Source organism: Papaver somniferum, chromosome 6, assembly GCF_003573695.1.
Source record: "Papaver somniferum cultivar HN1 chromosome 6, ASM357369v1, whole genome shotgun sequence".
In the NCBI taxonomy this organism is placed as follows: domain Eukaryota; kingdom Viridiplantae; phylum Streptophyta; class Magnoliopsida; order Ranunculales; family Papaveraceae; genus Papaver; species Papaver somniferum.
Window position 1 is genome coordinate 106,158,347 of NC_039363.1, and position 72,089 is coordinate 106,230,435.

At 35.9% G+C, this 72,089-nt stretch overlaps 3 protein-coding genes across 3 annotated transcripts; 2 read left to right on the forward strand and 1 right to left on the reverse strand.

Moving 5' to 3' along the window:
* The first annotated feature begins 37,959 nt into the window (after positions 1-37,959).
* Positions 37,960-38,514, forward strand: LOC113291260. Its single transcript, XM_026540812.1, has one exon. The coding sequence runs from the start codon at positions 37,960-37,962 to the stop codon at positions 38,512-38,514; it is 555 nt and encodes a 184-aa protein (XP_026396597.1).
* Positions 38,515-41,844: 3,330 nt separating this feature from the next.
* Positions 41,845-46,563, reverse strand: LOC113288745 (DNA replication licensing factor MCM4-like). The gene is made up of 17 exons (XM_026537866.1): positions 45,833-46,563; positions 45,608-45,736; positions 45,423-45,504; positions 45,173-45,305; positions 44,999-45,070; positions 44,791-44,916; positions 44,595-44,708; positions 44,285-44,497; positions 44,080-44,178; positions 43,800-43,960; positions 43,616-43,712; positions 43,345-43,506; positions 43,147-43,227; positions 42,959-43,037; positions 42,731-42,867; positions 42,499-42,549; positions 41,845-42,387 (listed from the first exon to the last, which is right to left on the reverse strand). The coding sequence occupies exons 1-17, from the start codon at positions 46,509-46,511 to the stop codon at positions 42,313-42,315; spliced, it is 2,490 nt and encodes an 829-aa protein (XP_026393651.1). The 5' UTR covers positions 46,512-46,563; the 3' UTR covers positions 41,845-42,312.
* A 183-nt stretch (positions 46,564-46,746) lies between these two features.
* On the forward strand, positions 46,747-51,810 carry LOC113288746. Its single transcript, XM_026537867.1, has 13 exons — positions 46,747-46,915; positions 47,130-47,288; positions 47,385-47,636; positions 47,767-47,886; positions 48,052-48,132; positions 48,249-48,344; positions 48,548-48,643; positions 49,222-49,275; positions 49,370-49,576; positions 49,669-49,794; positions 50,086-50,151; positions 50,584-50,883; positions 50,999-51,810. The coding sequence occupies exons 1-13, from the start codon at positions 46,853-46,855 to the stop codon at positions 51,473-51,475; spliced, it is 2,097 nt and encodes a 698-aa protein (XP_026393652.1). The 5' UTR covers positions 46,747-46,852; the 3' UTR covers positions 51,476-51,810.
* Positions 51,811-72,089: the final 20,279 nt, after the last annotated feature.

Genomic DNA, 72,089 nt, shown 5'->3' on the forward strand with positions numbered 1-72,089 from the left:
GCTACCTTCATTTCCAACAGTCAGCACCGGAGTTCCTTTAAATATGGATCAATGTTTGAACCAAGGTAAATATTCGAACTATCTTCTCCCTTTTGTAAAAAATTTATGCTTTAGAGGTTGGACTCCATTTTTGGAATGAAGTCTAGAAAAGTTGGGGTTAATATCAATATTCTATGTTGGACTTCATTTTTGGAATGAAGTCTTCATACTGGACTTCATTCCTGGAATGAAGTTTTCATAATGGACTTCATTCCTAGAATGAAGTTTACATAATGGATCTGGAAAGGTTGGAGTTCATTCTCACTGATGAACTCTGGATACAATATAGATGTTAAGGGTTCATTTTGATGGGTGAATTCTGACTTTTGATGCACAATAGCATTATTGAATTGATTTTTATTTATGTTTTTTGAATTATTTTTAGCAGCAAGAGACACAGATGATATGTTCGTCAATGAAGAGCATGTGAGTCTGCAGCTTATTGATGACAAGAATGAGAAGAATGAAGAATTAAATGATGAGGAAGCTGACACCATCATCAAAACTACAGTAAATGAAATCAACTGTAGTGCTCCTAGTTTCTCGATTGGGATGACATAGATAGTTGTTGATCAAGCAAACAACATTGAGACAGTATCACTTGTAGTTGTCGAAAGACAAGATTTGAATGATGAACAAGTTGTTGAGCCAGCAAACAACATTGAGACAGTATCACAGATAGTTGCAGATTTGAATAAACATGGTCTTGGTTCTTCTTCCACTGATAAAACTCCCATTAAAGTTGTTGAAAAACACAAGATGACTACAAGGAGCAAAAAACCAGCAAATGTGCTTGGAAAATAGTACATCAGTGGATCGGATTATAGTGAATCGAAACTAAAGTTCAAATTGAGACTGCCAAGGAAAGAAGAACTAAATGAGGAGAAGCATGCTGAGCAGAAGAAAGTTGGGCAGAAGGAACCACTGGTGAAGAATCAATCAAGCAAGAAAGTTGTTTCAAAGACTCCTCCTAAACCTACTGACCAGGAGAAGAATGCTGAGCAGAAGAAGAGAAAGAATGTACCTGCTGCTATCGATAAAAAAAAATCAAAAAGCAGCAGCAAGCAAGAAGAGACGAGGAAATGAACTGGAAAATCCTCCAGCAGAGAAGAGAGAGCAAGAAAAGCAACTGAGAGCGTACATGCCCATCGTTCCAAATATGCGGGACCTGAAAAAGTCTCCATACTTCACCAAATTGGACAAAGATCATAGGAGAGTGTTGGGTACCTTCTACAAACACGATATGCAAAGGTAAGAAAAAAAAGTGAACTTCTATTATGCTGAGGTTTTTGTTTATATGTTAATATTATAAATGAACTTCTATTCATTAATGTTGAAGTTTTTGTTTATCCTCCTGCAGTAAAGCGGCTTGGGTTATAGATGATGCAGCTAACAAGGCTCAGTTCGGTATTCAAGGAGAACACATTAATGATATAATGTTCAATAAAGAACTTGATGTCCTAATTCTTTTCTACTACTGTTACAGGAGGAAGATGCCAACACAAAGGGAGAGAGCAAAAATGGATAGCGAAGACATCCAAGATCCACCGAAATACATCCACTTTGAGATGATGGCACCTACTGCATTTGTAAGTCCTTACTTCCAGAAATTTAGTTCCAACTCTTCATTATAACTATGGAATGAAGTCTTCATGTTGGACTTCATTTTTGGAATGAAGTCTTCATATTGGACTTAATTTTTGGAATGAAGTCTGGAAAGGTTGGAGTTTCTTGATGGTATTGTGAATTTGAAAATTTATATATATCTTTGCAGATATCTATACATGAGAAGAGAATCAATGATAGGGCATGTGAGATTGATAACTTCACAGAAGATATGCATAGCAAGACTCAGAAGATAATCATTCCAATGAACCTGCCTGCTGAAGGAAAATCAGAAGGGCCTATGGGTTTACACTGTCACCTGCTTGTTAACGACATTGGAAACTATCAGTGGGAGCATTACAACTCAATAAAAAGAGGAGAAATAGGAGAAAGATGTTCAATGAATGCAAGAAGATTGGCCACCTACTGTAAACCACACATTGATAAATGGCTGGTGAAATATGATCAAGAAAGAGGCACTGAATTAAACATTGAGCAAATGCAGGTACCTGATCAGGGAGCACATCCAGATTTCCTTCTCAATACATGTTATTGGATAAAGCGAAGTTGCAAGCCACTGCTCCTTAAATATCAGAATATGATTCCAAAAGATGAAATGATAAAAAAGATGCAATAGTGGAGATATATAATGGTGTGCAAGATTCTAAATGATGAGAAAGATGGATTAAGTTGGAGTGAAACAACTAATGAAGAATATCTTAACAATAAACTGATTAAAGAAGGTTGCATTGACTGAAATGAGCTTCTCTAATGTCATATAAAATCTGATATGTTTACTCTTTTAACTAAAGTATTTTGGTTAGATTACTTGTTACTGCAACACAAAACTTTTCTAAATATGGTATTTTGGACAGTAGCTTCTAATGTAATTGAAGCTCTAATATGTTTTATATTTTCATCTATAATATTTTGGATAATAGATAATATCAATGTTCCATCTTATCTTTTCTCTTACTGTCTTATTTTCTTATAAACTTTGTAGTATTAATGTTCCTTCTTTGATGTTTTGCTAGACTTACTTCTACAATCCATGCCATAGAATGAACTTCATTTCTGGAATGAAGTCTAGAAATTTCTACATCCCATGCCATAGAATGGACTTTGAAAAAGCGGGGGTCTAACAACACCACCCAATATTTCTCTTAGCAATCTGTATGGACAAACTCAAATATACTTTTAAGAGAATCAACAAGACTCAATCAATTAAAAGTACATCAACGAGTTTATATCTCTCTCTCTTGATTTGATTTCCTTAAACAGAAACTGCGAGTACTAATCAAATACAAGGAATAGCTTGGATGGTACCAAAGACCAATATCCAAGGATCAATCAACGACAATCAACAACCAAAGGTTGGATTACTCTAACTGATGATCTAATGCACAACCTGTATTATCTCAATTATAAAGATAAAACAATAAAATGCGGAAACTGAAATAACACATACAACCGGGAATTTTATTAACGAGGAAACCGCAAATGCATAAAAACCCCAGGACCTAGTTCAGATTGAACACACATTGTATCAAGCCGCTACAGACACTATCCTACTCCAAGCTAACTTCGGACTGGACTGTAGTTGAACCCCAATCAGTCTCCCACTGATCCAAGGTACATTTATACCCCCTACGCCTATGATCCCAGCAGGATACTGCGCACTTGATTCCCTTAGCTGATCTTACCCACAACTAAGAGTTGCTATGACCCAAAATCGCAGGCTTTGACAATAAACAAATATGTCTCACACAGACAAGTCTATCAAAGGATCAATTTGTCTCCCACAGAAAAACCCTAAAGTTTTTGTTCCGTCTTTTGATAATAATCAAGGTGAACAGGAACCAATTGATAATCCTGTCTTATATTCCCGAAGAACATCCTAGATAAATCAATCACCTCACAACAATCTTAATCGTATGGCAACGAAACAAGATGTTGCGGAATCACAAACAATGAGACGAAGATGTTTGTGACTACTTTTTATATCTTGCCTATTGGAGATATTAATCTCAAGCCAATCAATCTGATTGTACTCGTACGATAGAAGATGCAAGATCAGATCACACAACTACGATAAAAGTAGTATCGGTCTGGCTTCACAATCCCAATGAAGTCTTTAAGTCGTTAACCTGGTTTTAGAATAAGAAAACCAAAGGTTAAAGGAGAAACAACTCTAGCACGCAAACTAGTATCACACGTGAGGTGTGGGGATTAGTTTTGCAGAGTTGCTAGATGTCCCCTTATATAGTCTTTCAAATCAGGGTTTCGCCTTGGTCACAAAGCAAAAAATATCCACTGTTAGATGAAAACTTGATTTACATTCAAGCTAATATTTCTCAACCGTTAGATCGAAAACTTAGCTTGTTATACACAAATGAAATGCACGCTTCTAGGTTTGTTAACCGTACCCAAGCGTGTACATTATTGGTTCAACAATAGTTAACCAAAAGGTTAGCCATATGAGCATTTCATACCAACCATATTCTTCTTCACCATAACTAGTTCAAATGACTCAAATGAACTAGTTAGAGAGTTGTTCAATTGCAAGGAAATCTTATGTATTACACAAGACACAATTGAAGCAAAGATGATTTGATTCACTCGAATCGATTCATGAACTTTATAGCCACGGTTTGCAAATTGCATTCCTTAGTCTTTATAAGTTTAAGTTCAGAAATCATCTTCAAATATATAACCTTATTAAGTTCGCATACTAGGTTTGCGGACTTAAGCAACCGGGCAGAGTTTACAAACTCCAGTAGAAAATCTTGGCAAAGACTTTCCGCCGGTTCGCGGACTGGTACTCACGCAACAAGTTTGTCAACTCCAGCAGAATTTCTCGGGATAAGAAGTTCGGCAGTTCGCGGACTGAGTTCGTGGACTTGGCAACAAGCCATTCTTTCGGTTTCTCTTGATCAACAAAGTTCGCAAACTTTGGTTCAAGGGATAGGACTTATGCACATATATGTTTCCACAACAATACTTATGTCCATCATTGGTTATGTAATCTAAACTCTCATTCCAACCATTGAAACATTCTTATAGGACGTTATATAGTTGTTACACCATTTCTCGTCAAAGCAATTTTCAAAGTGATTGAAATATATCATGACTTACGTCATTAGGTAAAGATAAACATGGTCGAAGCGAAACGCTTACCAACACATATTTCGAGATATAGATAGGCGAGGTATACTCGGCTCGAAATACCAAATGTGTATAATCTAAGTCTATATATAGCACACGACTTTTTGTCTCAAGAAGTAGGAGATAGAGTAGATATAATTTTGAATGACAGATAAGTTCAATTCTTCATATACCTTTTTGTCGAGAAGTTCCACCGGTTCCTTCAGTAGTTCTTCTTCTTGTATGATGAATCGCCATGAAGTCCTTCAGCTCAACTACACTTTCTATCCTAGTCCAAGACTTGGCTATAGTATACTAGAAATCAAGACTTATAGTTTTGATCACTAACATTGACAAACATGCTTGAGATAGCAACGCATGCGAGTTTGACCGAGCAATGCTCTAACAATCTCCCCCTTTGTCAATTTTAGTGACAAAACTATCAATACATATGGAATACAAAAAAGATAAAGAAACTTTAGTATCTCCTATTCCACATGTCTAATCTTCAACATTTCTCGAAATTTCGCCACTTCCAAGTACTCCAATGATCCCAAAGGTTGTAAGTTTAGCATTACCGTTGTTGAAGATCCGTAGCTATAACAATGAGAAAGCATCGATCTCGATCATTGTTATAAAGTGTCATAGTATTATTACACAGTGTCAAAGTCCAATTGTATCACAACTTCAACAATAATACTATGGTGATATGTATCACTCCCCCTTAGTTAATACTCCATCTCACATGGAAACCACTCCCCCTTACACAATGATCCGAAAACCATGTGTATTTGTAGTGTGAACTACATATTAATTCTCCCCCTTTTTGTCAATAAAATTGGCAAAGGTACAACAACGGGATCATGATGAAATTTCCGTAAGAGACATTTCATGACTAAAAGAAAATACATACCATCTAATTTAGATGCAATCATATAGCCGAAGCTAATAGCATTCATCAAGGAGTTTAAAGATACAAGATAACCCCTTTATGATTCCATAGCCGCACACCCCTCAAGATATGACCATTAAGCACAAGTTCAAAAGAACTCTCCCCCATTTGATGTCATTCCCAAGGGAACAACAAGAGCGACCTTAATTTCAAAATAAAAGAAGGATTTTTATTAGACACCAAAAACCATGAGAATGATTTTCTATATCCAAAAACTCAATCAAATTATTCACAAGTAAACCCATGATTAATTTAATCGGAATACGCAATCAAATTAAATACAAAAGTGATCAACTTAATTGATGATGCTCGACGTAAGAGAACTTACGGAGCATACGACTAACATAACCATTAGAAAATGAATAAGATAGTCGTTCATATACTCAACATAAGAGGAATCTTACGGAGTATGAAAATACTCAACTAGATTAACTACAAGAGAACCCATAATTAATATAATTGGAATACACAACCAAACTAATGACAAAAGTAATCAATTTAATTGTCATTTGTTTTGCTTGACATAAAAAGACTTATGGAGTAATAACTAAATAACCAAATAAGATGATTAATTTAGTTCAAGAATGCTCAACATAAAGTACCTTACGTAACAACCAACAAAGATAATCAAAAATTAATCAACTTGGTTGTATCGTGCTCAACATAAGACACATTACAGAGCCTCACAGTATTACATAAAATATGGATCAGTGAAGATCAATACTGTAGAATACACAAGAATTCATTCTATCTTCCATCACTATTTGCATAACGATATTTAATAGACATAATCCTTGAACATAAAAGATTTTAACCTATCTTCCATCAAAGAATTGACAATATAGGCTTAACTTTTGTATATGTCAAAAGTCTATTCATCCTTAAATCAATGCATGAATCCCGATCATGAACGACTTTACTTTTGACAAAATATGGGACAACATAGTTCACGGATGTAAACACCAATATCCCATAACAAATTGCAATATACCAAATAATAAAGATTAAATACTGCAAACCATCATCCTCCAAATATTTATAGAATTTAAACCAAATAAACCTAAAAAACAAGAAGATGAAAATAATATCCATGTGTAGTCACAATCATTGCTATTCAAAGCACTAGTTATTCTTCCAGCTAAACCAAAAAGAAGACATACTAGTTAACAAATAAAACAAGCTAAAGGAAAACATACTCTAATGCTATTCTGAACACGAACTAAGATCATATGGATGGTTCAAAATCCTCATGAGACAACTGGTCTTTGAGCTTGTGATTGACAACATCCATTGCATCATCGGAGAGGTGATTCTCTCTACGAAAATCATTGATGTGAGATTTTATGAGACAAAGGTCAAGGGTAACCTTTTCCAACTCAGTTTTCAGAGCATCAACACTTTTCAGAGTAGCAATGAGCTGTTGTTTTGCTTCCCCAAAGTACTTAAGAAAGTCATGAACAACTTCAGCAGAAATCATATCATCCTTTTTAGCATCCTCATGAACATAGGTAAAATAACATGAAGCATTAGGATGATCTTCATCTACAAGGGTTCTTTTCTTCTTGGACTCAAAAACACAACCCTTGTCAAGGAATCCTCTTGCAAAACCACCATAGCAAGATGAAGAAGAGGACATTCTTGACAACCCAGAAGACAACCTAGAGTACGCGTACGTGACTTTTATAACTCAATAGGTTGATATTTAAGGGTCTCTTAGGGAACGGATTCTAGGGTTTTCTTAAACAGTTGACTCGTCCCAGAACACGGATATCCGTTCGAGTACAACCTGACCCCCAAAAATAAAGCCCAAAAGGGACTTTTGCAACAAAAGACTCGAAAAATTCCACAACACAGGAAGACAATTTTGAGCATAGTTGAAGCAAGACACAAGATTCAGACGAAGACTTCCAAAACAAAATGACATTTTAGACACAGACAATAATTTAAGCATAGTGATTCTGTAATCAAAAAGCTTAGATATGGACGATAAGAAGATAACTCAACTTAACAGACGCAAGTGCCAAAAGTATACCTGAATATTAACACATCTTACTCAACAGGGTTTTTATGAGTAAGCTCTTCAACCCTTGTGATTAATTAGCACAAGTATGAGCCACAAGCTCATCAAGAGATTTGTGTTTACGGTCAAGTCTCTTTTTCCTCCTGAATCTAGAGAGGGACTCCTTTTTATGTGAGAAATTATCATAAAACTTACTGTCATCAAAATACGAGACATAGTTTGAGTTCTTACCAGAAGAATTTTGGTTTGAGGAGGAGGACAACCTGTTGACGAATTCTTTATACCCTTCAATTATCTTTTTCAGATTATCTCTCATTTCATCAATTTTTCTTCTTTCTTCTGAACTTCCTTTCTCAATAGGAGCAGCGTTATTTCCAGAGACCACGACACGATCTTCTTTTAGACGATGTTTATTAAGACGTCTGTTTTGTTTTTGAGCATTCGAGGAACTCATTGAACTGACTTTCCTGGTAACATACACATAGTAGGTACGAAAACCGATTGGTTTAGTCATACAAATGTCAGTTACACCTTTAAGAATTAAATCTAAAGTGTGTTGAAGTTGAACCAAGGAGTTTTTCTTCAACCTAGAGGTTCCCTTTCGTTTAGCAGAACTCTTTGTCTCACATACAAGACATACTTTCTGATCATCAGAATGATTAGATAATATAGTCTTAATATCATCATTAGAAGATTTATTCCCTCCATTTGATGTGCAACATCCTTGAGTGATGGTGACTTCAGGCACATCCGCTTTACTAAAAGGGACTTTCGTTTTTACTTCTGAGCATGAACCATATTTAGTTGTGTCAGAAGTACTTGGCATATTATATTGCTTTGAGCATCCTTGAATGGAGAGCTTACTCAGGCGATGTTCAATTTCCAAGGCATCTCTTCTAAGGCTAGCTTCAAGAGAAAAAAAGGAAGAATGAACTTCAGTATTACCTTTGGATTTGCAATCTCTTATTACACCAAGTAGAACATTGACATGGTGCTTCAACCGATTGAATCTATCAGCTTGGATTCTAACAAGATTTAGAATCAATTCACTCTCTTCAGCCGAATCACGTTCATTAATGGAGAGGCTCATATTTGAAGGGTAATAGGAAGTACACATGTCAGTGTTAGTCTGTCTCGTCAGTACAGAAGGTTCATCTATATTCGAGATTGTATAACCCTTCTCTTTAGTAGAGTTAGACGAGATAGAACTTTTATTTCTGGTAAAGCGTTTATCAGAGATAATACTCTTGTCCATAGAGTCAGATCGCTACAAACACAAACTTTTGAGGTCTTGAACGTGTTTGTCTGCTGTGATACCAATTGAAAAGGCGGGGGTCTAACAACACCACCCAATATTCTCTTAGCAATCTGTATGGACAAACTCGAATATACTTTTAAGAGAATCAACAAGACTCAATCAATTAAAAGTACATCAACGAGTTTATATCTCTCTCTCTTGATTTGATTTCCTCAAACAGAAACTCAAGTACTAATCAAATACAGGGAATAACTTGGATGGTACCAAAGACCAATATCCAAGGATCAATCAATGACAATCAACAACCAAAGGTTGGATTACTCTAACTGATGATCTAACGCACAACCTGTATTATTTCAATTATAAAGATAAAACAATATAATGCGGAAACTGAAATAACAAAGACAACCGGAAATTTTGTTAACGAGGAAACCGAAAATGCATAAAAATCCCATGACCTAGTCCATATTGAACACACACTGTATTAATCCGCTACAGACACTAGCCTACTCCAAGCTAACTTCGGACTGGACTGTAGTTGAACCCAAATCAGTCTCCCACTGAACCAAGGTGCAGTTGTACTCCCTACGCCTCTGATCCCAGCAGGATACTGTGCACTTGATTCCCTTAGCTGATATCACCCACAACTAAGAGTTGCTACGACCCAAAATCGCAGGCTTTGACAATAAACAAATCTGTCTTACACATACAAGTCTATCAAAGGGATCAATCTGACTCCCACGAAAAAACCCTAAAGTTTTTGTTCCGTCTTTTGATAATAATCAAGGTGAACAGGAACCAATTGATAATCCCGTCTTATATTCCTGAAGAACAGCCTAGATAAATCAATCACCTCACAACAATCTTAATTGTATGGTAGCGGAACAAGATGTTGCGGAATCACAAAGAATGAGACGAAAATGTTTGTGGCTACTTTTTATATCTTGCCTATCGGAGATATTAATCTCAAGCCAATCAATATGATTGTACTCGTACGATAGAAGATGCAAGATCAGATCACACAACTACGATAAAATTAGTATCGGTCTGGCTTCACAATCCCAATGAAGTATTTAAGTCGTTAACCTGGTTTTAGAAGAAGAAAACCAAAGGTTAAAGGAGAAACGACTCTAGCACGCAAACTAGTATCACACGTGAGGTGTGGGGATTAGTTTGCAGAGTTTCTAGATGTCCCCTTACATAGTCTTTCAAATCAGGGTTTCGCCTTGGTCACAAAGAAAACAATATTTATCGTTAGATGAAAATCTGATTTAGATTCAAGCTAATATTTCTCAACCGTAAGATCGAAAACTTAGCTTGTTATGCACAAATGAAATGCACGCTTCTAGGTTTGTTAACCGTACCCAAACGTGTACTTTGTTGGTTCAACAATAGTTAACCAAAAGGTTAGCCATATGAGCATTTCATACCAACCATATTCTTATTCACCATAACTAGTTCAAATGACTCAAATGAACTAGTAGAGAGTTGTTCAATTGCAAGGAAATCTTATGTACTACACAAGATACAATTGAAGCAAAGATGATTTGATTCACTCGAATCGCTTCATGAACTTTATAGCCACGGTTTGCAAATTGCATTCCTTAGTCTTTATAAGTTTAAGTTCAGAAATCATCTTCAGATATATATAACCTTCTTAAGTTCGCACACTAGGTTCGCGGACTTAAGCAACCAGGCAGAGTTTATAAACTCCAGCATAAAATCTCGGCAAAGACTTTCCGCCGGTTAACGGACTAGTACTCACGCAACAAGTTTGTCAACTCCAGCAGAATTTCTCTGGATGAGAAGTTCGGCAGTTCGCGGACTTGGCAACAAGCCATTCTTCCGGTTTCTCTTGATCAACAAAGTTCGCAAACTTTGATTCAAGGGATAGAACTTATGCACATATGTGTTTCCACAACAATACTTATGTCTATCATTGGTTATGTAATCTAAACTCTCATTCCAACCATTGAAACATTCTTAGAGGACGTTATATAGTTGCTACACCATTTCTCGTCAAAGTAATTTTCAAAGTGATTGAAACATATCATGACTTTCTTCACTAGGAAAAGATAAACATGTTCGAAGCGAAACGATTACGAACACATATTTCGAGATATATATATGCGAGGTATACTCGGCTCGAAATACCAAATGCGTATAATCTAAGTCTATATATAGCATACGACTTTTTGTCTCAAGAAGTAGGAGATAGAGTAGATAGACTTTTGAGTGACAGATAAGTTCAAGTCTTCACATACCTTTTTGTCGAGAAGTTTCACCGGTTCCTTGAGTAGTTCTTCTTCTTGTATGATGAATCGCCATGAAATCCTTGAGCTCAATTACACTTTCTATCCTAGTCCGAGACTTAGCTATAGTAGACTAGAAATCAAGACTTATAGTTTTGATCACTAACATTGACAAACATGCTTGAGATAGAAACCTATGCGAGTTCGACCGAGCAATGCTCTAACAGACTTCATTTCTGGAATGAAGTGTAGGAAGACTTCTACAGTCCATGCCATAGAATGGACTTCATTTCAGGAATGAAGTCTAGGAAAACTTCTACAGTCCATGCCATAGAATGGAATTCATTCCTGGAATGAAGTATAGAAAAATGAAAGTATATATATATATAGTAGCAGTTCATTCCGAACAATGAAGTACATATCCAAAAAAGAAAAGGGAATAACATTTCAAAAATAACAGTTCTACAAAAAAAAAGAGTTCATTCCAGAAAGTGAAGTTCACAAAAATAAGTGCATATCCCAGAACAGAACAAACTAAAAAACACCAATTCATATGAAAACTACCACCAGAAACTAATAAAACTTCAGGCATACTACTCCAACATTAATACACGACAATTAGCTTTGTTGTGGTTCCCAATCTTCTTGCAATTTGAGCACTTCATAAGCCTCCTCTCCTTCTCATGAGCACCACGAATGCGCTTCTTTGGTGGTCTTCCTGGAGATGGCCTTTGAATACCAGGTAGGACTCTCTATTCAGGTTCATACGCTTCTGGCCTATCAAAGTTAGGAATGGGTCGATCGCAGGAGCATACGTGTGGCGAAAATGATTCGAACCAAAGTAAGGCTGGACAAACCTCAACATCTCAATACCACTCGTAGTAATAACATCAGTGGCGTGAGCGCAGGGGAAACCAAACACTTTCCATCTCTGTCAAGTGAACGTCATCTGCATCAGATCAACAACATGAGAGCTAGGAGAGTGAACCTCATATATGCCATTACCTGACTCGGTAACATTCCATGGACACCCTATATCGACATGTGACTTGAGTCAATCTTTATAGATGGGAGTCAAACTATCACTATAATTTCTGCCGAGCTCACGCCTTTCTGCACTCATCCTCATAATCTTTATCCTGATCTCATCAACAAGAGCAGCTGGAGGCAGGTCCCTTTCAGGAAGAATCCAGTAATTGAAAGACTCTGCAATACTTGATAAGTGTGTCCCATACCTACATCCTACGAAAAAAGCATTTGCCCAGTGCTTGGGATTGATATTTCTGATGTACTTGGCAACCCAACCACATCCTATGATGCACATCTCATTCAAAGCAGACTCATATTTAGCAACGCTGTAGCAGTATGCAGCTTTATGAAACAAATCCAGAACTTGTTTATACTTCTCATGTGATTTCTTAATGGGGAGGTTATTCTTCAAATAATAGAAACAGTAACTATGATAAGAGTTGGGAAAATACTTGGGAATACTTTGTTTCAGACCTTCATGACGATCAGTGATAAAGGTGGCTGGACGAGAGTCGACACAATGCTACAAGTTCTCCATAAACCATTCTCACCCTTCAATGTCTTCTCCAGGAACTAAAGCATACGCAAAAGGAAAAAATCCTATAGAATGAAAAGAACACAAAAAATAACTAAAAGTGTCAGTTCGTTAAGAAATCAATGCATACAAAAACTTAAACATAAAAAATGAAGGTTTCATTCCAGAAATGAAGACTTTCTTCTTAAACAAGGACATTCATATAGTATTGGACTAAAAGTTCATGCCATAGAATGGACTTCATTTCTGGAATGAAGTCAAGAAAAACTCATATAGTTCACACCATAGAATGAACTTCATTCTATGATATATACAATAGCAGTTCATTCTGAACAATGAAGTACATATCCAAAAAATAAAAGGAAATAACATTTCAGAAATAGCAGTGCAGATACCAAAAATGAAGACCTTAACAAAAGTAAAAGATAAAAACAAAGCAGCAGGAGTTCATTCCCACTTATAAAAAGCTAACATCTTAACATGATAGCAGTGTGTGAAAATACTTTTTCTTTAAACGAAAGCCTTAACGGAGAAACTTCATTTATTCACACTGCTCTTAAAAATCAAAAAAAACAAACTAATATGAGTTGCACAGAAAAAAAAGAGGAAATTTACCTTGGTTTCCATTCACACCAGTGGCAGCCATCAATGTTCCCTTGAATCTCCCATTGAGAAATGTTGCATCACAATAAATCATAGGGTGAATGAACCGGTATCCTTCCATACAGGTAGCAAAACATATGAAAAGCCTCTGAAAACGTTTAGTCTCTTTATCATACTCAAACTTAATATAGCTTCCAGGATTGGTAGCCTTTATTGCTTCAACATACCAAATAAGATATGTATAACTTTTTACATCATCGCCATACATCTCTGCCTTAGATGCTTCCTTCCCTTTATAAGCATGATGGTATTTTATGACAATACCATAACAACTCTTCACATGAGCAACCATATCATTAGGTTTTATCGAGGGATTTGACTGTATTTGATCCTTGATAGATGTTTAATCAATTTCTTCTTCACAGGTGGGTCCTTCATCTTATAAGCACCACCACATTTATGCTCCCCATTGAATTCCTTGATAGCAAAGACACTTTTAGCGGGATCGATTGGAATACAGTGCAGATACCAAGGACATTATGCATCCCTACCACACTTGCCTGTGAACCTAAGTCTATCATTCTTAACCTTTGTGTTAGAGTATTGCTCGGTCGAACTCGCATGCGTTGTTATCTCAAGCATGTTTGTCAATGTTAGTGATCAAAACTATAAGTCTTGATTTCTAGTCTATTATAGCTAAGTCTCAGACTAGGATAGAAAGTGTAGTTGAGCTCAAGGACTTCATGGAGATTCATCATACAAGAAGAAGAACTACTCAAGGAACCGGTGGAACTTCTCGACAAAAAGGTATGTGAAGACTTGAATTTATCTGTCGCTCAAAAGTCTATCTACTTTATCTCCTACTCTTTGAGACAAGAAGTCGTATGCTATATATATAGACTTGTATTATACACATTTGGTGTTTCGAGCCGAGTATACCTCGCCTATCTATATCTCGAAATATGTGTTGGTAAGATTTTTGCTTCGATCAAGATTATCTTTACCTAGTGACGGAAGTCATGATATGTTTCAATCACTTTGAAAATTGCTTTGACGAGAAATGGTGTAACAACTATATAACGTCCTCTAAGAATGTTTCAATGATTGAAATGAGAGTTAAGATTACATAACCAATGGTGGAAATAAGCATTGTTGTGGAAACACATTTATGTATAAGTACTATTCCTTGAACCAAAGTTTGCGAACTTTGTTGATCAAAAGAACTGGAAGAATGGCGTGATCCAAGTCCACGAACTCAGTCCGCGAACTGCCGAAGTTCTCAAACCCAAGAATTTCTGCTGGAGTTGAAAACTACTTGCGTGAAGCTAAGTCTGCGAACCCAGTCCGCGAACCGGCGAAGTTCTCAAACCCGAGAATTTCCTTGCAACTGAACAACTCTCTAACTAGTTTATTTGAAGTCATTTGAACTAGTTATGGTGAAGAAGAACATGGTTGATATGAAATGCTCATATGGCTAACCTTTTGGTTAACTATTGTTGAACCAACAAGTGCATACGTTTGGGTACGATTAACAAACCTAGAAGTGTGCATTGTCAAGTGTGTGTAACAAGCTAAGTTTTCGATCTAACGGTTGAGAAATATTAACTTGAATCTAAATCAGGTTTTCATCTAACGGTGAATATTGAATGCTTTGTTACTAAGCTAACATTGATTGCAAACCTTGATTTGAAAGACTATATAAAGGAGACACCTAGTATTGTGCAAAACTAATCCCCACACCTTAGGTGTGATACTAGTTTGCATGCTAGAGTCGATTCTCCTTTAACCTTTGGTTTTCTTCTTCTAAAACCATGTTAACGACTTAAAGATTTCATTGGAATTGTGAAGCCAGATCGATACTACTTTTATCGTAGTTGTGTGATCTGATCTTGCATCTTCTATCATACGAGTACAATCAGATTAATTGGCTTGAGATTGATATCTCCGATAGGCAAGATATAAAAAGTAATCACAAACATCTTCGTCTCATTGTTTGTGATTCCGCAACATCTTGTTTCGCTACCATACGGTTAAGATTGTTGTGAGGTGATTGATAACTCTAGGCTATTCTTCGGGAATATAAGACCTGATTATCGATTGGTTCCTGTTCACCTTGATTATTATCAAAAGACGGAACAAAACCTTTAGGGTTTATCTGTGGGAGACAGATTGATCCTTTGATAGACTTGTCTGTGGGAGACAAATTTTTTTATTGTCAAAGCCTGCGATTTTGGGTCGTAACAACTCTTAGTTGTGGGTGAGATCAGCTAAGGGAATCAAGTGCGCATTATCCTGCTGGGATCAGAGGCGTAAAAGCATAACTGTACCTTGGATCAGTGGGAGATTGATTGGGGTTCAACTACAGTCTAGTCCGAAGTTAGCTTGGAGTAGGATAGAGTTTGTAGCGACTTAATATAGTGTGTGTTCAATCTGGACTAGGTCCCGAGGTTTTTCTGCATTTATGGTTTCCTCGTTAGCAAAATTCTGGTATCTGTGTTATTTCTATTTCCGCATTATATTGTTTATCTTTATAAATGAAATAATACAGGTTAAACGTTGAAGATCATCAATTAGAATATCCAACCTTTGGTTGTTGATTTAAATTGATTGATCCTTGGATATTAGTCTTTGGTACCATCCAAGTTATTCCTTGTGTTTTATTAAAGACTCGCTGATTTCTATTAGCTCGAGTAAATCAAAACAAGAGAGAGATATTGACTCCTTGAGATACGTTTACCTAGATTGAGTCTGACTGTCTAGTTGATTCTCTAGAAAGTAATTCGGATTTATTCCATACAGATTGCTAAGCGAAATATTGGGTGGTGTTGTTAGACCCCCGCCTTTTCAATTGGTATCGGAGTAGGCAAACACGTTCAAGACCTTACAAGTCTGTGTTTGTAGCGATCAGACTCTATGGACAGTTGGGCTATCTCAGTAAACGTACCACCAGTCTTCTATGGCTCAAACTAACCATGGTGCAAATTTTCTATGCGTACTTTTCTTCAATCGCGTGATTTCCAGTCATGGGTTTATGTTGTTAATGGCTATGAGTTTCCTGTCGTTATAGTTGAAAATGCTACCATGACTAAAAACATCGGTACATATATTGTTGTTGAGTCACTTGCTGCAAAGCAAAACTCCGACGGTTTGAATGCCATCATGTATGCCATCACCCCAGATCTTCGACACCATGTGGCTTCATGCTCCACGTCTAAAGATGCTTGGGATACTTTAGAAACTGTATTTGAAGGTAACACCAGCGAAAAGGAAGCTAGGCTTCAAAACCTTAACTCCGAATGGGAAAACCTTCATATGGCAGAAGAAGAGTTATTTGATGAATTTTATCACAAAATTTCTGAAATTGTTAATGCATACTGTGCATTGGGTAGGACTATTCCTGAAAGGGAAATTGTGATGAAGATTCTCAGATCACTGCCATCTAAATACGAATCTAAAAAACTTGCCATCGTTGAGGGAAATAACCTTGATACTCTTTCGCGAAATACGCTTGTCGGAAAGCTCAAAATTTTTGATCGCTAATTAAAATCAAGAGATAAACATCACTCGTCTAGTAGTCATGTTACTACTCCTGATGGAAAATCCCGTTATCCTAAAGTGATTGATAAGAAAAATGATAATTGCTTTGTTTCTACGCTGTCTCGGTTTATACAACATCTTAAGAAAATTCTTAGACAAAGTAAAAGAAAGTCTCAAAAAGAAGTTCGATCAATCAAAAAGGAGGATAAGAGAGTTCAGAAAAACTGTACTAGCAAAACTGGTCTCGTGTGCTGTAAGAGTGTTCATACTTCCAAAGGTCCAGATACTAAGGTGAATAAGTTAACTAAAGCATGGATGAGTACTCTTGATTATTGTCTTGAGGATGAAATCTATGATTGTTCTCTTAATCTCTTTGCTGAAAATCACAATCGTGATTCTTATACGACATGTCGAACAACTCCGAGTGTGTCTCATAAGCGGTGTCAGCAAATGTCACCCGATTATGTATCACTCTCCAGTCATCTTGATACTAAGGATGATATAGAAAAACACAAGATGCTACCAAAACTCTCGGTTTCCTTGTGTAAAAATCAGGATCATCTTAGCACGAATGATCAAAAGCAGTCCTGCTCTGCTAAACGCTGTGAATAGAAGAAAAATAAGAAATCGCATATGAAATCCTTTTTACCTCAAAAAGTAATTTCTAGAACGATGCAGGATTTGCGCAAACCAACAATCAAGTTCTTCAAAACTGTGATTAAAAGGGAAAAGAATGATGCGCATAACTCTTCGTTCCTAGAGAATAAGCAAAAACGTGGATTAACAAATAATTCCCCCTTCATGAGATATATCCCAGTCCAACATTGGATTGGAATGATTATGATCTGTAATCTTGTTGTTCATGATTCTTTCGTCTATCCCTCTTAGGCAAGAATCATGATTTTCGAGAGGGTTTTGTTGGAATGTATCTGTTAAATCTTTAGGATTTGGTTTTTGTTTATTCTCCTCTTGTACCGGTTTTTGTTTATGTACGGTTTCTGGCTCTTTAAAAGACTTTTTCTGGAGATAAACGAATTATGTTAAGGTTTGGTAAAAGGTCTTTTTTGGAAATTCTTCATCTTCATTCCTTTAAAAATGAAGTTTCTCCTCTTCTGCATGATCGTTTCATTTACCTTCTCTATCATGTCCTCCTATAGTCTTTCAATCAAAGAAAGTGATGTATGGACTGTTATGTTTCCCTCTAAGAAGATTCGTTTTGATTTTTTTGATTACGAGATGTGTTATGACAAGCGTATCTCATCCTCTGATGAGAATCCTTCAGTCTCACAATTTGATAAGCTCTCTTTAACCATGAATCTTGTCTTGGATCAAGTACGTGCCCTGAAAAGTGAACTCGAAGCTTCCTCCAAAACAATTGAAGAAAAGATGGATAATCTTGAATCTAGGATTGATCTAATCGAAGATGAGCTTGATGAATATAGGGAATATGAGAAGAATTCTCAAAGTAAGTAAATGTGTCATTGAAGTTTTATTTATGATGCCTAGTATGTCTTCTTTTTGATTTAGTTGGAAGAATAACTAGTGCTTTGAATAGCAATGATTGTGACTACACATAGCTATTATTTTTCATCTTCTTGTTCTTTTTTAGGTTTATTGGTATTAAATTCTAAAAATATTTGGAGGATGATGTTTTGCAGTATTAATATTTATGATTTGATATATTGCATTTTGTTATGGGATATTGGTGTTTACGTCCGTGAACTATGTTTGTCCAATACTTTGTCAAAAGTAAAGTCGTTCGTGTTCGGTATTCACGTACTGGTAAAAGAATGAATGGACTTTTGGCAAATACAAAAATTAAGCCTATATTATCAATTATTTGATGGAAGATAGGTTAAAATCTTTTGTTCTCAAGGATTATGTCTATTATTGTCGTTATGCAAATAGTGATTGAAGATAGAATGAATCCTTGAGTATTCCGCAGTATTTATCATCCCTGATCCATATTTTATGTATTATTGTGAGGCTCCGTAATGTATCTCATGTTGAGCATTATACAACCAAGTTGATTTTCTTAGTTTAGTTGTTGTTCCGTGAGATATCTTATGTCGAGCATATTGAACTAAATTAATCATCTTGATTGGTTATTTGGTTGTTGCTCCGTAAGCATTCTTATGTCGAGCAAAACAAATGACAATTAAATTGATTACTTTTGTAATTAGTTTGGTTATGTATTCCAATTAGATTAATTATGGGTTCTTTTGTAATTAATCTAGTTGAGTATTTTCGTGACTCCATAAGGTTTTCTTGTGTTGAGTACATGAATGGTTAAGTTAATCATTTCCTTATGGTTAACTTAGTCGAAGCTCCGTAAGTTATCTTATGTTGAGCACAATCAATTGAATTGATCACTTTTTGTGTTTAATTTGATTGCGTATTCCGATTAAATAATCATGGGTTTACTTGTGATTAATTTGATTGAGTTTTTTGATATAGAAAATCATTTTCATTGTTTTTGGTGTCCAATAAAAATCCTTCATTTCTTTTGAAATTAAGGTCGCTCGTTGTTGTTCTTTCGGAAATGACATCTAATGGGGGAGAGTTCTTTTGAACTTGTGTTTAATGGTCATATCTTGAGGAGTGTGCGGCTATGGAATTTTAGAGGGGTTATCTTGTATCTTTAAACTCCTTGATGAATGCATTTAACTTCGGCTTTATGATTGCATCTAAATTAGTTAGTATGTATTTTTTCTTTTAGTCATGAAATGTCTCTTTCGGAAATTTCATTATGATCCCGTTCTTGTACCTTTGCCAATTTTATTAACAAAAGGGGGAGAATTAATATGTAGTTCATATTACAAATACATATAGTTTTCGGATCATTGTGTTGGGGGGAGCGGTTTCCATGTGAGATGGAGTATTGACTAAGGGGGAGTGATACATATCACCATAGTATTATTGTTGAAGTTATGATACAATTGAACTTTGACGTTGTGTAATAATACTATGACACTGTATAACAATGATCGAGACCGATGCTTTCTCATTGTTATAGCTACGGATCTTCAACAGCGGTGATGCTAAACTTACAACCTTTGGGATCATTGGAGCACTTGGAAGTGACGAAGATGTCAAGGAATGTTGAAGATTAGACATATGGAATAGGAGTTACTAAAGTTTCTTTATCTTTTTTGTATTCCATATGTATTGAAAGTTTTGTCACTAAAATTGACAAAGGGGGAGATTGTTAGAGCATTGCTCGGTCGAACTCGCATGCATTGCTATCTCAATCATGTTTGTCAATGTTGGTGATCAAAACTATAAGTCTTGATTTCTAGTCTATTATAGCTAAGTCTCGGACTAGGATAGAAAGTGTAGTTGAGCTTAAGAACTTCATGGCGATTCATCATACAAGAAGAAGAACTACTCAAGGAACTTCTCTACAAAAAGGTATCTGAAGACTTGAAATTATATGTCACTCAAAAGTCTGTCTACTCTATCTCCTACTCTTTGAGACAAGAAGTCGTATGTTATATATAGACTTAGATTATACACATTTGGTATTTCGAGCCGAGTATACCTCGCCTATCTATATCTCGAAATATGTGTTGGTAAGCTTTTCGCTTCAATCAAGTTTATCTTTACCTGGTGACGAAAGTCATGATATTTTTCAATCACTTCGAAAATTGCTTTGACGAGAAATGGTGTAACAACTGTATAACGTCCTCTAAGAATGTTTCAATGATTGAAATCAGAGTTAAGATTACATAACCAATGGTGGACATAAGCATTGTTGTGGAAACACAATTATGTATAAGTCCTATTCCTTGAACCAAAGTTTGCGAACTTTGTTGATCAAGAGAACCGGAAGAATGGCGCGAGACAAGTCCGCGAACTCAGTCCACGAACTTCCGAAGTTCTCAAACCCGAGAATTTCAACTGGAGTTGATAAACTACTTGCGTAAATCTAATTCCACGAACTCAGTCCACGAACCCAGTCCGCAAACCGGCGAAGATCTCAAACCCGAGAATTTCTGCTGTAGTTTGTAAACTCTGCCCGATAACTTAAGTCCGCGAACCTAGTCTTCGAACTTGAGAATGTTATATATCTGAAGATGATTTCTGAACTTAAACTTTAAAAAGACTAAGGAATGAAGTTTGCAAACCCTGGCTATAAAATTTCATGAACCGATTCAAGTGAATCAAATCATCTTTGCTTCAATTGTGTCTTGTGTAGTACATGATATTTCCTTGTATTGAACAACTCTCTAACTAGTTCATTTGAAGTCATTTGAACTAGTTATGGTGAAGAAGAACATGGTTGATATGAAATGCTCATATGGCTAACCTTTTGGTTAACTATTGTTGAACCAACAAGTGCATACGTTTGGGTACGGTTAACAAACCTAGAAGTATGCATTGTCAAGTGAGTGTAACAAGCTAAGTTTTCGATCTAACGGTTGAGAAATATTAGCTTGAATCTAAATCAGGTTTTTATCTAATGGTGAATATTGAATGCTTTGTTACCAATCTAACATTGATTGCAAACCCTGATTTGAAAGACTATATAAAGGAGACATCGAGTATTGTACAAAACTAAGCCCCACACCTTACGTGTGATACTAGTTTGCATGCTAGAGTCGATTCTCCTTTAACCTTTGGTTTTCTTCTTCGAAAACCAGGTTAACGACTTAAAGACTTCATTGGGATTGTGAAGCCAGACCGATACTACTTTTATCGTAGTTGTGTGATCTGATCTTGTATCTTCTATCGTACGAGTACGATCAGATTGATTGGCTTGAGATTGATATCTCCGATAGGCAAGATATAAAAATAATCACAAACATCTTCGTATCATTGTTTGTGATTCCGCAACATCTTGTTTCGCTACCATACGATTAAGATTTTTCTGAGGTGATTGATAACTCTAAGCTGTTCTTCGAGAATATAAGACCGGATTATCGATTGGTTCCTGTTCACCTTGATTATTATCAAAAGACAGAACAAAATCTTTAGGGTTTATCTGTGGGAGACAGATTGATCCTTGATAGACTTGTCTATGGGAGACATATTTGTCTATTGTCAAAGCCTGCAATTTTGGGTCGTAGCAACTCTTAGTTGTGGGTGAGATCATCTAGGGGAATCAAGTGCGCAGTATCCTGCTGGGATCAGAGGAATAGGAGCATAACTGTACCTTGGATCAGTGGGATATTGATTGGGGTTCAACTGCAGTCCAGTCCGAAGTTAGCTTGGAGTAGGCTATAGTCTGTAGCGGCTTAATACATTGTATGTTCAATATGGACTAGGTCCCGGGGTTTTTCTGCATTTACGGTTTCCTTGTTAACAAAATTCTGGTGTCTGTGTTACTTCTATTTCCGTATTATATTGTTCATCTTTATAATTGAAATAATACAGGTTGTGCGTTGAAGATCATCAATTAGAATATCCAATGTTTGGTTGTTGATTTAAATTGATTGATCCTTGGATATTGGTCTTTGGTACCATCCAAGTTATTCCTTGTGTTTGATTAAAGACTCGCTGATTTCTATTAGCTCGAGTAAATCAAAACAAGAGAGAGATATTAACTCCTTGAGATACTTTTACCTAGATTGAGCCTGACTGTCTAGTTGATTCTCTAGAAAGTAATTCGGAGTTAGTCCATACAGATTGCTAAGCGAAATATTGGGTGGTGTTGTTAGACCCCCGCTTTTTCACTTTGCAACTGTATAACCAGACTTGCTGTAGTATTTGCTGACCGCTAAGCGAACCTCATCAACACCACCATAAAAAACTTGACCAACACCTTTAAAAATATTCTCTCAACCTTCAGATAAAAGAGGTTTCAATTTCTCATGACCTTCCGTCAGGTATTTAATCTTTGAAGTCTCAGTGAACCCAGTACATGATTCATCGTCACTCTGCGACTGCGTGGAAATACCAGACGAAGAAGTAGAAGCAACGCCATGACAAGACTCCTCAACAAACAGATTAAAACTTGAAAATTCCCTTGAACAAGTAACAATAATTAGACCTTGAAGAGAATAATCACAATTGATGAGAGATTTATCTTTTTCACTAATAAATCTTATGCTCCGAGGAGTCAAGTTTCACCAATAATCACAAACAAAGATTTTAAAGTCACGAATCATAATATCTAAAGAAACTTTCAACGGAATACCATCCCCTTTGTAGTACACAACAACATAACAACTGGAGAGGGCCATACTGAACCTGAAAAATGAACACACACACAAAATAGTTCATTATTGGAATGAAGCTGAAAAAAAATATCTTCATTCAATAACATTCTAACAAATAAACAAAAGAATCAATATTACTTCTTCCATACCAAAATAAAGAGTTCATTCCAAGAAATGAAGCCTTAATAGAATGACTTCATTCATTAACATCCTAAAAGATAAACAAAGCAGCAACAATACTTCTTCCTTAAACAAAATAAAGAGTTCATTCTCGGAATGAATCCTTAACAGAATGACTTCATTCGTTAACATCCTAACATATAAACAAAACACCAACAATACTTCTACCATGACAAAAGAAGAGTTCATTCTCGGAATGAAGCCTTAACAGAACAGCACTAATAGCTTCTTCCATACCAAAGAATAAAGAGTTCATTCCAAGAAATGAAGCCTTAACAGAATGACTTCATTCATTAACATCCTAAAGGATAAACAAAGCAACAACAACACTAATAGCTTCTTCCATACAAAAATAAAGAGTTCATTCCTATAAATGAAGCCTTAACAGGATGACTTCATTCATTCAAATCGAAAAAAAACTTAGCTGATCTATAATTCAAGGAAAGGATTAGCGTGAAAAACTTACCAGCAACAAGAAGAATTCAAATCAAACTCCAAAAAAACACCGATCTACGAATTTGTAATTCCAAAAATCAACTCCAACCGAATCAATCTTCACAAAATCAATTCCAAGATTCTCGAATCAAATCTCCAAAGAACTTCGAATCAATCTTCAAAAATCATCGAATCAAATCTTCTGTAATCAAAATCTCAAATCAAAGCCTCGAATTTACTCCAAATCAAACACCATAATCAAATTCACTCAGTAATCAAATCAATCTTCATAACCAAGTCAATATGCTATAAATTGAATCGACATTGGTATCAAAAACGAAATCGAGGAAGATTTCGTAAACCCTAGAAAAAAATCTGCAGCAAAAGAAGAAAAAGAGATCGGATTAGGAGAGAGAAAATTTTCTTGAAACTGAAATTTATTGTTGTTGTGTCTTGTTTATATATGTCGGTAAAAGGACCAAATAATAAAATTTAGGACCAAATAATAATATTTGCACGTGCAGGGGTATTTTGGTAACGGAAAAAGAATATTCCGTGTGGGTGGACAAAACCCTATGACCAAACTATAATTTTCAGGACCAAACTATAATTTATATTTCCAAAATGGACCAAACAGACAATTGACTTGGTCAATTGGACTAGACTCTCTCTAATATATTATTTATAGGACCTATTGGTATTTCCTATTTCTTTTAAAAGTTGTTTTTCCAGTTTTAGAAGCAAGAAATCATAGTTTAGAGTGGGAACCAGGAACCAGGAAGTGGGAACGAAATTTGAGAATGACTTTTTGAAACAAAAAAGTTAACTTTTTAGATTTTGGTATCAAACGCCTTTTAATGTCGGTTTCTATACACAATTATAATTTTTTTTTTGTCATGTCAAGTGGCCTAGCAAATTCACGCGTCGATATAGTATTTGAACATGTGATAAACTCTTATTACTTAATATTCGAGTAATTTTCTTGATACTCAAGGCGAGATCCCGAACCAAAATATTTTGATATTTTTTTAATATTCGAATTTATATGCTTTCTATATCCCGGACAAGAGCATATTTATTCTTGTTGTTATATTAGTAAAATGTATGTTGTATGCTGGTTAACATTATTTTTTATCCAAAAGAGATTTTGGTACATAAGTTTGATTATATGTGGAATTTCTCAAAATCGAAAATAAACATTTACTGAATATCTTTAGGATTTTCGGATTTGGTAATTCTTTGTTGTACAAACAAGCGCCGTTCTCTATACTATACACAGTAGAGCTTGTATTCTTACAAACTCATCCCAGTAACACACTGCCTAACTGTTTTTTGTGGGAAGCTCACTAGTTAATAGAGGAGAGTATCTTAATAAGGTGAAATCTCTTGCGTGGCCTTCGTTTAAAATATTCTTTGGGATCAAGAAGCTTTTAGTAGTACCGTTTATAGAAAACTAAACCGTATTGTTATTTTATTTTTCGATTATTGATTTGATTGACTAACGGTGAAGTTAAACCTTAATAGATATAATTTGTTTATTTTGTGGTCATTCTCTTCTGATATAAGGTTGAAAACGCAGGGTACCAAGTACACCACCAACTTTTTCATTCGGCAACTTGTATCGACAAAAACTAACGTAATTGCAAGTATACCTACTGAATGATCCTAGAAAATATGTATAGATAGTTTATATTTCTAACCTCTTCTCAATCAATATCAATTATATGTAGAGAAGAGTCTGTGATCCTAATTGTTAAGAAGTGTACTTGGACGATCTAAAAACCAATATCCAAGATCAATCTAGTCGTATTCAAATAATCCAATCAAAATATTGTCACGTAATTAAACTTGTTATTTATCTTTCAAGATACGAATTCTACAATAAAAGAGTCTTGTAATTGATCACAATTAGATGGACGTATCTGTTAAGATTGAATATATACAACTTACGTCAATCCAATCGTATAAAGATAAACAATATAATGCGGAAAAGGAAAAACACAAGACACCAAAAGTTTAATGAGGAAACCGCAATAGCAGAAAAACCTCGGGACTTCGTCCATATTTAAACACCAAACTGCGTTAAGCCGCTACAGACACTAGCCTACTATCAAACTTCGGACTAGAATATAGTTGAGACCGAATCCACCCTCCAAGAGATTCAATTACAGTTGTGCTCCTAACGTCTCTTGAACCTTGCAAGGTTCTACGCAATTGATTCCCTTAGCTGACGTACTTTACAGCCTAAGAGTTGCTTTAGCTAAAGTGAAGACTTTTAATACCAATATGCCTCTAACAGATAAGCATATTTGATCTCCATTTAGATAAAAGATCAAGGTGAGGAAATCTGTTTGCATTAGACCAAACCTCATAAATCCAGAACTTACGACTCCCGAAGAACGACCTAGATTCTTAAGCACCTCTCAAGAACAATCTTCAAAAGATCAATTTTCAGATATCTATCTTGAGGAATCACAAAGTTTAAGACGAATAGAACTTTGGGAAAATTATTTATCTTGCCTGAAAGAGATTAAGAAAACCTCGATAACAGAAAACCAAGATCAGGATACACGAACTATCAAGGTAAAGATAGCCGGACCTGGATTCACGAATCCCCAAAGAGAAGTTTTTTAGTCGTAGACCTAATTATATTTCTCAGAGGAAACCTAGGTCTATAAAGGACGACTCTAGCATCAATTAGGACACAAAGTGTCAGAGATTAATTTTCCATGTTGAAAGAGCATCTCTATTTATAGCTTTCAAGGACCATAGGTTGCTTATAATTCAAGCTAAGATAACTTGAGAATCAAGAAAACACTTTTAGGTCTTGAAAATATAATAGAAGAATATATATTAGGAACCAGTTTTGGAACCGTGTATAATTATTGTTCGGTTTGGCAAGTATGTCAAAGAACTGAAGCAATTTTATTTTCATTTATACACCTAAGAATTTAATCATGATGCACACACATAAGTGTTTGAGTGATCAATGAAGTTTTAGAAGTGTTTGAGAGAGTTCTAGTAATGCTAAACATATTTAAAAAAAATAAGTCTGTGAGCATTTGTTAAAATCTTAAACTGGGACGGTAGGTACAACGGTTCATGAAAGTATATTGGAGTTAGTCCATACAGATTGCTAAGCGAAATATTGGGAAAGGCTGTTAGACCCCCACTTTTTCAATTGGTATCAGCGCGGGAAAACACGTTTAAGATCTCATAAGTCTGTGTTTGTAGCGATCTGACTTATGGACGGCAGTACTGTCTCTGATAAACACGTTACCAGAAACAAAAGTTATGTTTCTATAATATCTATTAAAGAGAAATATTTGTTAATCTCAAATATAGACGAACCTAGTGTTCTAACGAAACAGACAGACATTGACATGTGTTATCCCAATTACTCTTCAAAAGAATCTAACTCCGTTGATGAAAGGGAAGCAGCTGAAGAGAGTAAAATGATTCTAAATCTTGTTAGAATCCAAGCTGATAGAATTAATCGGTTGAAAAAAAATGTCAATGTTCTTCTCGGTATAGTAAGAGACTGTGACTCTAAAGAAAAATCTCCTTGCAAAGAAAATGATGAAATTCAGTCTTCACTATCTTACTCGAGGCGAGCCTCAAAAAGGATGCATTGGAAATTGAACATCTTTTGAGTAAACTCTAGATTCAAGGATGTTCCAAAATGTCTACTATACCATCTGCTTTTGTCATAACTGAAAGAGTTCCAGTTCCAGAAGTAAAATCGTAATCCCTTCCTACTGGAAAAAATGTGCTCATAGCCTCCTAGAATCAAGGATGTTCCATATCACATGGAAGGAAGAAATCTCTAAACGATGATGTTAAGTATGTTCTCTCTAATCACTCTTGTGATCAGAAAGTGTGCTTCTTTTGTGATTCAAAAGGGCATGTTATGCAAAAGAGAAACTCTGGGTTGAATAACAATTCCTTTGTTCGACTTAAACACACCTTATATTTAATCCTCAAAGGTGTAACTGACATTAGTATGTCTAAACCAATTGGTTTCAGTACTTACTCTGTGTATTCTACTAGGAAAGTCAGCTCGATGAATTCCTCAAATGCTCAAAAGCATAACAGGCGTCTTAACAAAAATCGTCCAAGAAGAGATCAAGAATTCTCTTCTGTCAAAAAGGGAGATAATGTTACTTTTGATGTGGACAAAGTATCAGGAGAAGGGATCCAAAATGATGATATGAAAATTGAAGGTTATAAAGAAATCGTCAATAGGCTGTCAACTTCCTCTAGTCAAAATTCTTCTGGTAAGAACTCAAACTATGTCTCGTATTTTGATGACAGTAAGTTTTATGATAATCTTTCACATCAAAAGGGATTATTTCCTAGACTCGAAAGGAAAAAGAGACTCAACCGTAAACACATTTCATCAAATGATCTTAGGGTTCATAATTGTGCTAATTAATCACAAGGGTTGAGAGCTTACTCATAAAAATCCTGTTGAGTAAGATGTGTTAATAACCAGGTATACTTTTGGCAAAATTTCTTTCTATTTAGTTGATCTATTTTCTTATCGTCCATAGCTAAACTATTATCCACAGACAACTTTGCTTAAGTACTGGTTGTGTCTGAAGTTGTTCTTCGTTTGTTTTCTTTTGTCTTATTTTTAAAGAAGTTTTCGTTGCAATTAAGTTACCTGCTACTTTTGTGCTCTAAATTGTTTCTCTATGAAGATATAGAATTTACTGAGCCAAAAATTTTGTGAAAAATATTCACGTAGCAAAAATTCTGTCATGTCGTAAAAGTACGACCTTTTGTGTGTTTTTATTTTTGGGTCAAGTTGTGTTCGTACGGGTACCCGTGTTACTGTCACAGATCAATTTTGGAAATCCTAAAAGTTACCTTCCCTAAGAAACCATTTAAATACCAAACCCTTGAGTTACGTACGCATACTCTGGGTTATTTTGTGTTTTGTAAAGAATTTCTTCATCTTCATCTTCACGCTCTGGTGATTTTGCAAGAGGTTTTCTTGATAAAGGTATTGGTTTAAAGTCCAAAAGGAGGAAGAAAAGAACCCTAGTAGAAGATGATCATCATAATGTCTCATGTTACTATGCCCATACACACCAGGATATTGGGAATGAGGATATGGTTTATGCTGAAGTGGTTCATAATTTTCTTAAATACTTTGAGGAAGTAAAACTGCAGCTCGTTGATACTTTGAAGAGTTTTGATGTGTTAAGAACTGAGTTGACAAAGGTTACTTCTGACCTTGGTCTCATAAAGACACATGTTAAAGAACTTCTCAATGAGGATATATTCTCTGAAGAAGCAGTGGATGCTGTCAATCACAAGCTCAAAGATCTCAAGGCTCGTGAGGATTTCGAAACAACTATTTGATTTCAGTTCGTGTCCGTTTTTGGTGGTTTAGGTGTCTATCTTTGTTTCTTAGCTTGTCGAATTCTTACTTTGTCTAGGAAACTTCTTATGAGAATTTATTATTATGTTTTAAGAAGGATAACTAGGGTTTGGAATAGCCATTACTATGATTAAACATAGCTATTTCCAACAATTTTTCATCTCGCAATGTTATTAGATTTAGTTATTTAAATTCTAAAGTTTATTTGGAAGATGATTTTGCAGTATTAATCTTTATGGTTTTATATATTCCAAAATGTTATGGGATATGTGTGTTTGCATATGTGAACTATGATTGTCCCATACGTGGTCAAAAGTTAAGTCTTTCATATGTCGATATGCAAGTATTGATAAAAGATTGAATGAACTTTTGACAAACAAAAGATAAGCCTATTATGTCATTATGCAAATATTGATGGAAGATAGGATGAGCTTTTGTTTACAAATATTAAGTCTATTATATGTCATTGTGAAAATAGTGATGAAGAATAGAATGAATCTTTGTTTATTCCGCAGTATTGATCTTCCTTGATCCATATCTTTATGTAAATAATGTGCGGCTCCGTAAGTTTTCTTATGTGAGCATTTCCGATTAAATTAACATGGGTTCTCTTGTGGTTAATTTAATTTAGTTTTTCGATACAAATTCATGTTGCATATGATTTGTTAATGTCCAAAGAAATCCTTATTTTATTGTGAAAGTAAGGTCGCTCTTGTTGTTCTTTCAGGAATGACATTTTATGGGGGAGAGATCTTAATTGAACTTGTGCTTAATTGCCAAATCTTTGTGGGGAGTGTGGTTGTGGAATATTATAGGGGTTATCTTGTATCTTTATAAACTCCTTGATGAATGTATTTAGTTTCGACTATATGATTGCATCTAAAAAAGTTGATATGTGCTTTCTTTTGGTCATGAAGTATCTCTATGGAAATTTCATTAGGATCCCTCTAATTTTTGTACCTTTTCCAATTTTATTGACAAAAAGGGGGAGAATTAATGTGTAGTTCACACTACAAATACATATGGTTTTCGGATCATTATGTAAGGAGGAGTGGTTTTCATGTGAGATGAAGTATTGACTAAGGGGGAGTGATACATATCACCATAGTATTGTTGTCAAAGTTGTGATACAATTGAACTTTGATGTTGTGTAATAATACTATGACACTGTGTAACAATGATTGAGAGCTATTGTTTTCTCATTGTTATGGATACGGATCTTCAACAACGATGATGCTGAACTGAACATCTTTAGAATCATTGGAGTACTTGGAAGTGACGAAGATTTCGAGTAATGTTGAATAACCAAGGAGATCAAGCATTTGGATGAGAAGCTACAAAGTTTATTTATTTTGTATTCCATATGTATTGATAGTTATGTCACTAAAATTGACAAAGGGGGAGATTATTAGAGCACTGCTCGGTCGAACTCGCAAGCGTTGTTATCTCAAGCTTGTTTGTCAAGTTTAATTTCCAAAACTATAAGTCTTGATTTCTAGTCTACTTATAGCTAAGTCTCGGATTAGGATAGTAAGTGTAGTTGAACTCTAGACTACACGGTGTTCATCGATTGAAGATGAAGAAATACTAAAGGAACTTGTGGAACTTCATCGACAAAAGGTATGTGGAGACTTGAACTTATCTATCACTCAAAATTATATCTATTTTATCTTCTATTTTGGGACAAAAGTCGTATTTCTATATAGACTTCGATTATACACATTTTCTAATTCGAGCCGAGTTTATCTCGCTTATCTATTTCTCGAAATATGTGTTGGTAAGCTTTCGCTTTGGTCAAGTTCATCTTTACTCATGACGAAATTCATGTTGATTATTTCAATAACTTGAAAATCGCTTTGATGAAAAATAGTTTGTGAATAACAACTATATAACATCCTCTAAGAAAGTTTCAATTATTGAAATGAGAGTTTAGAACATGTAACCATCTTTGGATATAAACATAGTGTGTTTTCACATTTGGGTAAAAGTCCAAAACTGGGAACGAAATCCGGATGAGTGGCGGAATGTTCACGTCCATGAATTTCTGCTGGAGTTTGAAAGTGAAAAACAAACTCAATTCGGTTACTTAAGTACGCGTACCCGTTTGCATACTTAAGTAGGTTACTTTCCAAAATCGGTTTGTTCATGAACTAAAACATTTATATAATAAGGAATGCAATTTTGCAAACCGTGGCTATAATGTTCATGAAGCGATTCGAGTGAATCAAAACCGATTTTGCTTCAATTGTGTCTTGTATACTTCCATAATATCTAAGCAATTGAACAACTATCTAACTAGTTCATTTGAGCATTTGAACTAGTTACGGTGAAGATGAATAAGGTTGATATGAAAGTGCTCATATGGATAAACATTGGTTAACTATTTTTGAAACAACTAAGTGTACACGTTTAGGTATGGTTACTCAAACCTAAATGAAGTTGCATTTGATTTTTGTATAACAAGCTAAGTTCGATCTAACAGTTGAAAGATATTAGCTTGAATCTAATCAGGTTTTCATCTAACGATGAATATTGAATTTTTTTACCAAGGTAACTTAGATTTCAAACCCTGATTTGAAATCTATATAAAGGAGAACTCTAGAAACTAGGAAACCTAATCCCCACACCTCCCATGTGATACTAGTTGTATAATCTAGAGTCGATTCTCCTTTAACCTTAGTTTTTTCACGGAACCCTATAGGTTAACGACTTGAAGACTTCATTGGGATTGTGAAGCCAGACCACACTATTTTCTCTGTAGATGCGTGATCTGATCTTGCCGTTTCTATCGTGTTTGAGTGCAATCTTAAGATTGGCTTGAGATTATATCTCCGATAGGCAAGATAGAAAAGTAGTCACAAACACCTTCGTCTCATCGTTTGTGATTCCACAATATCTTGTTTCGTTAATCGATTAAGATTATTGTGAGGTGATTGATATTTCTAGGCTGTTCTTCGGGAATATAAGTCCGGTACATCAATTGGTTCCTGTTCAACTTGATTTATCAAAAGACGGAACAAAACTCGTAGGTATTTCTGTGGAAGACATATATATCTATTCCTATAGACTTTTCTGTGTGAGACAGATTTGTTTATCAAGTCTTCGACTTTGGGTCGTAGCAACTCTTAGTTGTGTGTGAGATCAGCTAAAGGAATCAAGTTCATAGTATCCTGCCAGGATCAGAGACGTAAGGAGCGCAACTGTACCTTAATCAGTGTGAGATTGATTAGGGCTCAACTACATTCCAGTCCGAAGTTAACTTGGAGTAGGCTAGTGTCTTTAGCGTCTTAATACAGTGTGGTGTTCAAATCTAGACTAGGTCCCGGGGTTTTTCTGCATTTGCGGTTTCCTCGTTAACAAAACTTCTGATGTCTGTGTTATTTCTTTTCCGCATTATATTTTGTTATATAATTGAAATATCACAGGTTGTGGGTTGAATCGATCAATTTGTAAATCCAACCTTTGTTTGTTGATTGAAATTGATTGATCCTTGAACATTGGTCTTGGTACCGTTCAAGTTATCTCTCTTATATTCAATCGGGCTCACAAATTATTATTTGTTTGATTGCGGATTGAATTGAGAGATTAAGATATAACTCCTTAATATACTTTTCTTAAGATTGAGTCTGACTGTCTAGTTGATTCTATTGAAATTATATTGGAGTTAGTCCATAAAGATTGCTAAGCAAAATATTGGGCGAGGTTTTTATACCACCACTTTTTTACCTTTCACCGAGTTGAGAAGACCGAATGGATCAAAGTGCGATCCATAGTTTAGAAGAGGAATATTTGAACGACACCAGTTGACCCTATCACCATGTATTCCATAAACCACTTTCATAATAAGTTTGTACATTGACCATAAGAAATCAATTTTTTACACACCACAGATAAATCCAAATTATTAAAAGAGACTTGCATCTCTATCATAACATATAATTTTACCTCTGCAACTAAACTATAATCATCAATGGTTGACCAAACCGGTGGTAGGAGAATTAGTTTTCAACATTTGGATACATGAGGTCAGAATGGATAGAATACTGCGTACCGAGAGTCCGAGACAATAATATAACGTTCTAGCTGTCCTTCGTGGTATGGTTGGGTTGAGGCATAATCCTGACTGTCCTCCTTGAAAAACCAATTCGGCCAATCTTGACCGTCCTTGTTCTCCGGACACATAGAAACCACTTATTCTTATAATGGCTTGCAGAATCAAATGCATAAAATAAATATCATGTAAATTGTATAGATGCATTATTCAATATCAATTGGTTGATGTTGCAGTTGAGATTACATATTAAAGTGAAAGGAATTCAATATCAATTGATTGATGTTGCAGTTGAGATTACATATTAAAGTGAAAGGAAATGTAGTGATGAGAATGAGTGGTGGTGGTAGTGTTAGTGCATTTCTCCGACTTTAGAAGAACGAATGGATCGAAGTGCGATCCGAGTTTATAAGAGGAATATCTGAATGACACCAGTCGACCCCGAGCATCACTCTCCAATAATTACTTTCACCCAAAACCCACAACTTAACATTTACTGAAATTTCTTAGCATCCAAACCAAAAACTTCATCCGGATGACATAGACCGCCAAATGGACTTTTTGGATCAATCCCAACCGTTCTATGAATTTTTGATCTCAAAGTCAAAATGCCGCCTACTTTTATAATAGTGATTTGAATCATGCTATACTTTTTTGTTTATAAGCGGAGGTAAGAAATTTTGGCAGACTCTTATCCCCATACCATACCCCTATGAAAAAACTAGCTGAAAACAAAGCTTGCTTCTTAAGCAAATTGGGCGACACTAAGTTAACTCAGTATCATCTTTTTCTCATTCTTTTACAGTGTTTCAAGTGTTAAATCTTTTACTTTCAAATGATCTTCTGACTTTTTCCTTCTCTTTATTTATCATTTCTTTATTTATGATTAGTTGATTTGTTTTTGTGATTATTTCTAATCATGTTTTTATACATTTGTTTATCATTACCATCTTCCTAAAGTTTCCTCAGATGTCCCTTTTTCTCTCTTTTGTATTGCTATTACAATCTTTTTCTGTATTTGTTCTAATGGAATTCTAATTTTTGCAGGTTCCTCTTGATTTCTTATGGATCCCAACCAGTTTGGATCTTTGTGTTTAATTATGGCATCATCTTCATGACAATTTTTCGAATATGGCTATATTGCCTTCAACAACATATCCTCAAAGAGCATTTTTGCAAACTTCTCAGAGTTCAGTATCAAGTTTATCTTAATATGAGAAACATCATTATCCCCCAGATCAATCGTTTGAAGCCATTAACTTTCAGATTAGCCAACTGAGTCAAAACCCGATCCAAACATACCAAATTCAAATTTTCAACTTTCCGCCTTTTGATACCCTGATTTTCAGTAATTATCAAAAAAATTCGGATCCCATGCAACCAATACATAACAAAATATTTCCTCTCGTTATGTTGAATATTTACTTGCCAATATTTAGGAAACAAAATATCCATCTAACCTTTTATAGTTATCATCCCCATTATATAGGGGAAGATAAACACTGGAAAATTGCGAGAAACCTCTCTAAACCTATACCTAATCTTCGTTTTCTACCCTGCAAAAAAATGGAGTATGAGAATGCTAGTAGTATGAAAAACATTACTGAAAAGATGGAAACTACTATGATTAGGACTCCCAGAGGTTCCATTGGATCGACGAAGAACCTGAGTGATGCTGCCGGTGCATGGAAAAATACCTTGATTGGAAAGTTAATTACTGATGATGAGGAAATCGAAACTTCTACTATCAAGAAGGAGATGAACATATTGTGGAAGAACTACAGGAAAAGGGAGACGAAAGTGGTTGGAAAATACTTATTTGTCTTCAAGTTTAATTCCCAAAATAACTTGAAGGATGTTTTAAAGAAAATTCCATGGAATGTCCAAAAGAATCTATTAGCTCTTCAAGAATACACAACTGAAATAGCTTACAAGGATTATGATTTTTCAAAACAAGCCTGGAATATTCAATTCAAGGGATTGTTGCTGGAGCATCATCATGTAGCAGTAGTGAATGAAGCCATTGAAGATCTTGGTAAAAAAAATTCTACTGAGCCTTAAAAAAACTGTAGGCCACGTTTTGGTAATATGATTACTGCGAGAGTGGAGATTGATTTGAAGAATCCACTTAAAAGAGTATAGTGGTGGAATACCAACTCAGGTGAACCATCTTGGATCAGGTATCATTGGGTTAAACAACCCCACAACTTATGTGACAAATGTTATGTCATAGACCATAATGAAGAAACTTGTAAGAAAGTTGCAGAATTCTTGTGCGAAAGAGCCATGACAGAAGAGGAGTATGAAGCTCACTGCATTGCTAAAAAGGAAGCTTCTAACGACGTACTTGAATATAAAGAAAAGAATGATGATGACTACGTTCATGTTGAAAAGGACTCAAAACTTTTGGAAGATGCTGATGAGAATAGAACAACTAAGAGATCTAGGAAACAAGTGATCCAAACTAATGGGTCCAATCCCTCTATTTAGGGACCTACCTTAGCTTTTAATGGAGGGGGTGTTAATGATGCTGACGCCAATAATACTCAAGATGAACTCATGGATGTTTCTGAATATGTTGCTAATGATCCTAATGTTAAACACACACAAGGGTGGATACCATGCAGAATCAAGGGGAGCATACTGCTGTGGTAATTATCTACTCCCATCATTCCTTATTAAATTTTTCTGCAAATCTTTCTTTCGATATTTGTGTTCATATTAATTTTTCCCTTTACTTCATTGCATGTTTTGTTCAACCATTTGGATATTTAAAAATGAGAGTCATTGCTTGGAACTGTCAGGGTTTCACTAGTAAAACCACTAGAGATCACTTAAAAGACTTAGTGTATCGATACGATCCCGATATAATTTTCATCTCAAAAACTAAGATAACAATTGAAAAAAATAGAAAAAAATGATAAAACCCTACAAATATCCAAATAGTAAACTCATTTCTTCTATAGGGTTAGCGGGAGGACTAATTCTACCCTGGAAAGATGGTTTCCATCGTAATGTAGTACATTCAAAGTCTTGGATTTTTAATGTTTTGGTGCAGGATGATCCCTCAAAACCAGAATACCTATTAACATGCATGTATGGCTCTCCGTATCAACACAAAAAAGAGATTCAGTGGAACTATATCAAGAATTTGAGCAATACTGTGCAGCAACCGTGGGTGATTATCGGTGATTTAAAGCTGGTATTCAAAGATGAAGATATAGTTCATGTTTCTCCAAATCTTTCTGGTGAAAATATTTCTTCAAACTCAGTTGCTTCTACTTCAAGAGATGCCCCTTATGTCAACTTAATTTATGAAGCTGGCTTAGAGGATCTTGGATATACGGGGAGATCTTTCACATGGTCTAGCAATGTACATGAACTGGAGTTAGACGATCAAGAATAGATAGAGCTCTAGTAAATGGAGATTGGTTTCTACACTTTCAAGATGCAAATCTTCTTCATCTTCCTCAGCTGGGATCAGATCATTGCCTTATCATGTTGGACACTTCATCTTCAAATGGAGACGCTAGGAGAAATTGGAAGTATTTCCAATGCTATGAGAAAGATGATTCTCTTAAATCTGAAGTTGCAGCTGCTTGGAGTTAACATGTCGATGGTTCTCAGGCTTTTCAATTCTCTGACAAGTTGATCACTACAAGAAGATTTGTCTCAAGGTGGAATAAAGAAAAATTTGGAAATATCCAAAGTAGCATATTTTTACTTCACCAAAAATTAAATGCAACACAAAAAGCAGTCCAAACAGCGATACAAACTCTCAAATACAGCAAGTGGAAAATCAGATAGAGTACTGGCATCAAGTTCAAAATGATTACCGGGGACAAAAAGCAAGGGCTGAATTTTATCTTGAGATGGATAGAAATACAAGATATCACCATGCAAATGCAAATAGAAGACGCTCATGGAACAACATAGCTGCTTTGAAGGATGAATACGGAAACTGGTGAACTACAAGAAGTGAACTAGAAAAATTACTTGTAGACCACTACAACACCCTTCATACCACTACTTCTCCAAGGAAGAATGAAGCCATACTTCAGTGTATTCCTACAATGATTAATGATGCAGACAATATGGAATTAACACGCATACCAGATGATGCAGATATATACAAAGCTCCCAAAGATATGAAATCTTGGAAAGCACCTGGTCCTAACGGGTTCCCACCTGGATTCTTCAAAACCCATTGGGAGATTGTAGGAAATGATGTGGTTGAAACAGTGAAACAGTTCTTTCGTACTGGTTACATTCTTAAAAGCCTGAACAACACTAATGTCACACTCATCCCAAAAATGAAGAATACACAATTTCCTGATGATCTACCACCAATTGCTCTATGAAACACATCGTATAAGATTATATCGAAGATTCTATCCTCAAGAATGAAGAAGGTAATGAGGAAAATAATCTCCACATTATAGGCAGCATACGTACTGGGGAGACAAATATCATACAATATTCACCTTGCTCAAGAGATTTTTCATACAATGAACAATAAAAAAGAAAATTCCAAACACCTGGCTTTGAAACTTGATATAGAAAAGGCCTTCGATAGGCTCGAGTGGTCCTTCCTTATGGACGTTATGTTGCAGATGGATTTTATCCATAGATGGTGCCAGTTGATAATGTAGTGTATTAGCACAACTCATATATCGATTTTACTCAACGGATCTCCATGCCAATCTTACAAGCCAACACGAGTGGTTAGACAAGGTGACCCATTGTCACCGTACTTATTCATCATAGTCATGGAAGCATTCTCACATCAGCTATTTCATGCGGAAAATAACAACAAAATTCAAGGAATCAGAATTGCTGCAGGTGCCCCTTCCATATCCCTTTTTTTTGCGTATGATTGTCTATTATTCATAAGTGTTGATATGCATAATGTCAATAATCTGCTTGATATCGTCAAAGAATTTGGCCAAGCTTCAGGGCAGATAGTGAATTTCACCAAATCCAGTGTTTACTACAGTGTACATGTTCCACAGAGATTCTGCAGAACGTTAACTAAGAGACTGAAAGTTCCAAGAATGTCACCAAATGAGAGGTACTTAGGCCTTCCCCTTTTAATTGGCAAGAAAAAAATCGATTGTTTCACAGGCTTGGTGGACAGAGTGAAGGGAAAATTATCAAAATGGAATGGTGACTCCATGTCTCAAAGTTGTAAGTTCTTGATGATAAGGACAGTTACCAACACTATACCATCTCACTCCATGAACTGCCTCCAAATTCCAGCTGAGATCATTAAACAAATTGACAGTCTGCAAAGAGACTTCTGGTGGGGTTTCAAAAGAAAATAGGTACATACATAACTTCATGGAAAAAACTTGGACTTCACAAATATCTTGGTGGTCAGGGTTTTCGAGATTTAAAGATTTTAAATCAAGCACTCCTTGTTAGAGCAACTTGGAGAATCTGTATTAATCCAGATGAGCCGTGGGTAAAAGCAATTCAAGCTAAGTATTTCCCATATACTTCTCTTCTTTATGCAAACTTCAAAACAAATTGCTTGTGGGCTTGGAAAGGATTACAAAAGCAGATTCCGTTCATCAAAGCTAACAGTCGACGGAGGGTAGGAACAGGCACCAAAATTAAAATTTGGTTAGACGTATGGATCACAGGAATAAACGAGCCACTGGTCCAGGACAGGATGCTGAGCAAAGTGAAGATTACATCTGGGTACAAGAGATGATAATTCAAGAAGACAAACAATGGAATTCTGTGTTAATGGAACAACTATTTGAGCCAGATACTCTAGCCTAATCCTACAGATGAGAATACCAGTAGCAACTGAAGACAAATTAATCTGGAACCTCACTAGAAATGGAATATTCAGCCTTAAATCTGCTTATAATAAACTCCATGAAATCAGTTTGGGAGATACTGAAGTTTCCTTAATAATCCAAAATACAGATATCAAATGGAAAGAGCTGTGGTCCATCCAAATTTGTCCTAGAGTCAAACATTTCTGGTGGAAATGTCTCTCTGACATTTTACCTAAAAATGTTCGTCTTTCTCGGTCTTGGAGATGCATAAACAGTTCTTGTCCTTTATGCAATCAGCATGATGAAGAGACTATGCACATTCTGTTTAACTGCCCTTTCTCAAGACCAGTTTGGATGCTTATCACAGGAGGATCAACTGCAGTTACTGGAGTTCACACGGACATTGCTTCTGTCTTTGAAGATTGGATGAAACCAGCACAACAAACCAACACGAATTACAGTTGGTTAAACTTGGCAATGATAGTTTCTTGGTCAATATGGACTGAACGATGTAAAGTACAATTTCAGAAAAAGAAGGCAAACCTGGAAGCAGTTGCAAAGAAGGCTATAAACTTTGCTAATTACTTAGAGGGTTTAAATACAAAGAATCAGACCAGAGTCGACACCATGCATCACAATACATCTACACTGCATTAGAATCCCCCTGCATCTCCATATTTTAAAATAAACTGTGATGCCTTCTTTGATAAAAATACAGGTATTGCACTTGTTTTGCGTGATTTTGCAGGTAAATGGCGGGGATGCTCAACTAAATGCTATGCAAGAGTGAAAGATTCTGAACATGCAGAATGTCTGGCGTTTTTGGAAGCTGTCAAATGGAGCATGGATTTGCATCATACACATGTAGTTCTGGAAACAGATCTGCAAGGAATTGAAAACTACATAATCAAGCAAGCACCAATGATAGGTCGGGGAAATGAAGACATTCTGCTTGATGCCATGGACTGTGTGAAAACATCCCTCATTGGGAATGTCATTTTGTTCCTAGGTCTTGTAATAAACCTGCTGACACACTAGCAAAGTTTAGCAGGAAGTATAGAGTCAGTAGATTTTGGTCGGATAAACCACCAGATATATCATTGAGAGTCATTTGATTGCAGACAATGTAACTCTTTTCAGTCAATAAATTTCACATCTTTGGCATCAAAAAAAAAAAAAAAAACTTGCTTCTTATATCACGAGTAAAACCAACCAACACAACTAGAGCGCTCATTGCCCCATTAAGCAACTTGCGAGAAGCAGCAAGCAATGGGGTCTACCAAATTGAGATGGCGGTGGTGGTTATATAGGAAGACTGAATATTTCCAAAGCTAATCAAGGTTAAAAGATGGAAAGTGTTTTTTATTTCCAAAGCTATTCAAGGTTAAAAGATAGAAATTGTTGTTCTTCATATTGGCTTGTTAAATTGGTTTTTGCGGAACTTATTACAGTATCTCAACTTGGTTTGAAATACTACTCGTCCTTGGAACTGTGTTTTTCTTTTAATGCTGTTTCTGACTACGAACTTGCTAGTTCTCTTGAATTTTTTTGAATTCTTGTGATTTGTTGGCAACTTTACAACAGTAGCATAAGAGGTCTGCCATCTCAAGAGTGATCTTCTTCACATAAGAAAAGAAGGCATGTGCTCATGCGAAATCCCCTGGTAGAATTATATTGACTAATGTCAGAATCCTGCCATTAAATTATAGCTCTATTCTTCTGAAGGCTAAGAGGATATGGAGTTGGACCAAGGTCTTGGAGAAGCTTTAGAGAAATCTGTTTGCTCAAGAGATGTGCCTTCGCCCCAATTGGCACCAGAATGCATATCACTTTTAGCCAAGGGCATCTCTCTTATTCTCTATCGGTGGTTAAGACTTCAGGTGTTCGTTGCACACGGAAGAGTGTCGTTCTGCGAGATAGCAGAGTATCTCAGACTTAATTATGGGAAATATAAGCATTCAGGAGTGGAGAAAATAGCTGCCGATATGTTAAATTTCTTCATACAACAAAAAGGTAGTTTTTGTTTTGCAGTTCGTGATATCTTCACTAAACAATTGACTATATCTTCTCTTTGTATATTTTGATGTTAACTTTTCTCAATTTTCCGTCTTTTTTCTTTTCTGGTTTCTTAGAGCCTCACAATGTCGAGTCTGTGCGTTCTCGGGTGTCGGAGTTGGTGCGTATCTACTTTAAGTATGGTGTTGGACTTATGCAAGGCCTTTACGAGGTATGCCATAGTTATTGGAATACTTGGTTTTATTCATCTCCCCAATGATTGTATACTTGTTTTCGGATGCTTATACATTCCCTGTGTAATTCCAAGCAGGTGGGGGATAAGTTATACAATATGCACCAAGAGTTTTTGCAAGGGAAGTATGATTCAGTTGAAGAACTTGGGAAAATCAGGGATTGGTTTGGGGAAGAGTATATGGAGAAGTTGAGGGAATCAGAAGAAGAAGAACTGATTAGAGTACGTAAACACAATGCTGAACGTGGGAAGATTCGAAGACGCCAAAGGCTGAAATTCCGAGCATACTTTTTGTAGAAAAAAATGGTGAGCCAATAGCTGCATAGTTAGTGCTGAAATCATATCCCTACGTTTTCAAAGTTGCGCTATAATACAAGCCAGCAATAATTGTGCATCTTAAATATATTTTGTTACTTTTGGCTTCATAATTAGAATGGAGGTTTTGACAAAGTTTGGTGTAATTATTCAAAAACTAAAATCAAAATGTACAAAATGATGGGCAAAAATAGCTCCCACTGATTTTGCTGCATGCCTTGTTATCCCATTTGCTGTCAGTCCTATCCAGTTCACTGAATTTATGACCATTACTCTACCACTAAGGCACCAACTAGCTTCCCTGCAGGCCAACATCAAGTAAATATTATTACAAGCCAACCTACCAGACTCTAGCTTTTTCAGCTTGAGTAGAGATTGTTCTACACAGTATCTCATAATATTACAAGCCAACTGATAACCTACCGGACACTAGTTTTTTCAGCTTGAGTAGAGATTGTTCCTACAGAGTATCTCATAATATTGCTTCAATCACCCTTCCAAAACAATCACTAGCGGTTTTCGTTAATAAGTAGCAAACCTCATAATGTTTTAAGAATTACACCACAGTACCAATAAGGAGTAACTGATCTTGCAGGACACTACCATATAGATGGGCAACAGTGAAAAAACCTTAGCCAGATCTATCTGGATCTTGTCAAAAGTTGTCAAAAGTAATATGATGTTATACAGCTTTGAAATACAGATCCAAACAGTTCAAACGAGAAGAGTTTGCCAAGCATGTCAGCGTCCAGTGGCTATACTTTCTTTCGTTATATCCTCTTAACAGTGTCACCGAGAAGAACAATAAATCCCTCGCCCGCAAGAGTTGCTAAAGCATTCCTTAACTGAAAAATCCATGAGAAAACAGTCAGAACACTGGTTATTTCACACAACCAAGACTCACCTGCATTTGGAGAGACAAAGGGAGGTAGGTAAAGACAAAGCTATCCACTTACATCATTAAGCTGAATTTCTGCTGAACCTTGCTTCTTCAGCTCCTCCAGCAACTGCACAGTAAATTGTACAATTATGTCCCAGGGTTGTTTTTCTTTTTCATAGAGTAATAATAATTCTTGTTCAATAGTAGTAATCAGGAAGTTATTCATACTTTTGCACAGAAAGCAAACTTCAGGCACTGGCAAATTAATTTAGGACAGTATCAATATTGAACAGAAGAAAATAACCTACCTCCATTGAACGGGTTGATGGCCCACCAAGTTGCAATTTTTCCATTATTAGGTTTCGAGTTGCTGACACCAAATTTTCTCTTCTTATCCTTTCACTTGCAGAAACTCCAGTGGTGATCAGATCCATATCAATTGTTCCTACAAACAAAAATTGAGATAACTTCAAACCCACAAGGATACGAAGAGTGACTACATACATGTCAAAAGAGCATATTTGGTAGAAATTTACCTGTGGCGTGATCAGTGGCTGACTGTTGCATGGCAACTTCAAGAAGCCTGAACGCTTCAATCACATCATGCTTTTCTACCTGTACACAGTGGGCAAGCGACCTCGTTTAAATGTTTCTGGTTGGTAATTTCCAATTGTTTCTTAAAAAAAAGCTTTATATAGTTGTTACAAGTGTAAGATTCACTAACCCATTCTGAGAAACGAATACGTGCCAGGGCTTCACTAAGGCGAATCAGACTCTCAATTTGCCTAGGCGTTGCTGTTATCACCTAGGGATTACATCATACCAAAAAGTTCCAAGAATAAAAGTTGGCATCAATTATCCCTCCACGTTTGTTCATAGTAAGAAGTGGATCGAAGGGTTTAAAGAGCATGACAAAAGCTACCTTTTTGCTGCTTCCTGGAAAGTTTCCCCTTCTCCTTAATTCCACATATCCTCGTGTTAACTCGTCTGCAGCTTCATCAGATAACTTTGGGTGGACGTATCTTCTGGCATAACTAAGGTATGCTGTTAAGGTTGGAAGATCCAACACATCTTGTTGTATACTCTACAAATAGAGGCAAGCAGATTATTCATCCAAATGATACATTCTAAACTTCAACAAGTAAAACAAATATATAACAAGAGCTATTCATGGACATCGGAGCTTATCAAACCTCAGGATTTTCGAAGTGCAATGCAACAATATGCTTTGCAAGACGCCTATCTGCTTGTTCATCAGCCTTGTCCAGAAGCAAGTATATCAAATCAAACCTGAAAATTCAGATCCAGATACTAGTTGTGTTAGTTCAAGAATAAATCAGTATCTATCAAACAAATTGTCATCTTGTGTTTTGTCACCTTGACAACAAGGTAGGTGGTAGGTGTATATTGTCAATCACAGATAGGCGTGGATTATAACGTGAACCACTTGGATTAGCACAAGCTAACACAGAAGTCCGAGCATTAAGAGAAGCAATGATTCCTGCCTTCGCTATTGAAACAGTTTGTTGCTCCATTACCTGTATGTAGTATATAGACAACAATGAAGAAGAAAATATACGTTTTAGATGTATACAAGGACACATAATTGAATGAACTTCCAGAAACACTAGACAAAGCAAAGAATTAAAAGTCGTACCTCATGTAACATGCTCCTCGCGTTCTCTGACATTTTGTCAAATTCATCAATGCAACAAATACCTCTATCACTCAAGACAAGGGCCCCACTTTCAAGTACCTAAAAAATTCACAAGGATGAAGGAAATTCATCTCTGAAGTATAAACAGTTGCAAAAACACAATTCCAATCCAGCACTTAAAGATCTGTCAGGATATATATCATACCGTTTCACCAGTTTCTGGGTCCTTGGCTACATAGGCAGTCAAACCTACAGCAGAACTACCTCTTCCACTGGTGTAGATACCACGAGGTGCGAGCTTGTGTATGTATTGGAGCAACTGGGATTTACTGGTTCCAGGATCACCAACCATCAGAATATTGATGTCACCACGGAAGCTAGCCCCAGATGGCAGCTTCAAAGCACTTCCACCAAACAGCTACAGTCAACATTAAACACCAACATTAGTTCAGGAAGGTAAAACTACAATTTGAATTTAATGAATCACCAAAGCAAAACAATATTTATTATCTAACCTGACAAAGAAGGCCTTTCTTAACATCATCTAGTTCCCATATGTTTGGTGCCAGGGATCTAGTTAACCTCTCATATATATCAGGCAATTTCGCAAGCTCTTTTAACTGTTCAACCTGAAAATTATACATGAACAAAGATGATTAATATAAGCAGCAATAGTCCAACCACAACGTGTAAGGAATAATGATTTACTACCTTGTCTTGAAAGTCAACGGGTACATCTTCATTCATGTTGTCAGAGGCATCAAGATGTTCTGTTTGATCCTCGGCTTGCATTCTAGATTTATCGGTCTTCTTTATATGAAGACAATCTATGTAAGTCTGCAATTAACATATTTAATCAATAAGTTCAGTCCACATCAAGCTTAGTAACATTTCCAATCTTGAAAACTTAAAGTAATACCTTGAACAAAGATTTCACTGATCTTTGTGTTGGTCCAACTCTAACACTCATTGCCCTATATATACCAGTGACCTATTTGGAAACGGTTAAAAACAGTATTAGCGAGTGGATGAAACAGACGAGACGCATAGAAGCACCTCCCATTGAGTTCATCAATCAAATACGTCATCTTACCTCAACTCTATCACCTGGCTTTCCAGCATCAACAAGTTTGTCATGCATTAATAAGCTAACTGTGTGAGGAGTACCCCCTTCTGGAATATCATCTGGTGTCTCTTGCAGTCTCACGATCTGCTTGTCAGCAAACCTGGTAATCATTCATACAGGACCAACTTCATCAATAACAAAGTCTCACAAAATTGTTCAAGAACAGCATAGATTGTGGGTATCAATTCAAGCAGCAAAAAGCCATATAATAGCATACCGGCATCGGTTGTGAACCAGAGCCATGGAGTTCAAGGCACGACACTCTTCCTTATTACACCTTGGGGGTTCACTGACTCGGCCTATAGACAAACCATTTATCAATATCAACAAACAAGTAAACAACTGGTTCCGCAAACATATATCAACTACATATACAAGTAAATCAAAATGTACATATATTACCTCGGTCTACTCCCACTGGGTCAGAGAAGTACCCACACACAAGACATTTGAATACAGCTTCCCTTATTTCTGGTATTATTGAGCTACATCGAATAATCATTCCTTTAATAGACACCATCTTCTCAATATCTAATCAAACCCACAACATTTCAAGTGTTAATTTGCATACAATCTCTAACATAACAAAATCGAAAAACCAAAACAGTAGAAGAAAAAAAAACTAACCAGATGGGTTCAGATTTCTCATAGGTGTTGATGTTCTGAGATTAAAAATCCTCGCTTGAATATGCTTCTCAAACAAATCATTAATCTTGCTAGTCATTTCCATAAGAACAATATCAAAAATAGCTAAAACCTCAAGTGGGTACCGAACCATCTTAGTATACAGATCAGAATCATAATCAAACACATCATGTGCATCAACATCAAGTGTTTCTCCTTCTATTTCAAGAATATGATGAATCGCTCTCATATATTTCCCTTCAGTTTGCAACGGATTCTCACGAAAATGTCTCAAAAACCTAAGAATCGCAGCATTAACATCATGAACACTTATATTAGTTCCCCAAACATACATAGGTGGAGCAGCCTCTTCTCCTTCACCACCATCTGAAGAAGGAATAGCATCATCTGTAGATGTAGGTGTTGCCATCGGCGTTGCTCTAGATCTCCTCCCTCCTCTTCCACTTTGAGTACTTGATGGAGTTGGAGTCGCATCGAATCGAGCTCGTTGAGAAGGTGGTGTTGCAAACAAAGATGCATCCGATGGACTTCTTTCTCTCCTTCTTCTTCTCTGAGCAGCATCACCTGGGGATGAGTTCGTGTTTGCGATTGGACTTGATGATTGATCGATTGGTGAAGACTGACCTCCATTTCGGTGGCTGGGAGAAGAATCGGACGCCATTTTCAGAGAGGGAGAAGAGAAAGACTTACAACTTACAGTTTGCGTGAAACTCGAATGGTACCAATTGGTTTTGGGGTTTTGGGTGGCGGGAAAAACCTAGGTTATTCCCGCCAAAATTAAGTGTTCATGACACGTGTGATTAAGGATATTTATGTCATTTTAAAATGACATTACCCGAATGGTTTCGGGTTTTGGGCCTTGCCTCGTTTTTCTTACAACTTTCTTCGTCTTCTACTGTATTCTTCTTCTACTGAGCTAAATAAGCAGCTCTCTCTTCTGGGTAACGATTTGACTAGTTAGATCACAAAGTCAAATAATTGCAGACGAAGAAGAAGAAGGAGATGAGGAAACGAGATTTAGCGATTCTTCTACTCTCTGCTTTTGCAATATTTTTCTCTCTTCAGGTAAAATTAATCATCTCTTACCTTAATTCAACGAACTACAAAAACCCTAGTAACATGAATTTCGATAGTCTCTGGTGATTATTTTTGAATTGGTTCGTTTTTAAGATTTGGTTCTAGTTTAATTAGAAAAAATTGTAGGTAAGGGAACTGGTTATAAGTGATAACAGTGGTGGAGTTGTTAATTTTGGTGTTTTTTTGTTGTTGAAATGATTAGCATGAAGGGGATTTTTCGTTTAAGGAAGCATGGTTTCATCTATCTGATGATTATCCTATAAAGTATGAAGCTGAAAGGTTACCTCCTCCAATGGTAGCTGATTTAAATGGTGATGGGAGGAGTGAAGTTTTTGTGGCTACTCATGATGCCAAGATTCAAGTATGTATTTTTGTCCAAGTTTCGTTCATTTGGATGTGTGAATTTGAGGTAATTTGCAATATTATGTTCCTGTGTAGTAATTGTGGATGTTTTTAGGTATTGGCACCGCATGTTAGGCGTGTAGATGAAGGATTTGGTGAAGCTCATGTGCTGGCAGAGGTGTCCCTGTTGCCTGACAAGATACGTGTTACGGCTGGGAGACGTGCAGTAGCCATGGCAACAGGTGTTATTGATCGACATTACAGACACGGAGAAGCCCATAAGCAGGTCTTGGTAGTTGTTACTTCAGGTTGGTCAGTGATGTGTTTTGATCATAACCTTAAAAAGCTGTGGGAGGCGAATTTGCAGGTGAGTGCACTGATATTTTGTCACGTGTTTAATTCCCAAAAGAGAATGATCTAAATGTTCACCTTCTGCACTGGTAAGTATACGAGGTAACGAGGCATATGTATAACTTATCCATTGCAACTGTTGACAGGAGGATTTCCCACATGGGGCTCACCACAGGGAAATATCAATTTCTATTAGCAATTATACGTTGAAACATGGAGATGCGGGTTTGATTATAGTTGGAGGGAGGATGGAAGTTCAACCTCATGTATGTTTCTCAATTCACTTTAACTTTTAAGGTCAATTATCTTTTTACGTAAATGAATTTTAGCCAGTGCAAGTGGCCTTATGCTACTGCAGTTTCATGGTCATACAACTGAGGAAGTCATTGCACTGGAAAGTTAACTAACCTGTTCTTTTTAACATGTCCTAGATATACATGGATCCCTTTGAAGAACTCGGTATGGAAGATAAAAATGCCGATCAACATAGAAGAAGTGCTACTGAGAAGGAGGTATTTGCTTTTTGCCTTCATATGAAATTTTAATTTTATCTTCTTCTTGTGTTTGTCTGCGTTGGTATGTAAGTGTATTGGTTTATCTGTCCTTGTCTAACGTGATTCCATCGCAGGCTTCTGAAACTTCTGGAACTGTGGATTTACGCCATTTTGCATTTTATGCATTTGCTGGTCGAACTGGTACACTCCGGTGGAGCAGAAAGAATGAGGTGTCCTTCATCTTACTCACACTTGTATACTTGTGAATAGTTATCACTGAGATTTCGGAACTAGTGAATTCAAATAGCTGATCCATTCACGTACTATCCATTCTTCTGTGTTCAATTAGATGGGTCTGCTTATGAAACGTTCAATGTGATGCAGCAATTTTCATTCTCTTACTTATTGATTTGAATTTTTGTGGTCTGTATAGAATATCGAAGCACATTCTTCAGATGCATCGCAACTGATTCCCCAACATAATTACAAGCTTGATGTTCATTCTCTAAACAGCCGTAAACCTGGTGAGGTATGCTTCTTAGGCTTAAACTTCGCTGATATTTTGAACTGCTAAATAGTTTTTCGAAGACAGCTTTATGGATGGTTTGGTTAACTTCTAAGTTTTACTGATTTTATTATATAGAAGCATCTGGTGCAACTGTTTGGTTCTTAACTGATGCACAATCTCTTTTTTTTTTGGCCTGAGTACCTAGTCAAACCACCTATTAATGGGTCCAATTTAAAATTATCTGGAACACCTCCATTCCTCTTGTTGTAGAAGACTACCAGTCATTTTCTGTTGATTGAGCTTGCAATGCCGTGGCATCTTGATATCCAAAAGGCCTAGACCACCCAGTTATTGGCTTCATTTCAGACTACTTATTGTCTGTTTGCTGAATTCACTTTTTAGAAAATGCTGCTAAATCCTTAGGTTGTTAGATACATCAGTAAACAATATAATATAAACTCTGTAAGTTAGTGGGACAGTTATTTGCTTTCTGTGAAGTGTTACTGTTTTTTATTGGTTAAACTAATTTTGGATTTGAGATCACATTTACACATGAATAATTTCCTGCCAAGATAGTCTTACTCAAAACATGTTAACAGTTTGAATGCAGAGAATTTAGAGAATCAATCCTTGGAGTCATGCCACATCACTGGGTAAAGGAACTACTTTATTTTCTCCTTCTCTGTATTCATGCTATATATTTTTGAAGCTCGATAGTTGATTCAATGATGCGATTGTTCTAATCAGGATAGAAGGGAGGATACTTCTTTTAAGCTGGCACACTTCCGAAGACACAAAAGGAAAACATTGAAGAAGATGCCTGGCAAAAAGACAAACAACTTTAATCATCAAGAGACTGAGGAACACCATCCTCCAGGGAAGGACCAAACTAACAAAATTCCAAATCTCATCGGGAAGGCTACAAAATACGCTGGTTCAGCAAAAACCAAGCAGGTAATGCCGTAATGGAGCTTTTTGGTACATTTTCAACCACGTTTTAGCTATTAGTTTATTTTTCTGATAATTAATCAACATAAATATTCCAGCGCCTGCCATATGTTCCTACAATAACAAACTACACTAAGCTCTGGTGGGTTCCTAATGTGATCGTTGCTCATCAAAAAGAAGGCATTGAAGCTCTTCATTTGGCTACTGGACGCACCGTTTGTAAGGTGAGTGAACCTATAAATGCTTCTGTTTCTTCTTTGTTTTGTTATGACTATTGTACTACAGTTTTGACACTGTGAAGCTGATAGTTGAGGCACTTCTCTCTTTTTGGCACAAAACCACAGATCTGTGTTTTGTTCACCCAATAATCCTTGGAATATAATTGTGTTTCTATTTATGGTTCTTTTTCCATAATGTTTTTATGTCTTGTCTGCAATGGTTTGTCCTCTGATTCCTATCAGCAGTTATATAGTTCAAGGTGTTTGACATATATTTTGTCATGTTGATGCTGTCAGTTGCATCTTTTAGAAGGCGGCCTCCATGCTGATATCAATGGAGATGGAGTCTTAGATCATGTTCAGGTACTCTCTTACTTCACTGCTGGCTGTTTTGACTGCTTCACTGCTGGCTGTTTTGACTGCTTTTGTCTAGAAGTATTATCATCAGCTGGTGAATCTTAGTTCATGCCTTTGTCACAAATATAATGTACTTCAGTCTATGAGCTGGATTTTGAGTTCACCTGCTCCACCCTCCTACCTACCTTCCCAATCTTAAGAACCATCTTATGACAACAGAATCGTGAAGATAACTGTCACTCCACTTTGGAATGTATAGTCTGTGAAATTGGGATGCCAGGCCCTTATTTGTGCTGCTGAATTTAAACATAGAATATAGAACTTCTTGCCCCAAAAGCACAGACCCTTTGCTGCACTTTGAAGCGGTGAATGTGCTAAAGATGAATAGCCTACTGTTATGGCCAACTATAAAATGAATTACCTTCTTTTTATGTATAGGTTGTAGGGGGAAATGGGGCCGAGCAGACTGTGATTAGTGGATCCATGGAGGTGCTAAAACCTTGTTGGGCAGTTGCAACATCTGGTGTTCCAGTTAGAGAACAACTCTTCAATGCTTCTATCTGCCATCATTCCCCTTTTAATTTATTTCAACATGGAGAGTTCGCCAGAAGCGCCACTAGAGCTCCCGATGCAAGCTCACTCGAGGTAGCAACACCCATTCTCATCCAAACAAACGATGGTCATAAGCATCGCAGAGGAAGCCATGGTGATGTTGTCTTCTTAACAAATCGTGGGGAGGTAAGCTAGCCATCATCTGTTGCCACCATACTTTTTCATATCATCTTTTGTCAGCATATTTTTGGACGTTGTGTTTTCTCGAGGCTTAATGACAACTATCCTTCCTTGTTTCTAGGTGACTTCATACTCCCCAAGCTTGCTTGGTCATGATGCTATTTGGCAGTGGCAATTATTGACGGGGGCAACTTGGTCGAATCTTCCATCTCCATCAGGGATGATGGAGGGTGGGTTGGTGGTGCCCACACTGAAGCCAATCTCTTTACGTGTACATGACAAGCAAGACATCATACTTGCAGCAGGGGATCAGGAAGCAGTGGTGATATCTCCTGGAGGAAGCATATTAACTTCATTTGATCTTCCTAGTCCTCCCTCTCATGCCCTGATAAGTGAAGATTTCTCCAATGATGGTCTTACTGATATTATTCTTGTGACATCTACTGGTGTATATGGGTTTGTGCAGACGAGGCAGCCTGGTGCCATCTTCTTTAGTACACTAGTAGGTTGCCTAATTATCATAATGGGAGTCTTATTTGTATCCCAACACCTAAATTCCGTGAAAGGAAAACCTAGAGCATCAGCAGACTACAGTTAAGAATGAAGGATCAGTTAGGTTTTATGTTCTCATTGCGGGGAAGAGTGCACGAATAGAGGCTAACAGAAAAGGCAGCGGTATTTTGAGGAGGTTGGGCAGAGCCGTCTTATAGACCAGGCTAGCTAGGCTATTGCCTAGAGCCTCACATTGTTGGGGCCCAGAATTCTAATTTTTCTTGCAGTTTGATTTTTATTTTTTTTACTTCTATTCTTGAAGCATTAGAATGTTGTTCGTTTAGAAGTACCATACTGCTTAATTCCATCCAGCTATCTACTTTTGCACACTTTTATATAAGAACATCAGAGTTTAATATATTAAGCAATTTCTTAAACTAATTTAGATGTCTTCTTTCCAACTAAATTCATATAAAATTTGATGAATATGAGTATTGCCATTGGAAAAAGTTCAAATTTTGATCCAATTCCTCTCCATCCTTTAAAGCATATTATGCTGATTTAAGAGTGGGTACGTCACAACCCGCGGAAACATCAATTACATATAGTTTTAAAAACAGGGTCTGGATGTTCAGTGGCGGAGCCAGACTTTGAAAATGAGGGGACTAAAAAATAATTTTATAAAATGTGTGCACTAGGTGGGCTAAAATTTTAAAACTATGTGGACTAAATGTAAAATATACTATAAATTTATGGATCCCAAAAGTTATTTTCAAAAGATCTCTGTTAACTTATGTCTACCGCCTAGTGCATAAGTCGTTTGATTGGCCTCTCTATAAATGTGGTGGACTGCATAATACAGAATGGGTTATAGCTGGCCTCTGATTTTGTTGATCATATTTCGTAGGCATGATGATGTCTCAGCCAGATTGTGGGGGTGAAATGAACGAGGTTTTGTGAGTTGGACTCTAAGCAAATTTGTTTCCATTGTCTGTTTTTGTTTCTATCTCTCTCGGTTATTTTATTTATATGGAATCCTCCAATCCTTCAAATGCTACTCATTCTTCTAATGAGATTCATAACATATCTTCTCAAATGGCAGAGAAATTAATCATACCAAAAAAAATTCTTTCTACCCTTACTGGACCAGTTTTCATTGATAAAGCAGTCGTCTTAGTCGAAAATGATCGTTCCTGGAAATGGTGCATGGTTGTCTATGTATGTAGTGAGACTCTAGTTCCTACGTCCTCCATCAAATATCACATTTGTTCTCAATGGCCGCTTTCTCAATCTCCAACAGTTATTATGTTCAATGGTCTAAGAAACAAGATGCTTATTAGATTCCTAGAAGATAATGATTTCAATAGAGTCAATGAACAATTCCCTTGATTCTCTTGTGGTTTTCTAATTGTTATGAGAGTTGTTTCTCCCACCAGTTGGCCAACTAACTATCAAATTTCTTTTGAGAAGGAGCTAATGTGGGTAATATTATGTAATGTTCCTAAAGACTGTACTGAGTTTGAAGATTTAAAACAGATCATTGTCAAACTTGGTGAGCTTATTGAAGCTAAAGATCCTTATGGCTATCATCCGTTGAAGAAGAATGTTAAAGTCTACGTTCGTATCTCTGTTCAACATGCTCTACCAGTAGGCATCCCTCCAGTTACTAGAGGAAGAGATGAACCTTTCCTCATTGAGTATAGATACTTTAGAGTAAATTTATGCTATTCATGTTGTATTATTGATCACAAGGATGTTGTCTGCCCTAACTGGTTAACTAAGCACAAAGTACTAAGAGAGGCTAGTACTTATGGTTCAAAGTACACTTTACCAAGGGTATCAAAATTAATGATGCCTCCTAAAACTTCGATTTGTCCTTCTGAAGTTATTCTAACAAAGGTTGTGGCCGATTCTATAATGACCCAAGCAGACTCGGTTTCAGAAACTCAGCCTCAAACTCAGATTGAGGATCCTGATCAAGATGAACAGAGTAGAGGCAAAGCTATTGCGGTTGCTCAAAGTAGTAAATCTTTTGATCATGAATTTTTGAAGAATAAAGTTAACATGGGTCCTTTTGGTAACAGATCAACTTCTCTCAAAATTCTTGATATGGGTCCTGTCCAAACTCACCAGTTTGTTCCTATGGTCAATGGTCTCCCAGTTATTTTAAAACAAGTAAAAAATTAGGCTGATAATTTAGATGATTCGAATCTGATTTATGAATCGGGCAGTTCAGGTCCGATTTGTACTACTAACTCAGATAGGAGGTTTAAAACTGCAGATGCTCCTAATCATATTAATAATATATCTGGAGAAAAAGTGGTATCTCTTGTTGCTAATAATGATGCTCACTCTAATCTTAAAAGGAAAATCAATCCAAGAGTTGATCTTCTAAAACGTACTAGAGCCAACACTTTAGCTTTGACAAGTATTGTTGGCAGTCCTACGAGTAATGATTGTTCTGAACCAGATTATACCGATCTCTGTCCTCCTATCACCAAATTGGGGGATATCTCTACCCTTAATACCCATTTCCTCGTTGATACGTACGGAAGTTTCAATGTGCCTACCGATACAACTTCAACTAGCAATGGTGTCTGTAATAATTCTTCTCATGAGGCTACTAATCTGGATCTGTATGCAACCCAAGGAACTAACCCAATGGTGGTATTGCTAATTCTCAGACTAATGGTGGTCTTGACTCTACCAATCAGGTTTTTACTCCTACTCCTTCTACTTCTAATATATCCGTTGATGAGCTTAATGATTCCTCTACTTTTCCTGTGAATAATGTTAACATGCTGTGTTGGAATGTGCACGACCTAGGAAAAAAATCTGCCAATAAAGAAATTAACTTCTTTTCAAAAATATCAATCCTGATATTGTTTTCTTTTTTGAGACTAAAATGAAGAAGGATACTGTTGCTAGGAAAATGAGGAATATGGGATTTCCTTATACTTTTAACGTACCTTGTGTTGGGAGAAGTGGTGGCCTTGTTTTGGCTTGGAAAAAAGAAATTGATCTCGACATTGTATCTTCCAGCAATAGTGGCTTCTGCGTTACCACTAAGGATATCATTCGCTCTAAAATCTGACATGTCAATTTTATTTGTGGAGAACCTAATAGTAACCTTAGACATGCCTTTTGGGAAAAATAATGCCAATTACCTCCTATACCCCTGGATGAGCCAGCCTTCTTTGTTGGTGACTTTAATGCTCTGTTAGCTACTGAAGATTTGAATGGAGGCTTAGAGGTTGACAATTTATTTTTTTTAATCTTGGAAATTTCTGTAATGTGTTTGCTTTGCATGATCCCGGGTTCTCTGGTCCTAGGTTTACTTGGTCTAATACGCAACAGGGTCCTGATCTCATTCTTGAGAGACTTGATAGATGTCTCATAAATCAAATTGCTGAGCATTTTTTCCCTAATTTTGTGTTAATAACTTGCCTAGATATTCTTCTGATCATTGTCCTATGCACATTGGTTTTAATTTTGAAGATGTTTATATGCCTAAACCTTTTCATTTTATGGCTATGTGGATTGAAGACCCTACTTGTAGAGACATAATATCAAACTTTTGGTCTGTTAATATTGTTGGTTCTCCTGCTTATAAGCTGAAGGCCAAGCTTTTGAACACCAAGAAAGGACTTATAGACTAGAAAAAAATCCTCTTTCGGTAATATTGAAACCAATATAAAAACCACCAGAGAGGAACTTGTTGATATTCAAACTTATAATCCTACTGATTCGAACTCTGTCTCTAGACTTAGCGCCGGATTAAAATATATGTATAATTTAGAGGAATTATACTAGAAGAATAAATCTAGAGAGGTTTGTGTTAGAGCATTGCTCGGTTGAACCAACCAAGCGTTGGTATGTCAAGTTTGGTTGTCATATTTTAGTGAACCAAAACTCATTTAAAGTGTCGTTTGATTATTTACTAGAGTCAACCTCATATAGGTTAGCTAGAAAGTTATTAGGATACGAGACTTACAAGTATTACTCGAAGACTTTAAGAATGCGAATAAGTAAAGATCTACATCGACGACATCATCCTTCCTCTTGAGGTTAGTAATATTTTGGCTTGAACTGTTTCATTCCTAACGTATCTTTCAAGTCGTGCTATATTGAAAACATAACTGCGAAGCTGTGGAGGATTATACTCTAGTTAGACGTAGTATTAAGGAATTATAATACAAAGTATAATGCATATCTTTTTTGAACTTCGTATATAAGACATCGACATAATCGTATGCATGATATTGTGATTATGTATGGGTAGGGGAGAAGATTTCGTCCTAGTAAACAATGTTTTACATTCGTTTAAAGGAAGTACAATTCATAAACTTGTTTTGTGAATCGAAAGGGAAATCGCTAGGCCTATTGGTATGTTATTCATTGCAAATCTTTGGATCACCAATATGTGTGTTTAGTATAACCGCTCATAACTTGTTTATGTATCTTGGTAAAACTATTCACAATGCCTGACTTATGTATCAGTATGACTTTTATTAATGAAACCAATCTTAAGTAATCACCTGAGATGGTATGATCGATATTTATAATTGGTGTGACCAATCTTAGTCATTGGGTAACCGATCCTAGAACTTGGTGGGACTAATCACAAGATGTGTAATCGATCCTTGTAGTAGGTTAACAAGTTTTAGTAATTGGTTTAATCTATCCTATAACTTGTGCAACCAATCACAAGTAATACCATGAGATAGTGGTAACCGATCCTGGTACTTAGCTAGCCATTTTATGGAAACTAGTGTAACCCGATCCTAGTATCCACTTGGAGGTAGAACCGAACCTTATGTTTGGTAGAACCGTTAAACCCATGAATGGTGATTGAATGTTTTTGATCAATCACATAGTTCTTGGAAATCTGATGAACCAATTCTAAACTCGTTTGGAAGTATGGAAAATCGATTCCAAGATTGTAAATATGAAAAAGGATTTACAAAGTAAAGATGTCGACATACTTTGAACATGTGCAGTAATTGTTAGAGCATTGCTCGGTCGAACTCGCATGCGTCGTTATCTCAAGCATGTTTGTCAATGTTAGTGATCAAAACTATAAGTCTTGATTTCTAGTTTACTATAGCTAAGGTCTCGGACTAGGATATAAAGTGTAGTTGAGCTCAAGAACTCCATGGCAATCATCATACAAGACGAAGAAATACTCAAGGAATTGGTGGATCTTCGTCAACTAAAAGGTATGTGGAGACTTGAACTTATCTATCACTCAAAAGTCTATTTATCTCCTATCTTGAGACAAAAGTCGTTTTGCTATATAGACTTAGATTATACACATTTGGTATTTCGAGCTGAGTTTACCTCGCTTATCTATTTCTCGAAATATGTGTTGGTAAAGCTTTCGCTTTATCCAAGTTCATAGTTACCTAGTGACGAAAGTCATGTTATGTTTCAATCACTTTGAAATTTGCTCTGACGAGAAACGGTTTGTGAATATTAACTATATAACGTCCTCTGAGAATGCTTCAATGATTGAAATGAGAGTTTAGACTATATAACCATTTGGAGGATATAAACATTGTTGTGGAAACATATATATGTATAAGTCCTTATTGCTTGAACCGAAGTTTGGGAACTTTGTTGATCAAGTGAACCGGAGTAGTGCGTGAGCTACGTCCGCGAACTCAGTCCACGAACCCAGTCCGCGAACTGGCGAAGTTCTCAAACCCGAGAATTTCCGCTGGAGTTTGTGAACTCCATCTGGTAACTTAAGTCCGCGAACTTGAGCAGGTTATGTCTAAAAACGATGTTTAGTGAACTTATATTTATAAACTAAGGAATGAAATTGCAAACCGTAGCTATAGAGTTCATAAACCGATTCATGTGAATCAAATCGTTTTTGCTTCAGTTGTGTCTTGTGTAGTACATAAGATTTCCTTGCAATTGAACAACTCTCTAACTAGTTCATTTGAGTCATTTGAACTAGTTATGGTGAAGAAGAATATGGTTGATATGAAAGTGATCATATGGCTAACCATTTGGTTAACTATTTTTGAACCAACTAATGTACAGGTTTGGGTACGATTACACAAGCCTAGAAACGTTCATTTCATTTGTGTATAACAATCTATGTTTTCGATCTAACGGTTGATAAATATTAGCTTGAATCTAATCAGGTTTTCATATAACGGTGAATATTGAATGCTTTGTTACCAAGCTAACATTGATTGCAAACCGTATTTGAAAAACTATACAAGGGAGAACTCTAGAAATTGGGAAACCTAATCCACACACATTCTGTGTGATACTAATTGTGCTAAACTAGAGTCGATTCTCCTGTAACCTTTGGTTTCTTCTTCTAAACCAGGTTAACGACTTAAAGACTTCATTGGGATTGTGAAGCCAGACCGATACTACTTTTCTTGTAGTTGTATGATCTGATCTTGTTGTTTATATCGTATGAGTACAATTGTAATAATTGGCTTGAGATTTTTATCTCCGATAAACTAGATAAAAAGTAATCACAAACATCTTTGTCTCATCGTTTGTGATTCCACAATATCTTTTTTCGCTGCGTCGATTAAGACTATTGTAAGGTGATTGATAATACTAGGATGTTCTTCGGGAATATAATTCCGGATTATCAATTGGTTCCTGTTCACCTTGATTTATCAAAAGACAAAGAAAAACTCATAGGTATATTCGTGGGAAACGGATTTATCTATTATCGTAGACTTTTCTGTGTGATACAAATTTTTTTATTAAAGTCTTCGACTTTGGGGTCGTAGCAACTCTTAGTTGTGGGTGAGATCATCTAAGGGAATCAAGTACGTAACATCCTGCTGGGATCAGAGACGTAGGAGCATAACTGTACCTTGAATCAGTGTGAGATTAGTTGGGGTTCAACTACATTCCAGTCCGAAGTTAGTTTGGAGTAGGCTAGTGTCTATAGCGGCTTAATATAATGTGTGTTCAATCTGGACTAGGTCCCTGGGTTTTTCTGCATTTGCGGTTTCCTCGTTAACAAAATTCTGTTGTCTGTGTTATTTCTTTTCCGCATTATATTTTGTTATATAATTGAAATATCACAGGTTGTGCGTTGTTCAATCAATTAGAATATCCGACCTTTTGGTTGTTGATTTAAATTGATTGACACTTGGATATTGGTCTTTGGTACCATCCAAGTTTATCTCTCTTGTATTTAAATTGAGACTCGTAGTTTTCTTGAGTAAGATTTAAATCGAGAGATAGAGATTTAAATTCTTTGATGTACTTTTATCTAGATTGAGTCTGACTGTGTAGTTGATTCTATAGAAAGTATATTGGAGTTTGTCCATACAGATTGCTAAGTGAAATATTGGGTGTGGTTGTTAGACCGCCGCTTTTTCAATTGGTATCAGAGCAGGCAAATACGCTCAAGACCTCAAAAGTCTGTGTTTGTGGCGATCTGAGGATGGACGATATTATCTCTGATAACGCAACATCAGTTCAGAGTTACTTATATGAGTTTCAAAGTCCTGAAGCTTCTAAGAAAAACTCTGTCTCTTTTCCCTTGACTGAATCTTCATTCGACTGGGAAAAATCCCTTGATGAGCAGTTGGATGATCTTTCAGATGACAGTGATTCAGAAGGGGGACAAAGTGTTGATGAGGAAGTTGCTCAATATCAAGTTGTTTGACCGTTCCTTGAAAGAAAAGAAGTCAACAACTTTCCTGAGAAAATATATGGCTCCTCTTTGTCAATAAAACAGAAAACTGAGAAAACTCTTTAAAGGATATGATGGTGGGTATAAACTCTTACTCTATCGCTAAAGATCGAGAAGAAGTTGTATGCACTAAGAGGTCTGAATGTGATAATCTTCTCCGGAACCTCGATATGTTGAAAGAAAGACTTGCATATGCTGAAGCAAGGTATGGCTCTCAACAAAAATATTTTAGTGACAAAGAACTCAGTCTTCTTGCCAAAGAAAAATCCTCGGAGACTGACCTTGCAGCTTCTCTCGATAAAGTAAAATCACTGGAAGAGAATCTGAGAAGATTTAATTCTATCTCTACAAAATTTTCTTCTATGATTGGAGCATGTAAAGAACATCGTGATACACGTGGTCTGGACTATAAAGGAACATACGCTCGAAAAACTAGTAAGATCAATTTCGTTAAAGCTATTGATAATTCTTCATGTGAAAACCTTTCGCAGCTTGTAATGTAAACAAGGATTCTACTTCTTCCAAATCTACTCACACGAGAACGGTTAAGAATAATTCCTTTAACTGCTATTATTGCGGAAATAGAGGACATTCTGAGCGAAAATGTCGTTTTCGTTTGAGGAATGAAAAACTTCACAACATTCTTATATGGGTGTCTAAGGAAGTTATTAAACCTGTTCCTCACACTGTTGGAGTAAAAGGCACTTTCGACAATCAAGAAAACTACTATGATAAGTCTTTTCTTAATCGTGCCTTTGAAACAAAAAATGGTAGAAGGAAGAACAACAGGAAAGTAACTGACTTATTAAATAACTCTGAAAAGAGGAAAAGGCATAGGAGAAAGAAAGAAAGAAAGAAAGGTCGAGTTCCTTGTCTCTCCCCGAGGAAGGCCACAAATCCAAGACACCTGCTCCAGATTTCATACATATCAATAATCGAGTCTCAGAACTTAAAATCATCATAAACGGACTCAAACGGATCATCAAGAAAATATGGAAAGCGGTTTGCTCAGGTACTCCTAGTTCTTCACTTGATAAAACTCCTTCAACTATGTCAAGTAATTTGTCTATAAATCCCCTTGAAGGATAAAAATAAGAATTCAATATTGATGAGTAAAATGCTCATCTTGATACACCATGACTGCTCAAAGAAGCATCCCTCTTTTAGATAAAGAAGGATGCTTATAGATCTCAGGAAGTTTGTCTTGAGAAAGCTGTCAAGGTTGTATAATATATGATCTTAAAAAAATCTGTTGAGTCTAACTCCAGTTTTGTCTTCTTGAAGAAAAGTCTGATCATCCTCTCCAGAGAAGAAATTCCCTGTTTAATCGTCCTCCCTCCAAGTAGTTGTTTCTGCAATTGTTTCTCTTGGAATTAAGAAGTTCTTCCTTGGCCCTCCATTCTGTTTGGTCATCAAAAGTTTTGACCACAAGTACATGTATACCTGACCCACACGACTGTCTTGTTTCCTAGGGTTTCCTAAGAAAATTGTATATATATATATATATATATACACATGTACCATGCTAAGCTTTGGTACATATACGTTCTGTAGCGTCAAGGTTCATCTAGTTGTTTTTTTTTACTTACAATGGATGGATGCAACAACGAAGACAATGATAAGAAGGATAGACATATCGAGTTTCACAAGAACCCTGTTTTTATAACCTTCTTTCATGTTGTTGACCATGAAAACAAGCTACCAGTTCAGATGTCATCACAACTGGTAGGAAATCTTCTTCGGGATTTTGAGGTTGTTCGTGAACCACTCGGAATTGCAACAAGGAATCTTGATTTTCTGAAAAACGAACTGAAGAAAGCAACTGATGATATCGTCCATGTTCAATCTCTAGTTGCTAACCGGGTTTAGCGTTTTTCAAATCATGTTCTCTTAAGAGACAGTTAGTGCCTAGTAAATCTTTCATTTTTATTGTTTTGCTTAGAAGAATAACTAGAGTTTGGAATATCCATTATTGTGATTACACATAGCTATGTCCAACGTTTTCATATTCATGTTTTTAGACTTATTGGTTTAATTCTAAAATTGTTTGGAAGATCATTTTTGCGGTTTTAATCTTTATGGTTTTATATATTGCAATATTGTTATGGGATATGTGTGAACTTGATTGTCCCATACTTTGTCAAAAGTAAAGTCGTTCGTGAGTTGATATGTATGTATTGATGAAAGAATGAATTGAATTTTGACAAATACAAAAGTTAAGCCTATTATGTTAATTTCTGATAGAAGATAGGTTAAAATATTTTGTTTTCAAGTATTATGTCTATTGTATGTCATTGTGAAAATGGTGATGGAAAAATAGAATGAATCCTTGTGTATTCCGCAGTAATTGATCTTCCCTGATCCATATTTTATGTATTACTGTGAGGCTCCGTAATGTGTCTTAAGTTGAGAACTAAACAGCCAAGTTAATTATTTTATGATTAGCTTTGTTGATGTTCCGTGAGATACTTTATGTCGAGCATTTTGAACTAAATTAATAATCTTGTTTGGTTATTTAGTTATGACTCCGTAAGTTTTCTTATGTTTGAGCGTTTTTGACTGGGTTGATTATTTTCATGATTAACTTAGTCATTGCTCCATAGATTCTCTTATGTCGAGTATGACCAATTAAATTGATTACTTTCGTGATTAGTTTAGTTGTGTATTTCGATTAGATTAATTGTGGGTTTTCTTGTGATTAATCTAATTGAGTGTTTTTAAGTCTCCATAAGTTTACTTGTGTTGAGCATTTCCAATTAAGTAAATCATGGGTTCTCTTATGATTAATTTAATTGAGTATTTTGGATTCAAATTCATACTTGTATGTGATTTGTTATGTCCAAAGAAATCCTTCTTTTCTTTTTGAAATTAAGGTCGCTCTTGTTGTTCTTTCGGGAATGACATAAAATGGGGGAGAGCTCTTTTGAACTTGTGCTTAATTGCCAAATCTTTGTGGGGAGTGCAGCTGTGGAATATTTTAGATGTTATCTTGTATCTTAATAGACTCCTTGATGAATGCATTTAGCTTCGGCTTTATAATTGCATCTAAATAAGATGATATATGCTTTCTTTTGGTCATGAAATTTCTCTTTCGGAAATTTCATTAGGATCCCGTTCTTGTACTTTTGCCAATTTTATTGACAAAAAGGGGGAGAATTAATATGTAATTCACACTACAAATACATATGGTTTTCGGATCATTATGTAAGGGGGAGTGGTTTCCAAGTGAGATGGATTATTGACTAAGGGGGAGTGACATATCACCATAGTATTGTTGTTAAAGTTGTGATACAATTGAACTTTGACGCTGTGTAATGATACTATGACACTGTATAACAATGTTTGAGAACTCTTGTTTTCTCGTTGTTATAGCTATGGATTTTGAACATCGGTGATGCTAAACTTACAACCTTTGGGATCATTGGAGTACTTGGAAGTGACGAAGATTTCAAGTAATATTGAAGATTAGACATGTGGAATAGGAGCTGCAAAAAGTTTATTTATATATTTTTTTGTATTCCATATGTATTGATAGTTTTGTCAGTAAAATTGACAAAGGGGGAGATTGTTAGAGCATTGCTCGGTCGAACTCGCATGCGTTGCTATCTCAAGCATGTTTGTCAATGTTAGTGATCAAAACTATAAGTCTTGATTTCTAGTCTACTATAGCTAAGGTCTCGGACTAGGATAAAAAGTGTAGTTGAGCTCAAGAACTCCATGGCAATCATCATACAAGACGAAGGACTACTCAAGGAACTAGTGGATCTTCATCGACTAAAAGGTATGTGGAGACTTGAACTTATCTATCACTCAAAAGTCTATTTATCTCCTATCTTGAGACAAAGATCATTTTGCTATATAGACTTAGATTATACACATTTGGTATTTCGAGCTGAGTTTACCTCGCCTATCTATTTCTTGAAATATGTGTTGGTAAAGCTTTCACTTTAGCCAGGTTCATCTTTACCTAGTGATGAAAGTCATGTTATGTTTCAATCACTTTGAAAATTGCTCTGACGAGAAATGGTTTGTGAATAAAAACTATATAACGTTCTCTGAGAATGTTTCAATGATTGAAACGAGAGTTTAGACTATATAACCATTTGGAGGATAGAAGCATTGTTGTGGAAACACATATATGTATAAGCCCTTATTGCTTGAACCGAAGTTTGCGAACTTTGTTGATCAAGTGAACCGGAGTAGTACATGAGCTAAGTCCGCGAACCCAGTCCGTAAACTGGTGAAGTTCTCAAACCCGAGAATTTCTGTTGGAGTTTGTGTGAACTCCATCCGGGAACTTAAGTTTGTGAACCCAGTCCGCGAACTTGAGTAGGTTATGTCTAAAAACGATGTTTAGTGAACTTATCTTTATAAACTAAGGAATGCAATTGCAAAACCGTGGCTATAGAGTTCATAAAACCGATTCATGTGAATCAAATCGTTTTTGCTTCAATTGTGTCTTGTGTAGTACATAAGAATTCCTTGAAATTGAACAATCCTCTAACTTGTTCATTTGAGTCATTTGAACTAGTTATGGTGAAGAAGAATATGGTTGGTATTAAAGTGATCATATGGCTAACCATTTGGTTAAACTATTATTGAACCAACTAATGTACGAGTTTGGGTACGGTTACACAAGCACAGGAACGTGTATTTCATTTCTGTATAACAAGCTATGTTTTCGATCAAACGGTTGATAAATATTAGCTTGAATCTAATCTGGTTTTCATCTAACGCTGAATATTTAATGCTTTGTTACTAAGCTAATCTTGATTGCAAACCCTGATTTGAAAGACTATATAAGGGAGAACTCTAGCAACTGGGAAACCTAATCCCCACACATTCTGTGTGATACTGGTTGTGAGATAGAGTCGATTCTCCTTTAACCTTTGGTTTCTTCTTCTAAACCAGGTTAATGACTTAAATACTTCATTGGGACTGTGAAGCCATACCGATACTACTTTTATTGTAGTTGTCTGATCTGATCTTGCTGTGTTTATCGTACGAGTACAATTGTAATAATTGGCTTGAGATTTCTATCTCCGATAGGCAAGATAAAAAGTAATCACAAACATCTTCGTCTCATCGTTTGTGATTCCACAATATCTTTTTTCGCTGCGTCGATTAAGACTATTGTGAGGTGATTGATAATACTAGGCTGTTCTTCGGGAATATAAGTCCGGATTATCAATTGGTTCCTGTTCACCTTGATTTATCAAAAGACGGAACAAAACTCATAGGTATATTCGCGGGAGACGGATTTATCTATTATCGTAGACTTTTATGTGTGATACAAATTTGTTTATTAAAGTCTTCGACTTTGGGTCGTAGCAACTCTTAGTTGTGGGTGAGATCAGCTAAGGGAATCAAGAACGTAGCATCCTGCTAGGATCAGAGACGTAGGAGCATAACTGTACCTTGAATCAGTGTTAGATTGGTTGGGGTTCAACTACAGTCCAGACCGAAGTTAGTTTGGAGTAGGCTAGTATCTGTAGCGGCTTAATACAGTATATGTTCAATCTGAACTAGGTCCCGGGGTTTTTATGCATTTGCGGTTTCCTCGTTAACAAAATTCTGGTGTCTGTGTTATTTATTTTCCGCATTATATTTTGTTATATAATTGAAATATCACAGGTTGTGCATTGTTCAATCAATTAGAATATCCGACCTTTTGGTTGTTGATTTAATTTGATTGATACTTGGATATTGGTCTTTGGTACTATCCAAGTTTATCTCTCTTGTATTTAAATTAAGACTCGCAGTTTGCTTGAGTAAGATTTAAATCGAGAGATAGAGATTTAAACTCTTTGATGTACTTTTATCTAGATTGAGTCTGACTGTGTAGTTGATTCTATAGAAAGTATATTGGAGTTTGTCCATACAGATTGTTAAGCGAAATATTGGGTGTGGTTGTTAGACCCCCGCTTTTTCAGTAATTCTTATCTATTATTGTTCAAAGATATTCCTTCATAACTAATGGAGAATCCCGGATTGAAATAAATTGAGAATCTTTTAATTAAGGTTTTTAATTTTATATGCTTTTAATTTCCAGCAATTAAACGCATATCTTTAGAAAATAAAAATTCGTAATGTGCATTTACTAATTGGAGATTTTCTACTGAGATTTCGAGAAATATTTGGACAGAGCATTTCAAGGAATTATGAAAACCGATTTTGGCTTTATTGCATATCTTTGAGAATATTCGGTTTTGGAAATTCCTTGGCGTCCAAACTTCCTTGGTCTATAAATATTTAAGTTTGCATTTCTAGCAAACTAATCCTCAGAGCCAGCAAAACTACCTAGTTGTGTTGTTACTGGTGGAGCCGTCTATTCGGAGAGGAAAGTACCCTAATTAGGAGAAATCTCTTACGACCGCTCGTTTTAAAGACTTCTTTGGGATTGAGAAGATCTACGAGTACCGTTGGTGGAAAACTAGATAATTGCAGTTTATTATTAGTTTTTGATTGATTTGATTGACTAACGGTTGTTGAATTTTGATTGCACCTAGTTTTTTTATGCTTGAGAATCTTCTCTTCTGATATAAGATTCACTCAAACTAGATCGAAGTATCGACGGGGATCTTTAGATTGTTTGTAGATATAAAGACGTCTTGTGATAATCCATCGTTAATAGACTCTGTTTTATATGTGATTGATCACAAGAGATTCAAGTTGTTTGTGTGTAGGTGTTTATTGAAGATCTAAAAAGATTTGAAGACAAAGAAGATTTCTTATTTGAGTTAATAATCTTTGGTGTGCACAAAACTTGATCTGCTAGGGATGCAACTATAATCGGTTTATCTTTTGATAGATTGGATTGATTAGTTGCGTAAATCGACATCAGTACATTTCTTTGTGATTCATAGTATTGAATGCATAGTCTAAACAATTACTTTGGTAGTTGTTAAATGGATTGATCTAAGAACCCGACAAAGAAGTTTATTGGTTAAACGGAAGAGCCTTTTGTCAAACTCATATCACATTGTTTGAAAAGAGTTGTTACCGAACAGATTTGTTGTTCCTTTAATGTTTGGAATACGAACCAAAGGAATTGTTCCAAGTGCGTGACTTATTGCAAGTTGGAGGCGCATGGATACTGAGGGAACTAGGTGACCTATAGGTTTAGTTTATTGGTCTCAACTATACGAAGTTGGTTTAGATTTTGTATATCGGCTTAATTATGAGAGTATTCAATTCTGGACAAGGTCCCAGGGTTTTTCTGCATTTGTTGTTTCCTTGTTAACAAAATTTTGATATGTCTTTTACTTTTCTATTTCCGCAATTATAATTAATTTATTATAATTAGAAGTAAAATACACAAACGTTAATTCCTAATTACTTGATAGCAATCCTATAGTGTTTGGTTAAGTCCGAACCTATTATCAAGTAATCATACTTCGTTTTTGTATTGTCTCGATCTTGTATCCATAGTCAATCATGCAAGATATCTTGTTATCGTATTGTCTCGATCTCGTATCCATGGACGATCACACGAAGTGTGAACCGATTCGTTGTATTGTCTCGTCTAAGTCCATGGACAATCACTTTCGGAGAAATGACTTATAGATGGAAAAGTTTTAGATTGAGGTATATTTGGGTACCCTCGTCTTTTCAATTGGTATCAGAGTAGGAAAACACGAAAAGATCTAACAATCTGTGTTTGGTGTGATCCAACCTATAAGAATTGAATATAATGGCTGATTCATTTAACGTAAGTCAAGATAAAAAATCAGCACTTGAGAATAACATCTTCTGTGAATCTACTGAACAGGCTGACCCCTATAATGTAGATTCTGATGATTGGCAAACATGCCTTGAAAAACAACTTGATGAAATTTCTGAAGATGGTGACTCAGAAATCGATCAAGATGTTGAAGAAGATATGTCAGACTTCACTTCTATACTAAGTGTTATTTCTACAAGAAAACTATCTACCTCATATGTGATTGAGCTCATTTCTCCTCTCTGCAGAGAAAATAAGAAGCTAAGAAAAGTTTTCTCTGGTTTCTTCTATGGATATCAGATTTTTAGATATCTGCTTAAAAACTTCAAAGAAAGTCTAAACTCAAAAAAAAATCTTGAGTTTGAGAATCTCAACAGGAAACATTACTTGTTGAATAAGAAACTTGTTGAGACAGAAGCAAGGATTAATTCTCAACAATTAACGAGTAAGGAACAAAATGAGTCTGATTCCTTCAAGAAAAATCCTCTTGAGAACCAACTAGCCGAAGCTCTTGAAAAATAAAGTTCTTAGAAGAGGAAGTTGTAAGGGTAAGAAGACTCAATGATAGCGCAATCAATTTATCTTCCATGTTAGAGGCAGGGAGAAGTCATGGCGACAAACGTGGATTATGATATGATGGAATTTATACTTCGTCAATCAACAAGGAAGTAAAATTCGTAAAGGCTGTTTGGTCCTCCACTCTAGAAAATCCACCAGAACAAGCTTGTGCGCCTGATTCACCTAAGTGCTCAAATGAGATTCTGACAGAAAACATCTCCGAAAGCAATCAGAGGAAGACTCCAACTAAGGATCAGCATAGTAACCAAATGTCTCATAAAAGTAAAACTAAAAACTTTACTCCTTTTAATAAGCATTGTTATTATTGTATAGATAAAGGTCATATGCAAAGGGATTGTAAAATTCGAAAGATGCAAAACGCTCTATCATTTGTTTCTAAAGAATTGAACCGATCCATCTGCAAAAACCTCTTAAATCATCATTGTTCTGTGAGACAAACGAATTATTACAAGAATTCAAAATCATATCCTAAAAGAAACATTCCCAAAAGGAAAAATAATATAAAGGGTAACACCTTTATCAATGGGGATATGAGATCTGATGTTTCAAAGTGGGAAGATGCAGTGTCGCTAGAAATGAGGAACCTTCATTCAAAGTCCACCTACAAGTGGATACCAAAATCTGAAAAGGTACCCAAAAGGAAGTCATCTAAAACAAATACTAAGAAAAAAAATCATGTTGTAATCTTAGACAAAGATGACTATGAATGTCTAGTGCTTAGACTCAAAAGGGATCTGGAGATATCGAGTGATGTCAATGTGCAAACATCTTTCGATGATCTGCTACACTGTAGAAAAACAAAAAGATAGATTGGCTTAGCAAGAAGGAAAGAGATAATATGCCGAAGAAAGATCAGTGTATCGAAGCATTGACACACTTATGTGTTCAATCAAAACAAAATTACATGTTCTTGCAGAATCCTTCACAAAAATTTCTCAACTGTAAGAAATTCTGGTCAAACAACAAGGTTATCTACTTGATGAATTTCACAAGTTGAAGACTGAAAGTAATAATCTACCTTCCTTCAGCATTGATATGAAGGATTAAGTCAAGGAAAATAGACATCAGTTTTTGATTTCTTTAAATATAAGGTTTATTTTGAATAAAACTATCTATCACTAATGAATAAAATTATTATTTTATAATTTTTCTTGTGATAGTTTTTCGATTACATAGCCTTTGCTTGAATGCTTTATATTATTGCTGTGTGTTTATGGGATGTTTGATTTCGGTTTTCATAACCTTAATATTCGATCTCATATGGTGTGAACCCTTATGGTTTGGGTGACTTTTTGATTTAGCGGGATTGAGTTCTAGCCCATGTTGGTAGGCTTTATCAAAGGATCATACGGGGTTCCGATTGAAACTCATGTGTGAAAAAATCACAATATGTTGAATCACTTTTGGTTTAGCATAAAACCATATGTGTTTCGGGTTTTCAAGTTTTGCATCGCATTAGTTAAAACCGATTTTCAACCTTTCTCAGGTAAAGGTTGCCTATTTGTTGTTGTTCTTTTGTCTTGCGAGAGGATGACAACACAACGGGGGAGAGTTCTATATGAACTTGCGCTTAATGATATATCTTTATGGGGTGAAGAGGATGCGGAACTTGAGGTAACGAATTTGTTAGTTAATAGTTTTCCTGTTTAAGAAAAGCCTGATTCTATTGCGTACATTTTTCTTTTGCTTAACAAAATTTCGGTACAGTTGATGTTTATTCCATTATTTGTGTATGGATGTGTTTGTGATTCAATTGTTTCCGGTTGAGAAAAACTATTGTTATCTTGCTTTATTGTTTGGTATCAATTGTTTAGGCTTAACGAAATTTCGGTGCTTTAATGTCTATGTTTGTTTCAATTGCTTCCGGTTAAGATAAATAATTATGCAATTTGATTTATTTGGTTTGTATGAATTGCTTATGACCTAAAAAAAAAAATCGGGATCATTTGCTTAGTTCAATTCGATTTCGAATAAGATAAACTAAGTTAAATCTGATCTTAGTTAGACTTATCAAAGTGGAGGATTCGGTTAGTCAAGTCTAACCGAATGCCTTCAAAAGAAATACTAGTTAACTATGTTAGAGTATTGCTCGGTTGAACCCACCAAGCATTAGTATGTCAAGTTTGGTTGTCATATTTTAGTGAATCAAAACTCATTTAAAGAGTCGCTTGATTATTTACTAGATTCAACTTCGTATAGGTTAGCTAGAAAGTTACTAGGATATGAGACTTACAAGTATTACATGAAGACTTGAAGAATGTGAAGAAGTAAAGTGCTACAACGATGACATCATCCTTCCACTTGAGGTTAGTAATATTTGACTTAAACGGTTTCATACCTAACGTATCTTTCAAGTCGTGCATATTGAAAACATAACTGCGAAGCTGTGAACGATTATACTCTAGTTAGAAATAGTATTAAGGAATTACAATACGAAGTATAACGTCTATCTTTTGAACTTCTTTTATAAGACATCGACATAATCGTATGAATGATATTGTGATTATGTGTATGAGTATGGATGAAGATTTCGTCCTAGGAAACAATGTTTTACATTCGTTTAAAGGAAGTACTGATAAACTTGTTTTATGAATCGAAAGGGAAATCGCTAGGATTTTGGTATTGTTATTCATTGCAAATATTTGGATTACCAATATGTGTGTTTAGTATAGCCGCTCATAACTTGTTTATGTATCTTGGTAAAACTATTCACAAATGCCTGACTTTTTTATTGGTATGACTTTTATTAATGAAACCGATCCTAAGTAATCACTTGATATGGTATGATCCATATTTGTAATTGGTGTGACCATTCCTAGTCATTGGGTAACCGATCCTAGAACTTGGTTGGGACTAATCACAAGATGTGTAATCGATCCTTGTAGTAGGTTAACAAGTTTTAGTAATTGGTGTGACCGATCCTATAACTTGTGCAACCGATCACAAGTAAGTACCATTAATAAGTGGTAACTCATCCTGGTACTTAGTTAAATGTAACCGATCCTAATAGCCACTTGGAGGTAGAACCGATACTTGTTTTGGTAGAACCGTTAAACCCATGAATGGTGATTGTATGGAAGTGTGGAAAATCGGTTCCAAGATTGTAAATATGAAAAAGGATTTACAAAGTAAAGATGTCGACATACTTTGAACATATGCAGTAAGTCTTATCTTTTACTGTTCAAAGATATTCCTTAATAACTAAAGGACAATCCCGAATCGAAATAAATTGAGAATCTTTTAATTAAGGTTTTTAGTTTTATATGATTTTAATTTCCATTAATTAAAATGCGTATCTTTAGAAAGTAAAAAGTGGTAATGTGCATTTACTAATTGGAGATTTTCTACTGATATTTCAGTCAATATTTGGACAGAGCATTTCCAGGAATTATGAAAACCGAATTTGGAAATATATTACATATCTTGAGAATATTTTCGGTTTCGGAAATTCCTTGGTGTCCAAACTTCCTTGGTCTATAAATATTGAAGTTTGCATTTCAAGCAAACTAATCCTCAGAGCCAGCAAAACTACCTAGTTGTGTTGTTATTGGTGGAGCCGTCTATTCGGAGAGGAAAGTACCCTAATTAGGCGAAATCTCTTAAGACCGCTCGTTTTAAAGACTTTTTTGGGATTGGGAAGCTCTACGAGTACCGTTGGTGGGAAACCAGATAATTGTAGTTTATTATTAGTTTTCGATTTATTTGATTGATTAACGGTTGTTGAACTTTGATTGCACCTAGTTTGTTTATGCTTGAGAATCTTCTCTTCTGATATAAGATTCACTCAAACTAGATCGAAGTTTCGAAGGGGATCTTTAGATTGTTTGTAGATCTAAAGACGTCTTGTGATAATCCATTGTTAACAGACTCCGTTCTGTGTGTGATTGATCACAAGAGATTCAAGTTGATTATGTGCAGGTGTTTATTGAAGATCTAAGAAGATTTGAAGACAAAGAAGATTGCTTGTTTGAGTTCATAATCTTTGGTGTGCACAAAACTTGATCGGCTGGGGATCCAATTATAATCGGTTTATCTTTGTGATAATCTTGATTGATTAGTTGAGTAGATTGACATCAATATATTTTCTTTGCGACTAAGGGTATTGATTACAAAATATAGACAATTACTTTGGTAGTTGTTAAATAGATAGATCTAAGAACCCGACAAAGGAGTTTATTGGTTAAACGGAAGAGCCTTTTATCAAACTCATATCACGTTATTTGAAAGAGTTGTTACCGAACAGATTTATTGTTCCTTTACTGTTTGGAATACGAACCAAAGTAATTGTTCCAAGTGCGTGACTTATTGCAAGTTGGAGGCGCAGGGATACTGAGGGAACTAGGTGAACTATAGGTTTAGTTGTTTGGTCTCAACTATACGAAGTTGGTTTAGATTTTGTATAACGGCTTAATTATGAGAGTATCCAATTATGGACAAGGTCCCGAGGTTTTTCGTCATTTGCGGTTTCCTCATCAACAAAATCTTTCTGTGTCCTTTACTTTTCTATTTCCGCAAATATAATTGATTTATTATAATTAGAAGTAAAATACACAAACGTTAATTCCTAATTACTCGATAGCAATCCTATAGTGATAGGTTAAGTCCGAACCTATTATCAAGTAATCATACTTCATTGTTGTATTGTCTCGATCTTGTATCCATAGTCAATCACGCAAGATATCTTGTTGTCGTATTGTCTCGATCTCGTATCCATAGATGATAACACGAAGTGTG

Excerpts from the sequence above, each read along its gene's own strand:
- LOC113291260 (XM_026540812.1), top strand. The coding sequence starts at position 37,960 with ATGGAAGCATTCTCACATCAGCTATTTCATGCGGAAAATAACAACAAA.
- LOC113288745 (XM_026537866.1), bottom strand. The coding sequence starts at position 46,511 with ATGGCGTCCGATTCTTCTCCCAGCCACCGAAATGGAGGTCAGTCTTCA. Across the intron at positions 44,709-44,790 it reads CCGTTGACTTTCAAGACAAG|GTTGAACAGTTAAAAGAGCT; the intron begins GTAGTAAATCAT and ends TATAATTTTCAG. Across the intron at positions 43,507-43,615 it reads TGCACTTCGAAAATCCTGAG|AGTATACAACAAGATGTGTT; the intron begins GTTTGATAAGCT and ends CTCTATTTGTAG.
- LOC113288746 (XM_026537867.1), top strand. The coding sequence starts at position 46,853 with ATGAGGAAACGAGATTTAGCGATTCTTCTACTCTCTGCTTTTGCAATA. Across the intron at positions 46,916-47,129 it reads CAATATTTTTCTCTCTTCAG|CATGAAGGGGATTTTTCGTT; the intron begins GTAAAATTAATC and ends TGAAATGATTAG. Across the intron at positions 48,133-48,248 it reads GAAGTGCTACTGAGAAGGAG|GCTTCTGAAACTTCTGGAAC; the intron begins GTATTTGCTTTT and ends ATTCCATCGCAG.